At 36.4% G+C, this 72,089-nt stretch overlaps 1 protein-coding gene and 1 long non-coding RNA gene across 2 annotated transcripts; both read right to left on the minus strand.

Moving 5' to 3' along the window:
- Nucleotides 1–18,518: 18,518 nt before the first annotated feature.
- On the minus strand, nt 18,519–35,939 carry LOC118484273. Its single transcript, XR_004873147.1, has 2 exons — nt 35,654–35,939; nt 18,519–18,724 (listed from the first exon to the last, which is right to left on the minus strand). It is a non-coding gene; the product is annotated as an uncharacterized LOC118484273 (long non-coding RNA).
- A 3,601-nt stretch (nt 35,940–39,540) lies between these two features.
- Nucleotides 39,541–45,939, minus strand: LOC110890377. Its single transcript, XM_022137976.2, has 3 exons — nt 45,800–45,939; nt 40,942–42,188; nt 39,541–40,860 (listed from the first exon to the last, which is right to left on the minus strand). The coding sequence occupies exons 2-3, from the start codon at nt 42,157–42,159 to the stop codon at nt 39,853–39,855; spliced, it is 2,226 nt and encodes a 741-aa protein (XP_021993668.1). The 5' UTR covers nt 42,160–42,188; nt 45,800–45,939; the 3' UTR covers nt 39,541–39,852.
- Between the last annotated feature and the right edge of the window lie 26,150 nt (nt 45,940–72,089).

Below are 72,089 nucleotides of genomic sequence, written 5' to 3' on the forward strand. Positions count from 1 at the left end.
CGGATCGAGATTGTACCAGAATCTGTTATATATCAATAGAAAAGGTGTTTAAAGTGATATTCTAGCTGTTCCTGAATCAAATACTTGTTTTCGGCACCTGTATTTGATAGAATTACCTCTGAACGACTCGTTCGGGTCGCGAAACGATCCTACAAGTGGTATCAGAGCTTCAGGAGGAGGAGTTCTACAAAGAATAGCTGAGATTCTTCAAAATTTCTATCTTCTACACCTTCTTTTTCTGATTCAGACACTTACAACGGTCGAAATCGGCTCATCTCAGGGATTGTGCGCAACTACACAGAGACAAACCCTTGAAAGTTTGGGGTCAAAATTCGAAGTAAAAATGGGTCAAACTGATGTCCGTTTGAGATCCGCTTTTACGGTTTGTGAGTAGGTCCGCTCAAAGGTTCCTGTCTGGTCCGCTTATAGATACATAGTCTCACAGATTTACTCCAAAGTTGTTGATTGGTTCGCTTTTACATACACATTCTGGTCCGCTTTTGTGTCCAATTTTCAGTCTGGTTCGCTTTTGTGTCAGCTTGTCTGGTCCGCTTTTGTGTCAGATTGGCATTCTGGTTCGCTTTTGTGTCAGCTTGGTATTCTGGTCCGCTTGATTGAACAAGTCTGGTCCGCTCATACAGACTGAGTTGGGTTCGCTCATTAGTCAGTACACAGATCCGCTCTTGTGATCATTCAGAACATTTCAGTTCGCTTTTAAGGCTGTTATTGAAATTTTTCGAAAAACTTAAAAATGGACGAAGAATTCTTCAATGCATTCGCTACCCCAGTAACCCCAATCACTTTGGCGCAAAATACGATGCTCGAGAACGAAACGGGCACGATGCAAAAACCACCAAGACTCATGAACATTGAAGAGTATAAGGGTTGGGAAGGTCGGTTTGAGAATTGGGTGCAAGCGAATTATCTTGACGCTTGGGAATGCGTAGAAACAAAGTATGTTCGACCATTGAACGATGATGAAGAACCCGTTCCAATCAAAGATTTATCTGCTGATGCTCGGAAGAAGTACAAAGATGAGAAAATGATGCTTAGTCTTCTTCAACAGGCAATGAAAGAAGATATAATGGTTCTTCTACAGCACAATGGAACTTCGTATTCGATCTGGAAAGCTTTGCGATCGAAGTTTAGAGGAAGTGAGGAGATGGTGAAGAGTAAAAAATCACTTCTGAAGAAAGAATTCGATTTGTTCCGTGGGTTGAAGAATGAGAGTACGAGAGAGATTATTGAACGTTATTGTAATTTGCTTGCAAATATGAAAAGGTTAAGTATTGAGAAGAGTACTGATGAGCTGATTGAGAAGCTCGCTGATGCATTGCCTTATGAGACATGGGGCACATACTTGATGATGCTCAGAAACAAGAAAGGTTTTAGCAGCCTGACACTCAGTAAGTTCATCGAAAAGATAGAGGCTCAGGAGATGGAACAGAGAAAAGTGATCAGAATGAAAGATTTCGATGGTGAACAAGACATCGGGCTGTATTATAAAGCTGGTGTTAATGAGAAGAAATCTTCAAATTTATCTCCTAAGGTTGAGATTGCCTACAGCGCCAAGAACTCATCTGGAAGTCCATCATCAGGGTCCAACAGCAAAACCAGCTTTACTTCATTTTCATCATATGATCCAAACATCTCTGCAACTAAAAATGGATGAAAATTACAGTGCAACATAGTGTTAAATCTTGAAAACGATCAAGATTATTCTGAGGAAGTTGCCAAAAACCAAATGTCTTTATTAGGAATGGTTTTGGAATCTTACACTTGTTTTGTTGCAGGTCGTATCGGCAATCCAATGCTAACTAAAGAAGATTACGACTAGATAGATGCAGAAGAAATGGAGCTGATGGACATAAAGTGGTGTCTGGCTAGTGTTTTACGGAGAGCTGAGAAATTCAAACAAATCACGGGAAGAGATGATCTTCGTGATGCGAATGTCTCTACTTTAGGTTTTGACAAATCTAAAGTTACTTGTTTTCGGTGCAGGGAAAAAGGACACTTCAAGAGAGAATGCACAAACCGAGAAGCTAGTGGAGCTCAAAATCCGTTCAACAACAACAACGATTACTATCGAAAAGCCATCTATCACCAAGTTGGTCAATCATCTCAACAACCTAAACATCAAGCTCAAACTGCACATGCAAGAGATGTAATTGAAGATTCCGGAAAAAGAGCTTGTGTGGGTAATCATGATAGGTTGTATGGCAAAAGAAGAGATGGTAGTCCTTTGATTATTGATCAGGATGATGAAAAGCTAGCAGAGGGTTTTAGCTGGGCAAATTTCACTTGGGATGATTACATTCCTGATCAAACTACAGCTTACACTGCTTTTACAGCAAAGATTGTAGATGATAGTGATGATGATACAGAGTATTGGGCTAGAAAATATAGAGAAGATATGAAGTTGGTTACTAAGAGTGATAGTGAAGATGAAAAAGTCAAGAAGAAGAAAAAGAAGATCAAAACGCCGGTGAGTAGTGATGATGAAGAGTTGCCGGTGGTGAGAAGGCAAAAGGGGACAGAAGTGCCTAAGTTTAAAGTTGAAGAACAAGTTGATGCAAAAGAAGTTCCTGTAAAGTGTGAAAATTGTGAAGCTGTGAAGAAGCAGAATAGCACTTTGATTTACAACTTGAACAGTCTGAAGGAGTCATATGATGTGCTGAACAAGACAATGAATCAGTACAATCAAACTAGTGAAGAGCAAGCTGTTGCTATGAAGACACTTCAGGGAGCGTTTATGACAAAACAAAAAGTTGTAAACAATTACATTAAAAGTGTGCTTCTTTAGAACAGAAGCTTGAGCTGCAACGAATTGAAACGGAAAGAGTTAATCGTCTATTAAAAAGTTACTCATGTACTTCCTATGTGATTGACAGGATTTATCCTACGGTTGAGAGCATGAAGGTATGGGAAGAAGATGAGATAACTGAAGAAAAAGCAGCTGGAGTTGTTGCTGGTGAAAAGATTGCTGACAAGAAGAAGGGTGATCAGAAAAAGGACACTGAAAAGGCTTCATCTGGTAAGAAGAAAGGTGTCAGTTACAATAAGTGTCCACCCCCGCTGGAAAATGGATATTTGCCCAGATATCCAAACGATGAAAGAGTCAAAAAGGCCACAAATTTAAAGTGGGAGTCAGAGTCGTCGGTCAATCTTCCAGAAAGTATTGATGTTGTGTTTACATCATCTGACACTGATCAACAGTCTCAATTAATGAAGAAAGTCGTGGATCATGTGTTAGAGAGTGATGATGTGGAAGAGTCAAAAGTCTGGGTCATGCACACAGAGTCAAACAGAAAAACAGGGCAAATTGGTTTATGATAGAAAGTTTTTATTGTCAAAATCTAATTTGAATGATGGATTGTTTAAAGTGGCGTACACTTTGAATGATTCTGACAAATTATATTCTGATAAAGAGTTTCCAATAAGAGGTGTTAAAACTGAACTGATTAAAAAGGTTTTCATACTCACAGAAATCAATATTTCTGAAATAAAAGGCTTATGTCTTATTGATAAACCTAAACCTTACACTTCAAGAGTTCAACAAAGATTAAACAAGAAAAAGGATTACGATTTTGGTTCTGGTTTCCAAAAGAAATCAAACCATAACGGTAATTTCAAAAAGAAAGGTCTTGGTTTTACTCCTACAGAAAAACAGAAAAATGAAAAATATGTTCGTGATTTTAAATCAAAAATGTCATTTGTTTCAGGTACGTCATCTGAGGAAGAAGAAAAGACAAATTTCTGGAGGGAATCAAATAGTGAGTTTCTTGCTAAGAAGTAAGACGAACAGAAGCGAGATACAAGAACCTGTTACCGATGTAACACTGTTGGACACATTGCAAAAGATTGTTCGAATGCGATACAATCAAAACAGGGAGTATTTCGTAAAATCAAAGAGAAAGTGTTTGCATTCGAATCACCACTTGATAGAACAAAACTGTTTAAAGATTCTATTTTTGAAATTGGTGAGAGTTCGAACAAGTTTTACAAGAAAAGAGCAAAATCTAACAACCAGAAATGGGTTGTTAAGAGTATTGGTGAAAGCTCTAGCGATGATTCTGACAGATCGAAATCAGAGGAGCTATCTTCTGGCGATGAAACTGATTCCACAAAGTCAGTTGAGCCACAAGTTGTTTCAAAATGTGAAGCTGATGTAAAAGTTGAAAAATCAGTTCCGATTGTTAATGATGAGGAGTTTCTATTACTTCGGGCTGAGAATTATAAAAAGAAAATTGGTAAAGTTGAAATTTCTAACCAATTTTATCATGATGAACAGGAATTTGATGCTGAGAAGGTCTTTAACTCCAAGGTAAAACACATCTTTGGCAAGATGATTGATGGAAAAGTCAAAGGGGTTAAGGAATTTTATGAGAAGAAAACAACGAAAGAAAAGGTTGAACCATCCCTGGTTTGTGACTGGGATGGTACATATTATGAACAGTAAGTCTCAGGATTTGCCGGAGCTCCCAGGTTGGTAAGCGTGGAGCATGAATCGGCATCTTTCTTGAATTTAATTCGGTAACGTCAATCATACAAACGGTAAAGAGGTTTGTTTATGTTTGTTGATTATAATTACAAGTGGTTAGATGATTTGATTGCATATGGTAAATCAAGGACATTAAGTTGTACTTGTATTTTCCTACTTTTGGTTGGAAGACAAGATGATGAACCACATCCCCGAACATTTGTTTGATAAACCTACAAGTGGTAAAATCAATCAAACTTATTTTCCAGAAAAACCATTTTGATTAAAACAAACTTAAGTGTTTTGAAATCTAAATGGGAAAATAGTTTGTTGATAGGGGGAGTTTTGATTGTTTATGCCTAGTGAATGGCGATTTGAGGTGATTTGATATCGGTTGTCATGTTTCTGTACAGTTTGTTTTCATATTTTAATGTGTTTGCATTTTAGGGGGAGTAAGAAAATTTCAGAAAATCCAAAAACATTAGAAAATTTGAAAAAGTCAAACACATGATAAAATCAAAAATGAGTTTTGTTGCGAAAAAGAGGAAATGATAGTACATCAGTGGACTATCACAACATGCTAAAGAATTGGAAAGTCAAAATGTGATAAACGATCTTACTACGGATGTGTCAGTAGATTTTCGCACATTTAGTAAATTGAAACGAGATATAAACCTAAATCAAACTTGCTTAATTCGTGGGTAACTATTCTTGAATATATGGGTAACCCCCGAAATCTTGTTTGAAAGGTCCCGTATTCTGAGATACTAGGTCTTTATACTCAGTGATATCTGGGGTATTATCCCGGGACTTCTGCTGTATGGAAGTACTGACCTAGTCCCCGGATAATGCTTTTTGCAAAATGCTTGAAACATAGCATCGCCCTCAGCAAGCTGATGAAACAATAAAATTGATAGTCACTGCTGTTGTAATCAAAAGATCCTCTAAAGGGGACACACCAAAAGTCGAGCCGTCATCTCTCTGCTGAACGGAAGTTCTGACCTGAGCTCTCACGGTTTCGCATCTACCCCTTTACAGATATCATCTGTGGTATACTCACCTGTAAGACTGAATATTTGGGATCTGGATACAGGAGTATATTCAAGTGGAGTGATACACAATTAAGTTTAAGTCTCTAAAACATTAATATCATATCTCGAATCAATTGAAGTCTGTGTGAAAATTTAAGTGGACAAACATACTGACAATCTAGGTAAATTGTTTAGAACTGTTGGACCGTTCTTTGACCCTGAAAAGTCAGTCAGAGTAGCTCATCTTCATGTATGAAGGCGGAATCAACATATATGAAGTTACAACAGCATATCCTTTCAATTCCTATCTTTTTATTGCTTTCTGAAGAAATTTTGACAGAGTTTCGGCTTCCAAGCACACACGTACACACCTTACAAATGATGAACCGCTCAGCCTATATATAGTGATCCTGGGTCGCTTATGAGACATGCCAAATAAGAGATCTAGATCCCTTACCCTATAAGCGATCCACACACTGACAAATAAGCGGTCCAAGATGTCATATGAGCGGTCCACATCATTACAACGACACATAAGCGATCCTAAACCTAATTCACACAACATTTACATTTTGACCCCCTATTGACCAATATTGACTTCAGACTTTTCGTAGACGCAGTCAACAGACATTCCGTGCATCAACAGACTCCCCCTTGGATGTTGACGTAGTCTTTTAGCATCTTCAGATCCGTAGTCTTTAGTCTTTGTCTTTTCACCAACTCTGTCTATCTTCACACGCATTCTTCACAGGTTTTAGCATTACCTTGTTCTAACTTCAACTTCCCAATAACTGTTGATCCAGACTCCCCCTTTCACAGACTCCCCCTCTCAGTTTGGAACCACTAGAAACTGAAAAAGTATGAGAGAAAGTGAGTAGAAAAGAAAGATTTCTGCAGATCTATGCTGTAGTAGTATGAACTCCTCGTCTTGAGCTCTGATACCACTTGTTGGACCGTTCTTTGACCCTGAAAAGTCAGTCAGAGTAGCTCATCTTCATGTATGAAGGCGGAATCAACATATATGAAGTTACAACAGCATATCCTTTCAATTCCTATCTTTTTATTGCTTTCTGAAGAAATTTTGACAGAGTTTCGGCTTCCAAGCACACATATACACACCTTACAAATGATGAACCGCTCAGCCTATATATAGTGATCCTGGGTCGCTTATGAGACATGCCAAATAAGCGATCCAGAAACCTTACCCTATAAGCGATCCACACAGTGACAAATAAGCGGTCCAAGATGTCATATGAGCGGTCCACATCATTACAACGACACATAAGCGATCCTAAACCTATTTCACACAACATTTACATTTTGACCCCCTATTGACCAATATTGACTTCAGACTTTTCGTAGACGCAGTCAACAGACATTCCGTGCATCAACAGACTCCCCCTTGGATGTTGACGTAGTCTTTTAGCATCTTCAGATCCGTAGTCTTTAGTCTTTGTCTTTTCACCAACTCTGTCTATCTTCACACGCATTCTTCACAGGTTTTAGCATTACCTTGTTCTAACTTCAACTTCCCAATAACTGTTGATCCAGACTCCCCCTTTCACAGACTCCCCCTCTCAGTTTGGAACCACTAGAAACTGAAAAAGTATGAGAGAAAGTGAGTAGAAAAGAAAGATTTCTGCAGATCTATGCTGTAGTAGTATGAACTCCTCGTCTTGAGCTCTGATACCACTTGTTGGACCGTTCTTTGACCCTGAAAAGTCAGTCAGAGTAGCTCATCTTCATGTATGAAGGCGGAATCAACATATATGAAGTTACAACAGCATATCCTTTCAATTCCTATCTTTTTATTGCTTTCTGAAGAAATTTTGACAGAGTTTCGGCTTCCAAGCACACACATACACACCTTACAAATGATGAACCGCTCAGCCTATATATAGTGATCCTGGGTCGCTTATGAGACATGCCAAATAAGCGATCCAGATCCCTTACCCTATAAGCGATCCACACACTAACAAATAAGCGGTCCAAGATGTCATATGAGCGGTCCACATCATTACAACGACACATAAGCGATCCTAAACCTATTTCACACAACATTTACATTTTGACCCCCTATTGACCAATATTGACTTCAGACTTTTCGTAGACGCAGTCAACAGACATTCCGTGCATCAACAAGAACTGAGTATGTTTAAAGCTTAACGGTGTTAGTTATATGTCTCAAAACTGATATGATCCTCTTGCACGAGCTCACAAAAACATTGTCTGTAAATAGTTTATTTCTGCATTTTCATTTTCTTTCAGAAAAATCCAAAAAGATTTTTGATGTGTTTTAGCATAAATCTTTTTAAAAAAAGTCAAAAAGATTTTCGATAACTGATATTGAAAAGCTGATTTTCAAAATTCGAAGTGCTAAACATGATGAGCAATATTTGAGGGGGAGTGTGTGTGTGAAATTAAAAATGTTTTCATAATCTAACCTTTTTCAAGTGGTTCATCATACAGATAGAGAATTGAGAGGGAGTTAAATGTTGGTGCACATGAGAGAGTCTGAGTTGGTGCGTGTTTATATGCTTAAATGTTGTCATAAATCTTATGTTTGTGGTAGAGTTTATGCAGGAAAGTCAACATTTGAGAGAGAATATGTAACATTTGAGGGGGGAGTACAAGTTGGACTTGATAAGCTCAAAAGTTGTCAATCTCATTGTGAGGGGGAGTCTGTTGATGACAAGAGAAAGAGATGAAGATAGATAGAAAAGCCCAGTGGCTGATCAAGACAGAAGATTGAAGACAGTGTGGTGACTCGATGACACTCCGTCAACATCTGAGGGGGAGTCTGTTGGTGCATTTCATCTGTTGACTTCGTCTTGGATCGAGTCATAGTCTTAGAATGTTAGATCAGGGCGCATTATACGAGAAAATAGGAGTTTGTATAGGATTTTAAGAGGAGGTTCGCTTTTATGGACATGTTAGGATCGCTTTTATGTCAAAATGTATGGTCCGCTTATATGACCAAAGATGGTCCGCTTATGTGGTCTTGTGTCTTTAGAGCGGACCTGCTAGCCTATAAATAGGTCCCTGAAGCGAATCAGTTGTAACGTTTTGTCAAAACTTGTACCGAGGTGTTGCCGGATCGAGATTGTACCAGAATCTGTTATATATCAATAGAAAAGGTGTTTAAAGTGATATTCTAGCTGTTCCTGAATCAAATACTATTTTTCCGCACCTGTATTTGATAGAATTACCTCTGAACGACTCGTTCGGGTCGCGAAAGGATCCTACAAAAGACCCTCGGTCCTACACTGAGGATTAATGGCCTCCAGTTCCCGCCTACCCACTCACATGATCTAAGTAATAACCCTCCTTACGCTAACCATACCATGTATAAAGTATTCGTAATCATAGTAACATGTATTTCACCCCCGCAGTTTAAAAACTAAAAATAGTTAAGAGAAAAAGGGGGACATGAACTCACTGTAGTGCGTCTCGAAATAGTCTCTCCCAATCAACCTGCTGAGTGACGACCTACACGTACTAACTTTTATTAGACGGACGGCCATGCCTTGGCTTAAGGTTTAAGTTTTTGGAAAATAGTTAGACAACTATTTCGTGTTTACACTTCTTAATTATTTAGTAATTTTATTCCTTCCCAAGGATGGGGGTTTTAATACATGTGCATTTTCTTATAATCCCAAAAATATATTATCAAGTCCCACTTAATAAAATATATTTTGATTCATTTGTCTAAAATATTCTATCTCTAAAATATACATATTTTCCCAAAAATATTATATTTTATTCCATTCAATTTTTCCAAAATAATACTTTTGTCAAATACGCATGTAAGAGTATTTTTCTTGAAAATACATAAGTTACATTTTAAGGTTCGTGTGGTAATAATAATACCGGTGTAACTTAAATATTCATTGTGAAGGCGTTGGTATTATTTTGGAGTCGTTAATATTCAGTATGTTCCAGTAGTATTATTTTTACTCTAAAAATAATATTTATGTAGTTCACAAAATAATCATAAAATTCACACAAGTGTTACTATGAAAAATATATTTTCTAAATATATATTTAGCAAGTTTTATTTATGAAAATCCCACCTCCGACACTTGGAGATTTTGTAATAAAATCATGGCGAACTTTATTTGGAAAAATAAGTTAAAAATATATTCATAACACTTGTTGTAAAAATATTTTCCAAGTGTTATATTTCTTGAAAAATTTCGCCAGAGTTTCCTCTGTAACTGAAGGTGGCCACGCTTACTAGCGTATCATTTTCTTTTCAAAATTCAATCAACAACTTTTCCATCATCAACAAACAATATTCAAACAATAAACTAGTCAAAACAAGTATAAATCGCAAACACATGAACTTGTAAGTTATGTGAAAATACGTAGTAATCTTTCATCATTTTTAGTAGATCTTTCTATCTTTAAAAATAAAATCGGTTTCTTGAAATCTTTATTTTCAAAGAACATGTAACTTTACAACTTCTTAGTCGAAAATTACGAAAATATTTATTTGTTAAATCCTTTTTTCACACAAGTGTTTACACACTTGTTTGTTCACAAAAATGCTTTTAGTCATGAAAGATCCGGCTTTTAAACAAGATTTGCATCATATACTTGGTTCTTCGAAAATACCACTTGTAGATCTTTAGATCTACTAGTTTAGAACTCCTTTTTTTACATGAAAAACTATTTTTTACACAAGTTCATGTTCATGTATGAAAGGGTTCGTCATCTTGTAACTTTCCTACTTAACATAATGCTAGTTCATGTTCCATGAACATGATCTAGCGTGGTTAGATGACGATCCGTTCCACTACTAGCAACCAACAACATAAAATAACCATTACTAAACAAGATTCATGAGTTTTACACCATTATTTACTCTTTAACCATCATGTTCATCTTTCTTACAAGACTTTTAGTTTTGTTTTCGCATGTTCTTGATTTTTATCCGTTAAACTTCTTATTAACCACTTTAGACAAGATCAATAGGGTGTTTAGAATCACTTACAACTAGCTCAAGGCTAGGGAAGAATCAAAGCGAAAACAAGGTGGTTCATAGCGATGTAGAGAGGTCCTTGTGATTCCGTAAGCACCGGGTCTCCTCGTATGAACTCTAGCACCTTGGATTGTATGTAAAATTGCAACATCGAAACTTGAAGATGGTGAGGTAATGGTTGTGATGTTCGGCCGAGGATATCAAGGGAGGGAGAGAGATGAGCAAATTTTTGAAGTGTGTTGAAGTGAATGATAATGATCTTATGGTCATATATATAAACCATATTAGGACTTTAACCAACATATAAAGTGTCATGAAGATTTTAGACAACAAGAAATAAAATATTCAAAATAATAAGAGTGTGTCCCCTTGGGGGACCGATTCGGTCAAGGGGGGGTAATTGGTTTGATTTCAACTTGATAGTTAGTAACTAGTTTGATTAGTTAGGAGTTTAAATTAAGTTATTATTGTGTTATGAAATATAACGGGTGTTAGGGTATTCGGGGACCCTAACTGGCTCAGAAAAGAAAAAACAATGACATTGTCAATATTTTTATGTTCCGGGTAAAGTCCGGTTGTTCGGTTGGATATTGATTCGTTAAAGTGCTTAATAAGCATTTAAAGTGTCTTTAATATCATTTTTAGTGACACGAAGAATTCCCGACACTTTGGAAAGTGTCTAGTATTATTTTCCCATGTTTTTGCACTTTACTAGTTAGTTTAAATGTTGAATTTTGTATTAAAGTGCAGAATTTTGTGTTTAGAACATGTTTTAGGAACCTCCGATCACCATAACTATTACCTAGTGACGCAGTTCTACAATCCTCACCTCCATACACTCCCTACCAGTGTAGTAATCTATTCCCGGCTCATACTGGCCTTAGAGACAGTGTCTGTCTGGTGCTGGCTATGTCAGCACGTTTACTGGGTTATCCGTTCATTGTGCTACTGTGCTTTTGTGCATCAAGTTTGTCACTATAGTTTGTATGTAAATAAATGGAGTGACAGTTAATAAGGTATGATGCATGTATATGTATCTATCAGAATTCACGTAGCAGTTTAACCACAATTGTAAGCAAGCACAGTAATTAAGCATTAATTAAATATTAATTAATTCGTACGGATATCTGGTTTGGTGAGGGTTGTCACATTACATAACTTAGAAATAAGTTTTGGAAGGTTTGGTATGGCAAAAACAAGTTTATTCAATCGCAGGGACTATTTGCGTCAAACTGTGAAACTTTACCGATTCGTAAGGCAACGTGCAGTCCGGAACTTGATCATAAGCTAAACATACCCCATATAACCTAAACATAGCTTAGAAATAAGCTTTGAGTGGTTCGGTGTGCGAAAATATGCTTATATGATCTTAGAGGGACTAAAACTGTCAAAAACGGCGTAAGTTTGCATTTTCGAGCATATCTTACGTTCTGACCACATCTGGACATCCAAAATTTTTGTACACACTAAAATATTTTCATTTTAGTGATCGGCATGCAAAAATCCCATTCGTCGCTTAATTTGGTTCGTTTTCGCGTCCGTTTGAGTTTCGTCGTAGTTCAACGAACAACACGACCGTACGACCAAATGAGCTGACATCCAAGAGTGTTCCGAGCATATTTTGAGTCCTCTAAACTTTATTGACCTTGTAGAGCCTTGAAAATGGCTTAACGGGGGTCAAAAGGGCCTGAAATGGACTTAATACATGTGTAGGGACCTGAACTGTAATTATCTCAAACTTTGCTGATCTGGGAGGGCGAGGCGGGGTGCGTAAGGTTGCCCCTATACCTTACGCGGGCTTGGGTATAAAGATAAAAAGAGAAAACTTGCGATTCACTCTTGATTTTTTTTTGTTTGTAACGAATGTTTTTACAAAGGCACTTTTTGTATTGTCATGGCTGACGCAATTGGGCTAGTGAACGTGGGTCAGTTTCTTTAAAAGAGAATTGATGTGTGAGTTGCCCAGCGATCGGAAACTTGTTTTCAGCAATCTGTTGCTAATTCAGGGGTTGTTTATACAAATTTTTGGTGTGTTAAGCAAGTTTAAGTGTTCACCAAGGCTACAAATCAGCTCCTAACAATTGTATGGCTATGATTTAATCCTTGGAGGCTACACAAACACTTGGAGTGATCTTGTTCTTCAGCAACAACTATAAATAGCATGGCCAACTTCCTCATTCTTTGCTCATTTCTCTCATTTCTCCTCTCTTATCTGCTTTGGAGCTCTCTCAACTGAATTTGGGACTTGTCTTCTTTATAGAAAAGATAGCAAGGACTTTAGTGAGCACTCTTTCATTCTATTTATTGCTTTCTAGTTTAAAAAGTCAAACAAGTGTTTGACTTTCAGTTTGACCAGTCTTTGGTCAACGCAAAGTTCGGTTGAACTTTACAACGTGATTGTAATCACGTTGGTTATAATCCTTAGTAATTATACCCGCTGATTACCACGTTAACTAGGTATAGTGACGAGTCAAAGTTTCGGTCAAAATGCGTTTTAGCACGCATTTTGCCTCGGAACTACTTTTAGGTATCAAAACACTTTGTTTTGATACCAAATCAGTAGGTTAAACATGTTTTAACATGTTTAACTCGTCACTATTAGTTAGTGCTTGTTTAGGGTCGTAAGTTAAGCGGTCTAAACAACCGCTTACACTTTCGAACCGACCCGTTTGGTCGATCTTTAGGATCCGACCAAGCTTAGTTAGTGAGCATAGTTGCATAGGGAATAACCACTGAGGTTATACCTTTTGATCACATAGGATTGGTTAGTCGTATGCTAGTTAGCTTGTATGCCCATAGGAAATGACCAAAATGCCCTTTTGAAGCTAAAATCCGTATTTTGACTATGTGAACATATTTTTGACATATAATCTGATTTAGTAACATGTTTAGGGATAATTGGGCATGTAAGACTTGACATAGCACATAGTTAACCATCCGAACATAGTTTTACGCAAACGACGCATTATAGTGGTTTATACTACCATAATGGGTCGAAACAGGTTAAAAGCACTTAGGTAGACTTCCAAATCAGAATGTTAGGTCGATTAAATCATGCCATATGAGTTCCAATACTCATTTGATTTATAGAACTTCATTCTATCCTATCTCCCGATTTAGGATCCGATTGTTTAACATAGTGATCCATACTAGGTACCACTTGATTCCTTGGTTTCCCGAGCTTTGTTAGGACACTTAATCAAGGATACTTGCAATCTCAAGTAAGTACATAGTCCCCTTTTTTTACTGTTTTCAATTGTTTTGGGGTGAAACATATATGCCTATCTGTTATTTTCCTGATTTTAAACTATATGATTACACATGCTTAGTACATATTCTTTTGATAAATTAAACGATTACCTATGGTTTAAACACTGATTTTCCAAAACTTATAGAACTAATTGTTGGATTGTACCTATTTTTATACATTCACCCAGCCGATTGGTGGTATGATATAGCGCTATAGGACTAGACACCCCATTCCTATTGTATGGAATGTCAGAAACCAAATTTTAACCAAATAGAAATTGCCTTCGTGGTATTTCTATAGTATCCAAAGTGTACTTTGATACACTAAGGCTTGATTGAAAACCAAATCACACTTTCTTTGTATATGTTGATATACTACAAAAGTACAGTTTGATGTGCTCTCAAATGTGATCTACTAAAGTATATTTTGATATACTAAGTACAAAATCCAACATATGTTTTAACATACTACTTTGTTATTTACCAAAGCATAGTTTGATATGCTACTGTAAACCAAAGTATAGTTTAATATACTACCTACTTTGTTATTTCATAAACTAAAGTATAATTTGATATACTACCAAAGGCATAATTGATATGTTATTTTTAAACCAAAGCATAGTTGATATGCTATTTTCAAACCAAAATATAATTTGATATACTACCAATACCTTTATCCTTAAACCAAAGTATATTTGAGATATACTACCAATACTATTATTTTAATTACTAAAGTATATTTCGATATACTATCCATTTATCTATCTCAAAACTAAAGTATACTTTGTTATACTATTTATGCAAACTTTTCAAAACCAAAGTATATTTTTGTCTATACTATAAACCCTTTTTCCAAAACGACACGTTTTCAGAAACAAAACTTTTACATTAGATTCATGGCTATTTTGAAAACATAAAACCTTTTTCCTCCATTATCCAAAGCCATGAATCTAATACATAAAATCCTATGTTACTCACAGGCATTTTTATGCTGACGTACCTATTTTCATATATGTTTCAGGTACTGCTATGTGATGATTGTTGATGCATGCTACACATAGGATGGACTTGTGCCTTAGCGACTTTAAAACTGAGAAACAATTATTTGTATTTATCTTAATTGTACCAAAACATTGAGTTCAATAACTCAATAAAACAAAACTATTTAATCCATGGTTGTGAAACAATGATTCTGTTACAACACTCCCCGACGTTTCCGCCATGATTTGTTGTTTCACGTGGTCGGGGTGTGACAACAGAGACCTTGAATAGAGGCGTCACAATACACTACAAAATCTTCGGTACCTTCGGGTAGAGACAAAATCGGTGCACTGCAGAGTTTTTGCTTCAGAAGCTGAAAAACGTCTTCCTGTTTCATTCCCCAAGTATACACTACACCCTTTTGTGTCAGAGTAGTGAGAGGTTGAGCGATCTTTGAAAAACCTTCAATGAATCTTCGATAGTAACCAGTGAGACCAAGAAATTGTCACACCTCCGAAGGATTCTTTGGTGCAGCCCAATTCCTGATTGAGTCAATCTTAGCAGGATCCACGTGTATCCCCATTTCGGTAACTATGTGACCAAGGAAGTGTACTTCTCGAATCCAGAAGTCACACTTAGAAAACTTCGCGTAAAGCTGCTCCTTCCTCAGAAGCTCCAAAATAAGATGCAAATGCCGTTGGTGGTCCTCCTTGCTCTTAGAATAAAATAGAATGTCATCTATGAACACGATAACAAATTCGTCAAGGTACGGTTTACATACGCGGTTCATGAGATCCATAAATACCGCTGGTGCGTTAGTTAACCCGAATGGCATAACCAGGAACTCGTAATGGCCATACCGCATGCGAAAAGCTATTTTTGGAACATCCTCATCTTGGACTCTCATCTAATGATAGCCCGATCTTAGATCAATCTTCGAGTAGAAGCTCGACCCTTGCAACTGGTCGAACAGGTCATCTATGCGAGGTAAAGGGTAATGATTCTTGATCGTCACCTTGTTGAGTTCTCGATAGTCAATAAACATGCGAAAAGACCCATCTTTCTTCTTTACAAACAACACCGGGGCTCCCCAAGGCGAAGAACTGGGTCGGATAAAGCCCTTATCCAATAGTTCTTGAAGTTGATTGGACAATTCTTGCAACTCCCCAGGTGCAAGACGATATGGTGCGCGAGCAATCGGAGCTGCTCCTGGTGTAAGATCAATTTGGAATTCCACCTGACGATGTGGAGGTAAACCTGGAAGTTCCTCGGGAAAAACGTCAGGAAACTCCCGTACAACTGGTAAATCATCGATCATCTTCTCTTCAGGCCGAGTATCAGTAACAAGCGTAAGAATAGCGGGGTAGCCCTTCCGTAAGCATTTATGGGCTTTCATGGATGAAATGATGTTGACGGTTGCACCACTTCGATGACCCTTGACAGATAATGATTCCCCGCTAGGGAGAGGTACACGCATGATCTTCTCCTTGCAAAGTATGTCTGCTCCGTGTTTGGACAACCAGTCCATACCAATGACTATATCAAAACTACCAAGAGTGATATGGAGAAGATCAATGTCGAACACTTGACCCATAAGGTCGAGTTTACACCCTAAAAATACATGTGTGGCTTCTATCGACTTGCCATCAGCTAATTCCACTACATGCTTGTTCACAAGAGACCCAGGAGGCAATCCTAGCTGACGACTGAACCCCCAAGACACATAACTCCAGTCGGCACCAGAGTCAAATAACACAGAAGCAATAATACCATTAACAGAGAACGTACCAGTCACAACATGGCCATCGTTCCTTGCATCGCATGCCCCAATAGTGAATGCCCTATCGCAAGCGCCGTTCCCACCGTTATTCCCATTGTTGTTGTTTCCCGCATTGTTGTTGTTGTTCTGGCGATTACCCCCATTGTTATTGTTGGCATTCTGATTCAATTACGGACAATCCTTCTTGAAATGCCCTTCACTGCCGCACTGATAGCATCCCCTCTGATTACCCCGATTCTGCTGGGGTTGTTGCCTCTGTTGCTGTTGCTGAGGTTGTTGCTGTTGTTGCTTGGGATGTGGAGCTCTACAATCCTTCGCCATGTGACCCAGCTTGTCACACCTTTGACATGCCCTACTACACTGGCCATAGTAGTGAAAACCACACTTATTGCACTTTGGCTGCTTTCCTGCGTAATCGGAAGTCTGGCTGTGGTTCTAATTCTGATTAACCGAAGACGATTGACTAAAGTTGCAGCAGCTGTTGTTATCAGGATTCTTCTGCGATTGATTCGAGTTTGTTGTCGTATCTGTGTCGTTCCACTTACGCTTGTTATCTGTGGTGGTGGTGGTGGTAACCGTAGCAGCAGTGGTAGTAGCAGCAATACGGGGTGGCAGCGAGCCACACTCCACCTCCTGATCAGTAATCTTATGAGCCAATCTAATAATCCGGGGTAGGTCGTTAAGATTTGCTGCAGTGACTAACCCCTTAACTGATGGTGCCAATCCCTTAATGTAGACCTCGATTCTGCGAGGTGGTGGTCGGGATAGGTTAGGACACATGCTTGCCAGCTCATGAGACCGTTTCGTATAAGCTTTGATCTCAGATCCCTCCATCTTCAGATTATAATGCCCATTTTCCAACTTTTGCACTTCATCCCGAGGATAGTACTCCTCTCTCATCAGTTCCTTAAAATCATCCCAAGTAGTAGCGTTTGCCATCTCAATTCCCAGCATCTGTACTTGAGCATTCCACCAAGTCAAAGAACCGTCCTCCAAGGTGCCAGAAGCAAGCTTCACCCTGTCCCCCTCTGGACAGTTACACATAGCAAAAACGGATTCGGCTTTCTCGAACCAACGGAGCAGTCCCACGGGACCTTCAACTCCACTGAAAGTTTGAGGCTTGCAATCCATGAAGGTTTTGAACGTACACACAGGTGGATTGTTCTCGTTTTGATTCGCTTGGAGACCTAAGGACGAGAGAAAATACAGCACACGGGTAAGAATTAGGTACGCGACACAAGAATTGTGAATAATTGGCACATATCGTACCAGCTTGATAGGCTGCCAAAGCCTCAGCCACACGGGTGTTAATCAGATTTGTCAATTCAGCCTGAGTCATCGCAATGTGTCCACGTCCATGGCCTCGTCCACTCATGATTCTATATAAGAAGAGGGAACAAGTTTAAGAATCGGGATAAGGTAGGAGTCAAACCTCACGTTGACATCTACAAACTACAAAGTTTACACCAAACAACAGGGCGGAACCCTTCTCACACTCGTTAAGCCTCACTGGGACTCATATGCACCTCACGTTATTATTATGTGTGCAACCATAATAATAAGGCAATTTGCATGCTTATCTTAGTGCCTCTTAACTTGCGCTAAAAGTTTCCCCCACATTCAAATAGCAAAACGAAAGGCATTGCAGGATTAATAATCACAAAAGTCGAAGAGTGGTGTCACACTATCGAACTTCACTAAAACATGCAGCACAGGTAATCACATCATGGTATCTAGTATGTAGTTTCATGCAAGTCGTGAGTGTGTGATTACTAAACAAGCAATGCATAAAGTAAACAGAGGACGAACCTTGCAATCTGGAGCTGAGTGTCATGGTCGTTTCGATACTGTTTGGTTATAGTCTGGTTTTATGAAAACGTTTTAAAACCTAGTTCACTATAACAAGTGGCTTTGATACCAAACTGTCACACCCCCAAAAATACCACAAGCGGGAACCCCCGCGAGGCGTGTGATGTACCAGGATCTAGCCACCAATCACATTGAACCATAACATAGTATTAAATAAAAGATTCCATTTATTTCATAAAGTAAATCCAAACACAATAAAACAATCTGTTCAGCGGAAGCATAATGTAAATCGTTATTTCAAGTGTTCCAAAACAAGTGTGCAATAGTCATTAAACTTGTATCCAAGAGCCAGGAACCATGACCACTCCAGCACTCCCAGATAGCAAGTTCCCATCCATGAACATAAGGACCTGCAAGCATGCAGAAAAAATGTATCAGACAACGCTGGTGAGTTCACCGTTTGTTTTAACCATTTAATACCAAGTACTGTCTTATGATATGTTATGCTGATAATAACTCGATACCGTAGACGGCCCTTTTTGCCCTTCCCCAATGCTTTATCAAACATTGGTCATGATTTAAAGTTATTACTTCACGCCCGTCCTATCCAGGTACGTCGTGAGGGTGCCAAACCTAATAGCGCTATCAACTAATAACCCCGTTGCCCTACAAGCAACTTACCCGATAGTATGATGGGACTTAAGTGATAGAGAGTGAGTGTATTATCCAACATTAACGTTTACTGAAAACCGTTGCATATCCCCTGCAAGGATATGCGTTTGTGAAATCCGCCTCACATCCCTTACAAGGATGTGGGTATTGGAAAACTGCCTCATATCCCGTACAAGGATATGGGTTACGAAAATTTGTTTACAAGTTTTGTCAGTTTGATTGTTTCCACCGGATGCTTGTTTTGAGAGAAGTGAACTCACCTTGGTTTTCTCGGTATGATCTGTTACTTGTTCACACTTAGTTAGTCAAAGCCTATGGTGTTCATGTACACGTAATCAGTTTACATTCGCATTGCACATGTATAAGTTTATAATCGTAGTGTGCATTTAAAGAAACAGTCACTAAATAACACATAGCAGCTATCCAAGCCCATGAAAAACCATACTTCACATATGTGATTCATAGCAGCGCTTAACAGTTAATTGTGCCATCCATAAAAGCCAATTTATATTTCCTCAGTCATCACTAACATCATTAACAGGCAGTAACATAGTCATTTATTATCATGCACATTCTAAACCACAGTCTGATGATGGGGTTCCTTCCTAGCGACGAAACATCAAGGTTATTCGTCGGTATGTGTGTGACAAAACATTAGGTTGTTCGTCGTCATAGAGGTGACGAAACACTAGGGTGTTTCGTCGACATGATGTGTGACGAAACACTAAGGTGTTTCGTCGACTGGGTCCTTCGCCGCCATACAACAGTTTTCCAGATTCATATCCCTAAACAAGACAATTTCTTAACATCAACCAATCCGACTGCACAACAATATCGTGAACCCTTAACCCACCAATCACCAAACCTAGCCATGAACTCTATATTCCCAGATCAACGTCATGTACGTAATCATATCACATATTCATTTAATATTCATAAACAATTGATAACATATAATACAAATATCAACATGAATACAAATCATAGAGTTCTCATCCTGCAAGTTCTAGTCTAATTGATTAGCAATAAAACATCAAAACCCTAATTGTCATAGCATAAGAGTATGGTTTCTAACGAATCCCTATATTCACAGTAGATCACGACCATCACAAAACAATCATCAATCAATGCATCGAGCAGATCAAGTCGGGTAATCACATACTAACTGATTGTAAGATGAGACTGGGAATAGCTACGAGAGGAATGATGATTGCCGTCGAGTGCAAAGGATAGTCTAGGGTTTCGTTGGTTAATAACTTACGTATACAAATGCGCACACAAGCCAAATATAACCAAATCACACTTGGGCTTAACTAGGGCCGAAAGCCCATCTCGGCGAACAACTTGATGACGAAAAACCAATGGGTGACGAAACATCATTTTTCGTCGGGTCCATCTTTCGTCGAGCCCACATGTACCATTTTTCGTCGGGCAGACATTTTATCATAATATGTTTTTATTTAATGCTCAATCATTAAATCACCAAATTACTAACTTATATAGAAATCATTTTAAAATGATATACGCGATACAACGTACAGCGAAATGTAAAACAGGATTGCAAAACAAATGGCGCGTAAAGGAAAGGTCTTGGAATCTCGGGTTGTCACAGACCAACTTTAAGGAAATGGTTGAAAGAAAATTCTGTCCTCTTAATGAGAAGGAACAAATCGCCAATAAGTTCCTAAATCTTAAAATGACTGGAGTAGACTATAAAGGTTACACTATCATATTCTTTGAATATGCTAGGATAGTGCTAACCTTAGCCTCACCTGAACCAGTGTTAATCTCCTGTTATATTTGGGGATTAATTAGTGAGATTAGACACGTAGCTAAGGCAGCTAGACCGCAAACCATAAAAGAAGCAGTAAAACTAGCCAATACCTTGACTGATGAATTGGTGCGTACACAAGAGGAAAACCAGAGAAAGAACTTAGCTCAAAAGCTTTCCCAGGAATTTTGCTACAGTAATTCCAATCATGGGAAAGGTACAGGTTCTTCTGCACTCTACTGTAAGTATTGCAAAAGAAAGCATTCTGGAAGATGCTCTGTATATTGCAACTTTTCCAAAATATCTGAACACAAAGAAGAAGACTGCAGGAAGAAACCTAGTAATAGGATATGCTTCAATTGTGGAGAAACTGGGCACATCAAACCAACTGTCTGAAACTAGCTCTAGCAACAACCAAAAAGACTAAGATAACTGAAGCACCTAAGAAAAATGCCAGAGCATTTGTTCTGACAGCTGAGGAAGCCAAGATAATTCCGGATGTGATTGCCGGTACGTTCTTAGTTAATAATATATTTGCCAAAGTATTATTTGACTCTGGTGCAAACCAAAGTTTTATCAATACTTCTTTCTACAAACTTCTTGACCAACCCTTAGCCAAACTTCAACAAGATTTTCTGGTAGAGACAGCCAACGGAGAATCCATTAAGATAAATGAGATCTTGCAGGGAGCAAGAATAGAAATCCTGAAGCATCATTTCTTTGCTAACCTTTACCCAATGAATCTAGCCGGATTCAATGTTGTATTAGGAATGGATTGGTTGGTAGCCAATCGTGCCAGTATTTTATATGATCAAAAGACAGTACAATCACAACAGGTGAAAAGATCACAGTTAAAGGTTATAAGCCAACCAGATCGACAAAGTTCATCTCTGTGATGAATGCCGCAAGCTATGAAAGGAAAGGAGGAATAGCATATATGATTTATGTAATCATTAATACTAAAGGAAAAGAGTTAAAAGATATTCCTGTAATATCTAAATTCTCAGACGTTTTTCCAGAAGAGTTACCTGGATTACCGCCTGATAGAGAGGTTGAATTTAGGATTCACCTAATACAAGGAACGACACAGATTGCCAAAGCACCATATCGATTAGCACCAACGGAGATGCAGGAACTGAAGAAACAATTGGACGAACTTCTTGACAAAGGTTTTATACAACCAAGTTCATCACTGTGGGGAGCACCGGTTTTGTTCGGTAAGAAGAAAGACGGATCGATGCGTATGTGCATTGATTACCGAGAATTGAACAAGATTACGATTAAGAATTGGCACCCACTACCGAAAATCGATGATCTGTTCGATCAACTTCAAGGAGCTCGATTCTTTTCTAAGATCCTCTTACGCTCAGGATATCATTAATTGAAAGTACATGAAGAGGACATTCCTAAAACTGCTTTCCGAACAAGGTACGGTCATTATGAATTTACCATCATGCCATTTGGTTTAACCAATGCCCCAGCCGCATTTATGGACATGATGAATAGGATATGTAAACCATACTTGGATAAATTCATAATTATCTTTATAGATGATATTCTAATTTACTCTAAGAGTAAAGAGGAACATGCAGCGCATCTGCATACACTTCTGACCTTATTGAGAAAAGAGAAGCTTTATGCTAAATTCTCAAAATGTGAATTTTGGTTACAAGAAGTGCAATTCCTTGGACATCTGGTTAATCATGAAGGAATTCATGTGGATCCGACAAAGATCGAGGCAATTACTAAGTGGAAAGTCCCTGAATCGCCAACAAAAGTAAGAAGTTTTCTTGGACTGGCAGGATATTATAGACGGTTTATCCGAGATTTCTCCAGAATAGCCATTCCATTAACCAAACTGACCTGCAAATCAGTTAAGTTTGAATGGGGACCAAAACAGAAAGAAGCTTTTAAGATTCTTAAGAAAAGGTTAACCAACACACCCATACTCACATTATCAGAAGGAACTGAGGACTTTATAGTCTATTGTGATGCGTCTAAGTTAGGATATGGATGTGTGTTGATGCAATGTCAAAAGGTTATAGCTTACGCCTCCAGACAACTTAAGAAACATGAAGAGAATTATACAACCCATGATCTAGAGTTAGGAGCCATAGTATTTGCCCTTAAGATTTGGAGACACTATTTATATGAAAATAAATTCGTTGTCTTCACCGATCATAAGAGTTTAAGGTATATTTTAGGGCAAAAAGAATTAAATATGAGACAGAGACGCTGGATGGAAGTTCTTAGTGATTATGATTGTGATATCCAATATCATTCTGGGAAAGCTAATGTAGTAGCTGATGCTTTAAGTCGAAAATATCATGAAAAGCCGAAACGAGTATGTTCTCTCAGGATAATTCTACAAGTAGATTTAAATGAGCAAATTAGAAAGGTACAGGAAACAACAATCAAGGAAGATGCTGAAAGTTTAAAAGGAATGATTAAGGAATTAGAACAAGGAACAAATGGAATTTGGAAGTTCCATAAGAAAAGGATGTGGATACCTAAACAAGGAAACCTACGCCATAGAATTCTAGAAGAAGCTCATAAGTCTAAGTATAAGATACATCCCAGAAGTGATAAGATGTATCAAGATCTAAGAAAGAATTTCTTGTGGACAGGAATGAAAAAGGATATAGCAAACTACGTTGCTAAATGTCTAACTTGTTCACAAGTTAAAGCTGAACATCAGAAACCCTCAGGATTATTGCAACAATTAGAGATGCCAATATGGAAATGGGAATTGATAACAATGGACTTTGTTACCAAATTACCCAAGACAAGAAAAGGAAATGATACAATCTGGGTGATTGTTGACAGATTGACCAAATCTGGTCATTTCTTACCGATGTGTAGGATCGTGTATCGACCCGAATGAGTCGTTCAGAGGAGTTTGAAACAGTTTCAGGTGCAGAAAACAAGAAACTGAGTACGAAACAGCTTGAGATACACTTTAAACAGTGATTGTATTGATATAACATGGATTACAGCTCAAATCTCACACCGGCAGCACCTCGGTATGGAAATCACGAAATGTCACCACCACTACTACTGATTTCGCTCGGACACTATATATAGGACACTTGATTCCGCTTCAAAACAGTTCAAGCGGAACCTTCACTCAAGCAAAATCACCATTTAACATCTCGAGCGAAATAACAGTTCTTGATTTCGCTTAAAAGTGCAACATCCACTTTCAAGCGGAATCACCCTCTAAAACATGTAATTCTGCTATTTTCTTGTAAAACGTGCCCTGATCTAACCTATCTAGCATAAGACTCGATACAAGACGAAGTCAACAGATGCATGCACTAACAGACTCCCCCTCAGATGTTGACGAGTCTCACGTATCGAGTCTTTGCAACTTCAATCTTGATCCGTCTCTGGGCTTCACTTTCTTTATCAGCATCAACAGACTCCCCCTAATAATGTGCTGGAATTCTTTAAGTTCATCAGCATCATCTGCTTCAGGATCGTAATCTGGCTCATATCCCAAGATCACCTACCTCTATTCTTCAATTTAGAGTTCTTAGGCATCGGAATCCTGACTTTCACCAGTTCAAGATTGTTGCCTGGCTCAAACTTTGTTCAACGAGTTCTCAGGTACCGAAACCTGGCTCTCTATAAACACAAGCTTCTCAGGATCAATCAACATGGCTTTTCTATACTCAAACATTCTTTGATGTTGTTCCAAGATCGTAACCTGGCTCACGTTCTGCTCAAGTTATCTGCACAAACTTTCACCTGCATTGTCTCTTCCTTAAAGTAAATTTCACACATTTACATATTTCAAATGTAGAGGCATGCACTAATTCAGACTCCCTCTCAAAATTAAATCCATAATCTTAATGAACCGCTTGTAAAAATGATTAACACATTTGATTTCAACCATATACTCCCCCTCACTACATGACATCATGTTTAGCACTTAGAACTTTGAAAATCAGCTCTTCAACACCAGTTGTCAAAAATCTTTTTGAATTTTTCAAAATTTATACTAAAACACACAAAAAATTTTTTAATAAAATGAAACAATGTAGTAAAGAAATATTTACAGACAATAATTTTGTGAGTTTGTGGAAGAGGATCATATCAGTTTCTGAGACATATCACCAACACCATTAAGCTTGATTTCATTTTAAGTTCTAAATAATTCACCTAGATTGTCAGTATATAGGTCCATTTAAATTTTCACATAAAGTTCAACTGTTCCGAGATACGATATTAATGTCTTAAGCACTTAAACTTATTCGCGTGTCCCACTATTTGAATATACTCATGTATCCAGATCCCAATATTCAGTCTTACAGGTGAGTATACCACATATGATATCTGTAAAGGGGTTATATTGCGAGGGCCGTGAGAGCTCAGGTCGATACTTCCGTATACGCAAAGAGATGATGGCTTCGACTTTTGGTGTGTCCCCTTTAGAGGATCTTTTCTTCAACAGCAATGATTATCAATTTTATTGTATAATCACTTTGCTGGGGGCGAGCTTATATTACAAAGCATTTGCAGAAAGTATTATACAAGGACTAGGTCAGAATTTCCATTCAGCAAAAGTCCCGGTATAATACCCCCAGATATCACTGAGTATAAAGACCTAGTATCTCAGAAAGAGGGATCTTTCAAAAAAGATTTCAGGGGTTACCTATATATCCAAGAAATGTTACCCACGAAATAAGCAAGTTTGAAAATTTAGGTTTATATCTCGTCACAATTTACTAAATGTACAAAAACCTACTGGCATATCATCAGTGAGATTGTTTATCACATTTTATCTTTCCATTTCTTTAGCATGTTGTGATAGTCCACTGATTTACTATCATTTCCTCTTTTTACAACAAAACTCATTTTTGAAATTTATCATGTTTTTGACTTTTTCAAATTTTCTAATGTTTTTGGATTTTCTGAAATTTTCTTACTCCCCCTAAAATGCAAACACATTTAAAGAAATTTGAAAACAAACTATACAGAAAATTGACAACCGATATCAAATCGCCTCAATTCGCCATCCACTAGGCATAAACAATCAGAACTCCCCCTACCAACAAACTATTTTCTCATTATGATTTCAAAACACTTAAGTTTGTTTTAATCAAAATGATTTTTCCGGAAAATAAGTTTGTTTTTACCACTTGTAGGTTTGATAAAAAAAAACCACTTGTAGGGATTGGTTTATCATCTTGTCCATTCAACCACTTGTATCAGGATTACATCAAGTTCAAACTAATGACCTTGAGTAATCCCTTTGTCAGAATTAACTTCTTACCACTTATAAGAATATCCAAAACATTTAACCATATGTAGGAATAAAACATCTACACAAACCATTTTACCAATCAGGATGCCGATTCCTGCTTCGCACTTACCAACCTGGAAGCTCCGGCATAGTCCATCACCTGTAAAATTTCAAAAATTTCAAATTTTTCACCAAAAACAATCATAACAAGAATGATGCCGATTCCTGATCCACGATTACAAACTTGGGATCTCCGGCATGTCCAGATTTTCAAGGAAAGAGAATTTCCACCCAAGTCTTACCAACCTTGGGTGTTTACAACTCTTGTTCAGTAGGGTTATAGTTTGCTTTCTTTGTTGCATAGAAACCTTTAACCCCTTTAACTTTCCCATCAATCATTTTCGCAAAAATTTTCTTAACATTCCCATTGAATGCTTTCTTAATATGAAAATCCTTCTAATCAGAAAAGAATTGATTTGAGATCTCAACATTTCCAACTTTTTGCTTAATTTTTTCAAACTTCAAAGATGGAATTTCAACATCATCTTTTGAAGACACAGATTTTTCTCCTTTAACCTCAAATTGTGGCTCCACTGATTTTGTGGAATCAGATTCATCGTCGACCTTCTCATCACCCTTCTTAACAACCCACATTTGGTTATCTTTGGCTTTCTTTTTGTAAAAATTTTTCTTTGAGCACTCACCAACTTCATGAATAGAATTTTCAAAAGTTTTGAAAGCTTCAGTTGGTGGTTCAACATCGACAACTTTTTCTTTCAATTTTTTAGAAACTCCCTGTTTTGGTTTTTGCCATTTGAGAACAAGTTGATGCAATGCGACCAGTTTCATTGCATGTGAAACAAGTTCGAGTCTCTTTTTGATGAAACACTCCAGTTCCTATCCTTTTCTTTTCAGCAAGAAACTCCTGGTTTGATTGTTTCCAGAATGGTTTCTTCTGTTCTTCTTCTGCACATCCACCTGAAATAAATTTTGTGTTTGTTTTAGAATTTTTCTCATTTTTATAATTTTCTGGTGGAATAAAACCAGAACCAGAATTGTAACCATTTTTCTTGTTTAATCGTTGTTGAACTCTTGAAGTGTATTTTTTAGGTTTTCTAGTAAGATTTAAATCTTTTATTTCAGAAATATTAATTTCTGTCATTTTGAAAACCTTTTTGATCATTTCAAGACGAACACTTCTTATTGGAAACTCTTTGTTAAAATATAATTTGTCAGAATCATTCAAAGTATAAACTACTTCGAATGTTTCATCATTCAAATTCGATTTTGATAACAAAAACTCTTTACTGTAAACCCATTTAATCATCGGTTTTGAACTGTTGACTGACGAACTTGACCCTCCAGACTCAGATTTTGACTCAGACTCCTCATCAGTATCCAACACCTGATCGACCACCTTTTTGATTAACTCATACTCATGATCAGTGTCAGATGATGTAAAAGTGACGTCAATGTTTTCTGGTAATTCATCAGTTGTAGCAGATTTTTAACTTTATATTGACTACTTTTTCAACTTGCTCCTCATTTGGCTTTCTGGGAAAATACCCTTCCCAAATCGGAGGCGGACACTTGTTATAGCTAACAGTCGGTTTCTTACTAGTATCCTTCTTCTTAGGCTTGTCATCTTTGAATGCTTCGAAACCTGCAACAGTCGGATAAATGCGATCAATAAGATAATCATAACTAGAATAACTTTGTAACAGTTGTCTGATTCTCTCATTCTCAATTTTCTCCTTTTCCAACTCTTGCTTCAGCTCAGCATTTTCTTCAATATAATGATTGATTGCTTTTTGCTTCGTCATCATTGTAGCGTTCATCATCGTTAAAGCATTTTCTCTTTCAGAGTTTGTCTTTTGAAGACCTGTTACTGTTCTGTTCAAAACATCATAAGATTCCTTCACATAGTTAAGATTGAACAGTAATTGCTCTTTCATCTTCTCATACTCAGCCAACTTTTCATCTTTTGCTGCACATTCTTTGCAAGGTTCAAGACACTTTGTGCATGGCTTGATGACTTCCACAATTTTTTCTACCTCAACGACTTTTTCTACTTCAACAACTTTTTCATTTTCTTCAACTACTCTTTTGATTGTTTGAAACACTTATTTAGCAAATTAAACTTTATCATTAAAATCAGAATCTTCTTCTTGATTCATACTTTCACATTTCTTTTCTGTTTCAACAATCTCCTCAGCAACACTTTTAACTTCTTCATTTTGAACAATCTCTTCCTTTTGAACAACACTGTCTGTCTTCATTTGCTTTTGCTCTTTTGCTGCTCGTTTTTCCTTTAGCTTTTCCAGACGATCTGCAAAATAAAAATGAAAACTTTCAGGAGAGAGATGAGATTTTGCAATGTTAATATGTTTTTCTTCTTCATCATCACTGCTGTCATCAGTTGGAGATTTATCAAACTCTACTGATTTGTCAGAACAGTCATCCGAAGAACCAGAATCAGATGGTGTTTGATCAAAAACAACTTCTCTTTCAGAACTCTCATCTGAAATCTGTGAGCTCTCTTCTGATGAAACAGACTTCTCCTCATCATTCTTCACAGTTTCACCAATTGATCTCATCCAATCGGTAAACATATCTGGTTCTTTCACAATCTTTGCAATGAAAGCTTTGAAATCTCCTTTTTCATCTGTAAACATATCCCAACTAAAACCTTCTGGTAGCCTTTCATCATCCTGAAAGTTCCAGTTAAAGTTTTCTTGATTTCCCAGACATGCTCTTTTTGAATCCTCTATCACTTTGCTACCATGAGCCACTTGTGGTTCTTGTTGTTGTTGTTGACCAACCTGTTGATAAATGGCTTTCTGGTAGTAGTCATCTTTTCCGAATGGATTCTTCACATCACTAGCTTCTCTGTTCTTGCATTCCCTCTTGAAATGACCTTTCTCCCTGCATCGAAAACAAATAACTTTAGATTTATCAAAACCTAAAGTAGATACATGTGCATCAAGAAAGTCATTTCTTCCAGTAATCAATTTGAACTTTTCAGCTCTTCTAAGGACACTAGCTAGACACCATTTGATGTCCATTAGTTCCATTTCTTCGGCGTATATCTATTGTAATCCTCCTTTGTAAGCATAGGATTCCCGATCCTTCCTGCAACCAAACCTTCATAAGATAGTAGCACAGAACCAAGTAGAGCCATGTGGTCTTTTGCAACCTCTTCAGAAAAACTTTGACCATCTGGAAGATTCAAGGCAATGTCGCACTGTATCACATAACCATTTCCACTTTTGGTACTTTGAGAACTGAAACTTGAAGTTGTATCTTTAGGATTAACACTTGGATATGAAGAGAATCCACTGCTTTTGTTTGAACTTTGGTCAACTTTTTCAGATGAATCTCCAGCACTAAAAGCAGTTTGGATTTTTGGGCTTCTTTCAACTTCTGGAACACTGCCTTTGTAGTACATTTTCACGTCTTGTTGACCACTCGGACTGTTCATCCTTGCAATCTTTTGTTGTTCCAAATCTTGACCTTCAATTTTCTCGATGAACTGAGAAATTGTCAACCCATCATATACCCCAGTGTTCTTCAGGATCATCAAATATGTACCCCACTCTTTTTGCGGTAACGCATCAGCTAACTTGTCTACCCACTCTTCACGATCTTTTGTTATACTTAGCATCGACATGGATCACACTAAGTGGCAATATCGTTCAATCAGCTTCTTTGTATCTTCTTCGGGCAAACTCGTGAATAAATCAAACTCTTTGTTAAGCAGTGCCTTTTTACTCTTGATCATGTTCTCACTACCCTCAAAATTGATTCAAAGAGCATCCCAAATTGACTTTGATGTTTTGTCATGTTGAAGTAACACAAAGATGTCTTCTTTGATGGCTTGCTGAAGAAGACTGATCATCATCTTTTCAGCTTTGTACATGTCCCGTTCTTGGTCACGAAATTCAGAAATTGTTTTCTTAACTTGCAAATCAGTACGTGGCAACACATACTTCTTCAGAATACACTCCCATGATCTCAAATGATTGGCCTATACACAGTTTTCAAATATGTCCTTCCACCCGTAATATTCCTCAATGCTCATTAGCTTTGGGGGCTTTTGTAAAGTTCCGGTCTCGTTTTCCAAGTTCATGTTCTGAGCAATGGAAGCCGGAGTAGTCGGAGTAGCAAACGCGTTGTAGAAATCGTTATCCATGATTCTTGTACAAGCGAAATAACAAACTGAACACACTAATCTTCTGATTTCGCTTGAAACTCAAGCAAAATAAGAACAACTTGGAGCGGAATCAAGTTTCAGGCGAAATTACTGATTTCGCTTGAAATATTTTCAAGCGAAATAAGATACTTGGAGCGGAATCACAGATCTCTTGAAGCGGAATCACTGCCTTAGAAGCGAAATATGAGATTTCGCTTGAAAATACAAGCGAACAAGTCCAATCTCAAGCGGAATCACAAGATGGTCCTTTCAAGCGGAACCACTTCGAACATCAATTTTACCCATTTTTAGTTCGAATTTTAGCATAAAACTTTCAAGGGTTTATTATCTTGTAGTTTAACACATTCTGTGAAAATTTGATCCAATTTTAACCGTGAAATCTTGAAATTTTGAAAGAAGGTGTAGAAAAACAGATTTTTCCAAGCTAAATCGTATAGAACTCCTCCTCCTGTGCTCTGATACCACTTGTAGGATCGTGTATCGACCCGAACGAGTCGTTCAGAGGAGTTTGAAACAGTTTAAGGTGCGGAAAACAAGAAACTGAGTACGAAACAGCTTGAGATACACTTTAAACACTGATTGTATTGATATAACACGGATTACAGCTCAAATCTCACACCGGCAGCACCTCGGTATGGAAATCACGAAATGTCACCACCACTACTACTAATTTCGCTCGGACACTATATATAGGACACTTGATTCCGCTTGAAAACAGTTCAAGCGGAACCTTCACTCAAGCGAAATCACCATTTAACGTCTCGAGCGAAATAACAGTTCTTGATTTCGCTTAAAAGTGCAACATCCACTTTCAAGCGGAATCACCCTCTAAAACATGTAATTCTGCTATTTTCTTGTAAAACGTGCCCTGATCTAACCTATCTAGCATAAGACTCGATACAAGACGAAGTCGACAGATGCATGCACTAACACGATGAAGGAAACTTTCATTATGGAACAATTAGCCAAGCTATTTGCAAATGAAATAGTTTCATTACATGGAATTCCTTTATCTATTGTATCCGATAGAGATAGCCGTTTTACTTCTCATTTTGGACAAATTTCCAAAAAGCAATGGGAACCAGGTTAAATCTAAGCACATCTTATCATCCACAAACGTACGGACAAAGCAAAAGGACAATGCAAATAATGGAAGATATGCTTAGAGCCTGTGTAATTGATTTCGGAGGAAATTGGGACGACCATTTACCATTAATAGAATTTTCCTATAATAACAACTATCATACTAGCATTAATGTTGCACCATTTGAAGCACTTTGTGGACAAAAGTGCAGAACTCCAGTCTGTTGGGCAGAAATTGGAGAAAATCAATTATCTGGACCAGAGATAGTGCAAGAAACAACAGATAAGATAATTCAAGTCAAGGAAAGACTAAAAGCAGCACGAGATCGTCAAAAGAGTTATGCAAATAACAGACGAAAACCTTTAGAATTTCAAGTAGGAGATAAAGTATTATTAAAAATTTCTCCATGGAAAAGAATAGTCAGATTCTTTAAAAGAGGAAAACTAAGCCCCAGGTATGTTGGACCTTTTGAGATTATTAGAAGAATAGGACCCATAGCCTATCAGCTACAACTGCCAGAGGAAATGGCAGGAATACATGATGTGTTTCATGTATGTAATCTCAAAAAGTGTTTAGCAGACGAATCATTAGTGATACCTTTTAAAGACATAGAGGTAAATGAGAAACTTAAGTTTATTGAGAAACCCATTCAGATTGAAGATAGAAAGATCAAGAATCTCAAACACAAGAGACAAGTTCTGGTTAAAGTGAAATGGGATTCCAAAAGAGGACCAGAATACACTTGGGAACTCGAATCAAAAATGCAAAGGAAATATCCACACCTGTTCCAATAGACCTCGAGGACGAGATATAAAATAAGGTGGGGAGGATATAACAACCTTTATAGAACCCTTAACGTAACCCTAAATGTCCTAAAATATACCCCGTACGTGAGAAACGAGCCCGAAATACCCTTATATTTATAAAAATCAAGAAAACGAAATTTGGGAGTCGCTCACCGGGCAAGACCTCCTTGGCTAAAGTCCTCGCGGGCCGTGAGTGACTTTGTTTGTCGGACAAGGCATTGCGCCACGTGTCCCGAAGCGTGTCAAGCCTACACCCCTGATTCGACAACGCTAGAGCCTAATCTAACCTTGTCGTGGGCCGTGAAAGATTGAGAGAAGGGCTTCGCGGGCCGCGAGCCGCCTCCGATCAGGCCTATAAATAGAGGTCGACGGCTCATTTGTTCAGTCGTTTAAATTCTGAATTCTCTCTCAAATTCTCTAATAGTAGAAATTAAACCCGGGCATAATACCCCTCTAAAAGCGAAGCTCTGCCTCGTTGTAAGTATTATAACCCTGCTGTTACCCTACACGATCCATTTAGGGCTCCGTAATGCATGTCAAGGCTCTGCCTGACTCAGTCGTTGGAGTTCTGTCTCGTGTTACACCCGATTAATTTAGGATTCCGTAATGCATGTCAAGGCTCCGCCTGACTCAATCATTGGAATTCTGTCTCGAGTTGTACGGTTAATGTGATTTGGGTTATTTTACTAACACATGTGCATTGTTTAATTTTAATAGATAATAACCAGGAGATTCCAAGGAAGCTTTAGTTTTACCTAAGTAAACAATGTGAGTACATCTTACTTTTTTGTCACCTTTTTGTAAATTGTTTTTACAAAACCTCAAATGTTTTAAAATATAATTAACAGTGATTGAGTCTATGTATTCTACAATTACTGCCGGTATGTTGGGGTTTTGTATATAAAATGTGAAAGACGTTACCATTGGACAAAGAGTTAGCCAATGAGTAATATGACCCACAACTCAGGTGTTGATAGTACTGAATGAGTAATTGTGTAGATATAAACATTGTAATCGCTCTCAATACTGTGAAATTGTAAAACAATTTTGATTAAACTGGGATGCACTTGCCAGTATTTCTTGCTGATAAAATCTTTTAAAACGCGTTTCAGGTAACAAAATGTGAAAGCAAATAGAAGCCAGCTGGAGAGCACTGAAGGCTTGGAAAAGTGACTATAAAAGTTGCCTAAATAAGAAGGAATTTTTTTCAATAATTAGGGTTTATCCCTACCAATGTATTTTCAAATGAACTTGGGTTTTATCCCCATGATTTGTTATAAAAAGTTTCGCGTTTAAACTCTGATAAAAATATTTCCTAACTACGCTCCTGATGTATTCCGCTGCCAAATTAATAAACACCGATACCACTGATCTAGATCTCGCAGCGCCCGCTACCGGGATAGGGGTCGCGGGCTGCGACAATAGGTGTATTATAATATAGTATACTATCGTATAGTATCGTATAGTATAGTTATAGTATTTCTCCAACATAGACCATTAGGTGTAGTATAGGTCTATAGGTCTTGTATAGTCCTTTCTATAAAGAAATTTTAACATTTGCCATTTCACAAATCATCTCAGCGAGCTTCTCAAAACTGAATATGAACTCAACGAGTCGCCAATGGATAAGTTTTGAAAACCCATCCTGAACCATTCTTTTTTAATTCAAAGCCCATCCTGACCCATTCTCTTTTTTGCTGTTTTTGAAAATTACCCATCTTGACCCCCTAATATTATTAAGTTAACCCAAATCAACCCATTATTTTATATTCAAAGCCCAAATCAACCCACTTACACATGTGGGTTGGGATTGTCGGGTCTGGTCACAAGGGATGGGTTAGGTTTGGTTGACCCATTTGAGATAAAAATTAACCCAAATTAACCTAATGCCCAAATACATGAATTAAAATTGTCACATCTATGATTTATCTTCTTTTCAGTAGTGCATCTACTTTGTTATAAGAAAAACATATATAATCAAGCTATTTATCCCATGTAACTAAATAGTAACATTCATCGACCACAAGAAGAAAGTTTTAGCTTTTAAACTGATTAGTGATTTTAACCAAAAAGAAAATACATTTTCTTTTCAACAAGTCTACCAAACACTGAATGTGTTTTCACAACAATGGTTTTATCTTGGTCTTCAGTACCAAAATCTTTACTGCCATCCTTTTTTTATCACAAGATTTAAACAAGATGATATGTTCAAGGCTTCAAGCATACACATTTTTGGCTCATAATAAGTAATTATATTAAACAGAAGCAGAGAATAAAGAATTGTGAAAGCGTACCCGGTTTTCGAGTCAAGAGTTATGGTGTTTCTGTCTACTTTTTATCTCTAGAACATTTTAGCAGACGCTTCCTACCTTTAGTGTTATTATCAAAATGTTCAATACATGTGTTTTGAGCACTGATTGGTTCTTTAATGTGACTTCACAAAGTGCACTATTACTACACAACTTGGAAATCTCGAAAAAGATTATTACTAAAACCAAATAAGAAGGGTGATGCTAAAGGGGCATATGCATTAATGATTAAAAGCATAGATTTAGCTAAGGACATAGTCATTCACGATTAAAAACAATGGCAGTATAAAAACAATTAGAGTATGTTGTATCTAGTGAACTTGTACGTAAAGAGGCCACACATACCGGTTTTGTTAATTGTGTACATGTTGGCTCAAGTTGATAGTGACTAGGGGTGCTTGAGCTCGGTTAACTTATGAGAGATCGGGCTCGAGCTCGGCTCAATTAGAGCTTTGTTTTCAAAGCTCGAGCTCGGCTCATTTATTATCTATTAGTTAGTATATTAAATGAAAATAATATAAATAATAGACTTTTTAGGCTCGTGAGTTCAATAAGTGAAGCTCGGGCTCGTTTACTAAATAACCTTATTTTTAGGTTCGAGGTCGGCTTGTTAACAAGTTTAAATAAGCTTGGCTCGACTCGGCTCGTTTACACTAAGGCTCGATGAGCCTAACGAGCTTCACATGCGAGGCTCAAGCTCGGGCTCGATAAACAAACGAGCTTTGTTTTAGGCTCAAGCTCGGCTCGGGCTTGATAAGGCTCGGCTCGTTTCGAGCTTTTTATCGAGCCGATCTCGAGTAGCTCGCGAGCCGCTCGGCTCGTTTGCACCCCTAATAATGACATTAATAAACTAGAATCATTTGAAATGGTGGTGATTAACCAACACTGAAAAGAAGACATACAATTAGCTAAATCATGTTGGATCAAGTTGATAGTGACATTAATAAAATAGCATCATATGAATTGATGGAATTTTCATATTGGAAAAACCATCACCAAACATGTTATCATCAACTACAGATAATAACCAAGTTATCTGCACAATGGTGAATAAAACTAGAGGTAAAAACTAACACATACATTTCATCAAACACTTGGTAGGCATTTAATCTAAACATCACCAATTACATACATTATCTTATACTAAACCCAAAGTTAAAGCACAGATCAAGATTCATCATATATTCTAGCACTCATGGTAAGACACAAAGGTTGGAATGCAGAGTAAAAAAATACCTTCAAAGTGGCATAACTTCAAATTGCAATAGTGTTGAACAAAAGAGTGCAAATTAAAGTTCAACTGATTGCAAATTTATCCATAGAAAGTTCCCTTGGGTTGAACTGCTATGAAATTTTGGGGCTGGTTCATCTGATGGTGCGGTGGAGAGGGATTTTGATGAAGCGGGATTAGGAGTGAGTTTAGGGTTAGGGATTTTGAGAAAGTGGGATAACTAAAGCGGGGAAGGTATTTTGGAATAAATTGAGAATTAAGTGGGGAAAATGGATGAACTGCTATGAAATTTTGGGAGGCAACTAAATTTTTTTTTAAAAACCCTAATATTTGAGACGTAGAGGGACTCGGTCAAATTAGATTTTCAAGTTGCTACCACAAATCCGGTCACAATTTAATGTGTTTTTCATTTAATTAACTTTTTTATTGGTTTTTATCATGTTTCCTACCAATTTACTACCGAAAATTTAAGGTAGCAAATTTTGCCACCATTTTGTTACCGAATATGGGTTGTAGGTGACCTTTTTAAATTTTGGTGGCATATCGGTTGCAAATTTTGCCACTTGTTTTCTTGGTGGCAAATTTTGGTCACAATTGCCCAATTTTGTAGTAGTGGTATAGGTGTAGTACCATATTCTATCGTATAGCGTAGTGTAGCATAAGTCTCCTATAGGCCTCGTATAGGCCTATATGTGTAGTATCGTATAATATAGGTTTATACGGGACCTATGTTACACCATACCTATAGGTTTATACAAGGCCAATACAGGATCTACACTACACCATACCACACCACACCTATACGAGACTTAAGTTATACTACACTATATGATATGATATGATATGATATGATACGATACTACATCTCTGGGCCAATACGGGACCTATACTACACCTATACAACAATACGATAGGTCTAGTATCGTATAAAAATGATTAATATCGTAAAAAAATGTTCGTAAAAAACATATTTTTTTATTTATTTAAAAAAAACTTATTTTATTATAAAACTTTGCTAAAATTATTAATATTGTATAAAATATTAAAAAAAAACCTTATATATGGCCCTGTATAGGCCTATACACGGCGTATAGGTGCTGCCAGACCAAAACTGATACCAGTAAAACACTGATTTTTATGCAACTCTATACGTCGGTACAGTTCTGTATGTGGTGTACATAAACCTTAAAGTGTGCAAAAAAGCACATTTAATGTGCCAATAGTTTTAGCCTTTTTCTAAACCATGAAATATAACTCCATTTTACACATAGTGAAATGCCAACCGGAATATTGTTTGCGATTTTTTTACTGGTTCGAGTATATTTCTTATATTTTTACAGAATTAAAAAAAAAGTGGGTTCTTACAAAATGAGGTGTCAGGTTCAAATTTTAACCAGAAGTCGGTTGAGTTTTTTTTTTTTTTTTTGGGGGGGGGTAAAATGGTGTGTTTTGGCGGATGGTTTTGGCACGCATACGGTGGAGATTGAAAAAAATATATTTGAAGAATAGGTGTTATGCTTGTCGTACAAACGGATTGTTAGGCTTGTTTGTCTAATTCGCTTGTACTACAAGCGAATTATGTTAAAAAGCATTTTTGCGGTGACCGGACGTTTGCAGGAGTTGAAGAAGACGCTAGAAAAATCATTTACATAAAATATGTCTCTTCAATCACGTAATCAAAATTCAATCAACACAGAATATAAAACCTATAGCGATAGTCGATCAATCTAACACACGGTTCAGATAAACAAGCACGATTGGTAACATCTTACGCCATCCTAAAAATCATTTACGTAATATGTTTCTCTTCAATCGCGTTTCAAAGTTCAATCAACACCAAATGTAGAATAGTTAGAGAAAACAATCAACTTCATCTTGTCCTCCGGCAATGTCTCTGCCATCTTCTTCAACATTTGCAAACTCCAGCGAACGTCCAATCATCAAACCCGGTGACCTGTACTTTCTTAGGCGAATGAATGCATTTTAACATATTATAGTACAATCGGATTAGACCAACAAGTCCGACAATCCACTTGTACGACAACCATAACACCCATTCTACAAAATTATTTTCAACCTCCACCGATCATATGTCAAGACCATCAGCCCCCAAAACACCATTTTACCAAGAAAACTCAGAAATCGCTCGTAATATTTATTTTTTTCTTCTTTTTTATTGTTACATCGAGTGTAGATATCGTAAAGAAGTTAAATGATACAACCAATCCCCGCCATGAAGTGCGAAGAATACTATTAAATTAAAATTAAAATCTTATAAATAAGCAACTACTTTATGCATATGGTAGTTGTACCATTGGCTTTGGGGGTTTTTCAAAAAAAAAGTTATGCATATGGTTATTGTAACCTTGGCTTTGGAGGTTTTTCAAAAAAAATTGATTTTTTTACTTTTCAAACAAAAGTACTTCATAAATTACTTTTAACCCAAAACAATTTGTTTTTTTACTCTTAATCCAAAACTTTTTATATTTTTCAATCTATCTTCACAACTTCTTTTGCTTTCAACTTTGGTCCTTTATATTTTTTATTTTCCGCTAATTTTTCGATTTATGCTTCGTTCTAAATTTTGTGACTTAACACATCGCAACGTGCGTCTTTGGTTTAACGTTTTTACGGTTCGTTTTAAATTTTGCGAGCTAATACGACGCAACGTGCGTGCGTGGGTGAACGTTTTTACATCGTCTCTTTTTTTTCCCGTTTGACAGGTTCAACATAACGTGCGGGTCCTAAATCGACTTAATTATAACTAAATAATTCTAGTTATTATTAAAACTAACTTCATTAATTCATCCACAATGGTTATTATTATTATTATTATTATTATTATTATTATTTAAAGCTAACTAGCAATAACATCCGCGCGCGTTGCGGCGCGGGTGCATCGCAAACATCGAATGGATTAGTCCAAACGTTATGTAATGAGTTACCCATATGAAAACATGCATTTCGACATATCATAGAAAACGTAACGGGTATAATGAAAAAACTAACACGTACAATCAAAAGAGATTAATTAGAACTTTTGAAAAAAAAGGGGAAAAAACCACAATTTAACTCTACTCGGTTCGAAACAAAATTAACGAAACATTCATAAAATAAGCACGGAAACATATTATATTTGACCTCACTCACTTCCCAAAAAAGTTTACGTTGAAACATACACTAACTCAAATTTATACCTAAGCGTACATAAAAGTATACACGTAAAAAATGTATATTTTAAACAAAAACGTATTATATTTGATCTGACTCGTTTCCAGAAAAAAGTTTACGTCGAATAGAGCAAATCGAATTCATACCGACACGTACATAAAGATATGCACGTAAAAAATATATTTTTTTAAATAAAGGAGGTATAGGGGTAAACACGTTTGTAAAATCATGTCAGGTAGCCCCAATGCCACACCACCAACAATGGAAGAGCTCGTAGAATAAAATATTAAAAAAAGAAAACATAACACTGAACGAAAGACAGACGTAAAATCGTTGAATCACGCACACCCGTTGCGGCATGTTAATGTGAAGAAATTAGACCGAAACGTAAAACGTAGAAAGAAAAAACTAAGTCGATTTAGGACCCGCGCATTGGAACAAATTTGTTAAACGTAGAATAATAGACGTGTTACGACAGGCCTGTCAAACGGAAAACACATACAAAAAAACATTGAACCACACACACGTTCCGGCGTGGTAACTCGCAGAATTTTGAACGAAACGTAAAACGAAAAACTTGCGAAAGATGAAAAATATATAGAGGACCAAAGTTGAAAAATAAAAAAAAGTGTTGGAGTTAAACTGAAAAACATAAAAGTCTTTGGATTAAAAATAAAAAGTTCAAAGAGGTTAAAATGGAAAGATAAAAACCTTTGAATGATAAATGAAAAATCAATTTTTTTTTGAAACACTCCCATACATATGTTACAAGAACATAAAGCAACAAAATGTTGCTTATTTATAATAGGGAAATAAAGCATTACATAATGTTTCATCTATCCAAAACAAAAGGAAAAAAAGCTCCTTAGAAACCCTTAATTTATTGATGATGTTCTCCGCTCTCCACCACATGTGATGCATTATTCAAAACAAAAAGAAAAAAAAACTCTTTAGAAACCCTTAATTTATTGATGATGTTCTCCGCTCTCCATCACATGTGATGCATTTCCCATGGCCCAAATAGAACTTGAAACTACTTGCCAACAACGAGTTTTGCTCTGCTTTGACCTTCATTGATTTGGAATTGCTCTCCTAAACCAAAATGACTCATAAGCAACCAAACTATGGTAATAAGCTCACCACCTCTACTCACTTGTGCTGCCTGCATGTTGGCCCGTGAGTGAGTCGCAGCATAACACAACAACTCCACCCATACCTTGCTTATAATCTCCCATTTATTCTTTTTCAAACTATTCTCTATCTTCACCAATTCTTTTGCCAAAATGCAACCATCAAATAGCAATGACTTGCTCCGGTCTCCCTTTATCGCTACTGGTTCAACTTCGGTCACGACCTTGTAAATCTCGTTACAAGCGTTTTTAAGCTTACCATCATCATTTTTGCCTTTACTCTCATCTTTCATGTCAACAAAAAACCTTTTAGCCTCGGCACAAGTATCCCGAAACCGTATCTGTGCAATACCTGCTACTGCCGACATCATGCTAGATTCCATTATAAGAAGATACAACATATAATCAGATAAGAGTTTCGAGTTGTCCCTATTTTCTTTGTCTTTGTCGGAGCTATCGGTAGGGGGATCTTGGTTGTATAATAATTCAGTAGCGATGTGCCACAGAATGAGACTTTGATCGTAGTCGACACCTGCAACATATTTGAGTAAGCCAGCCCAGCCGTCTTCGACTCGAAGAACCCAATCACCGCGTGCTAAACTTATCTCCTTAGCGGTATCCAAGTCATCCGCAAGTTCTGATTTCGATTTGAGCTCCTTGAAGATGAACTCTTTAAGAATCCCAGTGAATGCTTGTGGTTTTACATAAATTATGCTATCAAGAAACTCATTAACCCCCAACATGATGAAAACTTTTTCCCATGTATTTTCTCCTATGTATTGTCGAAAACGTTTTCCCGTGTACTGTTTATGCAAGCAATAATCGATAAGGTTGAAAGTACCAATGGTTTCCGACCACCTTCGACCCATCCGCCGCCCACAAGTTTTGGTTTCCGAATTCCCTGTGGTTCCCTATATTAGATTAGATATATTAGTTAGACATAACTATAATCATCGTGTATACTAATAGTATAATATTGTATCTAATATAACCTGAAGATTGGCCTCAATCCTGGGTGGGAGTAAAACGCCGAGTAAGCATGTGATGATCCTGCTCTTGAGAGAGTTGTCGCGCTCGACATCTGGTGATCCTCGAAGAGCAATGATGGTCCAGTCCGAAAACAAGAGCATGAATAGAGAGGTTAAATCCAAAACCAATGCCCCAAAAAGCAAACCGTAAGTAATCGTTACATCAGCTTCACTGAAGTTTGATTTGCCTTTCATTATGAATATAATGATTGCTAAACAAACAGACGCGAGAGAGAAACACCGACAAATGGCTCCGAACATACCATAAACCACAGGAAGCTTGGTGAAGAGAACTTCATAGATGAAGTTTAACTCGACCTCGATCACTCTGAATGCATCTTTGGCGGTGCGATTCAAGAAGAAATCGCGACTGAAATTTCGTTCTTTTTGACTGAAAATCGTATCAACAATAAGACCTCTAAATTTTTCGAAGAACACATGACCATATTGGACGACCTCCAATTCTTTTAACCTCCCCTTTTTAGCCTTGTTAGCTGATTTGGTCGATGTATCCAGTTCTTCAGTCATTTCGATTGATGTCGGAAGATTGGATTTTTTCTTAGAAGCATATTCATCCATAAGTTTTGCGTAATTTGGACCCGGATCCGGACCCGTAAGCATTGATTCTTTGAATTTGTCAGCACTGGCAAGATAAAGCGAGCGTGTTCTTTCGGCGTATTTGATCATTCCAGTCACGAACATCAACGTTGTAGGAATCCATAGCCGGTTATCTGGAAGTGATTGAACAAACACATAAACCGCAGCTAAACATTGGAAGACAAGACCAAGTAAATGGCGGAGCCACAACTCGTTATCTTCCAACGCGAAAGCCGTAATGGTGTCTGGACCACCAAGGTGCACCAAAAGAAATGGTGCCCAAAAGGCAAGAAGATCTGTATTTTCCGCAGGAGTCCTACTTTTTTTGCCTGCATTCTCACCAGGGTTCCCCATGCTGTTGGAGATAAGTCCAACAGCAAAGTTAGCCGTGGCATCCGCCAACAGGTACGCAGACCACAATGGCATGACTATCCAGTAGCTTTTTGTTCGTTTTCGTAAAGGAGCAACAAAAATCAAAAACGTTTGTAATAAAAGACTTAAGACGATGAAGCATCGGAGATCCCATGTATCCCATAGTTGCTTCCACTTAGGAGGGATTGGAATGTCCACTAGCATTCTTGCCATCTTTGGTTGCTTCACACAAAGTATCTTATCTACAAAGTTGTTTGATGTGATTAATTAGTATAAATATATGTATATTTTACTATAATATGTCCAGTACAGTCTAAGTCTAAAAATCATTTTAGTGGAAATTTACTAAAATAGTAAAAATTGACAAAAATATTTTTAAAAATGGGCATATTAGTTTAACCTTTAACAAATTATTTTTACTAGATGTATTCACATATTGCTTACTAGGTTGAGTGGTTGAACGAGTAAAACATGGTTTTATTTTTTACTACTAATATTAATAATAACAACAACAACAATAATAATAATAATAATAATAATAATAATAATAATAATAATAATAATAATAATAATAATAATAATAATAATAATAATAATAATAATAGTTAAAAGAAATTATCCATGCTACTAAATCGTCTTCAGAATTGGTTGGATGAAAGAGATAATGGAGAAGAAAATGAATTGAATAATTTGATTAATGTGTTTTTCAATTTTTAAGGAATATTTATTTTTAAATGATGTGATAGCATGAAAACCTTTCCTTCCAAGTTTCCAATTAGACAGAGGAACAAATGGCACCTAAACTTCTTTTTTCTACTAGGTAGTATATACATAAATACATTATATTATATTATATTATATTATATTTACATACATTGATCAAAGTTTTTTTTTAAACTAGGTTATAGTCATATGTATTAAGTAGGTTATAAAATAAAAATTGTTTGTTTATCATTTTTATCATTCGCATTATAAATCGTATATAAGAAAATTTCTAAAGAATCTATTTTGTGTGAAGGTTTCATTCAAAAATATGAAAAAATATATTTGAACTAAGAGCGGATAGTAAGCTAATGATTTTAAAATAAACGATGTTGTTATTCTATAGTATTAACCCTATTTAAAAATATATATATATATATATATATATATAATTTTGATTAAAAACGATTATTTTGAAAGGTGATACGGTGCTGACATGTGGTATTCTTAGTAATCTTCTGATCGGATAAGGATAACGATTTATATATATATATATATATAATAATTGCGCTAAAATAAGAACCACCTCGAGTTGTAAGAACCGCGAGAACCACATCATCTGGGTCGCCGTTTACCATGATTTTTTTTTACAACTAGATGTGTGTATTATAAACACAGCCGTAAAAAAAAATTTTAAACGCCGCGGCTGAGGGGGTAGTTTTTTACACCACAAGTTTGGTGTAAAAAAAAAGAAAAAAAATAAAAACACCAAACTTGTGGTGTAAAAAACTACCCCCTCGGCCGCGGCGTTTAAAATTTTTTTTTTTTACGGCTGTGTTTATAATACACACATCTAGTTGTAAAAAAAATCATGGTAAACGGCGACCCGGATGGTGTGGTTCTCGCGGTTCTTACAACTCGGGGTGGTTCTCATTCTAGCAGCCCCCTATATATATATATATATATATATATATATGTATACATTATATATATATATATATATATATGTATATATTATGTATTATATAATATATAATACTAGGTTATGTATCTATGTATTATACATGTTAAACAATAAAAATTATATAAGTCAAACTCTAAAAATAAATGAAATATAAATTAAATTGCATATCACACTAAATAATACTCAATGTTTGAAGCGTTGTATTGTTTTGTTTATTTTAACAACCTAATTAAGTTGTATTTTGCACCAAACAACATATGAAACTGGAGAATCTCTTCACAATCAATGCGAATAGAAAACTTATCAAAAGTATCACATTCAATGGCACCAAAGAATAAGATGAAACAAAAAAATAACATCAAGTCCGGGTGTAGCCATGGTCGTAGTTGAGTCATTATGCTACGAAAATAATTATGTGAAATGGAATATCGAAATTCAATTAACTAAAATAAGGAAGAGTTCGTTGGATCACTTATATTTTCTTAATTTCTTTCATGCCACTCAAATGATGTTTCCTACTTGTTTTTCAAGTCATCAATTTCTTTTTGGGCCACAAACATGAAGGAAAAGCATCACATAATTAGCTACCAAAAATTCATGTTATACTACGTAAAATTGTAGGAGTTGATTAAAATAAAAGTAATCTTGAGAAAATTTAAAAAGGATAAGTTCATAACTATACCTTGTTGGATCTTCTTAAACATGTTTTTGTCCAATTTTAAAGTGATACTAACTGAATACTTCACTTGAAAAATGAATGAGTAATGAATGGCTTTGCTCTATTTTCTTAAAACAAACAAAAAAAGTAAAAAATGAATGTTTTATCAACTTCTTTTAAATTGTAAATGGGATTAGAAGTTGTGCACCTTGACTTTACGTACGATAACTATACATACTCAAGTTAATTTGAACATTAAAATTGAAATTTTCTAAAAAAAATAAAACTAAACAATTAATTAACAAAAATAAGTATACACATGAATGAGAAATATAGATAAGATAGATTGAAAATTTGAAAAAAATGATTGAGAGAAAAAATGAGAGTTATTTGGGAACACAATTAAATTGTTGGTTTCCTTTGAAAAAAAAATTCATTTGAGCAGGAAATTAATGTTTGTGATGCCATTAGTGAATGTCACGTGTTACCCAAATATATATATTCGTAAATAAAAAAAATGAATAAAAAACAAAAGAAAAAAAGAAAACAGTCATATTATTGGTTACCGTATATAATTTTTCTTGCTTCGTAGAAGAAAATTAACAGGCATGTTCTATCTTTTACGGTCTGTTAATAATTTTTCTTGCTTTGTAGAAGAAAAATAACAGCCATGTTCTATTTTTTACGGTTTGTTAATTGAATAAAAATCATTAATCAGTATGATAATCATTGATATAAATGATTAAATTTAACTATTAAATCATATGTGGACTACCTATACCTGATTGATAATTAGAATTAACTATTAAATCATATATGGAGTATACTTTTTTTTTGAATGACAACGCTTGCTTATACTCTATTACACCAATGATCTTAAATTATTCATCTTTGCCCGGATTTGAACCTAAGACATATCCTTTAAGAGACAATACATTGGCGACGACGTATACTTAATTTGAATAATTAACCGGTAAAGAAAACAAATTCTACTCAATTAATTTATGTTTCCTTTTTTAAATTATAACTTTTCAGATAAAAAGTGTTTCTTTTTTAAAAATAATAAAATTGGGAGAAGAGACTATATGGTAACACGTGCATTGTTCTTGATTTTTTTTACGGCAAATTAATTAACATACTTTTATATATTTTTATAACATATATCTTACAATTTGAACTCATTACCTTTTGGATAGAGGGGAGGCATGTCACCACCACATCATGTACCTTGCGGACTCATTGCTTAAGTTTGTAGTTATAAAATAATGATGTGTAAAAACTACGTAGCATAGGCATAAGATTAATCCATAACACTTAAACAAGTAACCTTGAAGCAGAAACCAAATACAAAGTGTGTTTAAACATGTAAACTATTCACATAACAGCTCATATTTGCTTGAATGTTTTTGGAAAAGTAAAAACTTTGAAACTAATTAATAAGAGAATTCAAAGTTGGAAATTATCTTTAGAGAAAGAAAGTAAGAAAGCTTGCCATTAATATGAAATTTATAAACATAAGTGTGGGGTACCTGAAGAAGAAGAAGGCAGCTAAGGTTACTGGAACTGCAAAAAGATGTTTTGTTTCGAGTTTACCCAAATTGGTGAAACCAATGTGAGTACATTCAAAGTATAGAGATTTGCAGACACCAGAGAGGGAAACACAATAACTAGATCAGCTTCAAGCACTATTTAAAGAAATAGGTGGCTGTGGTAGAAAGACAAACTCACAAAAAAAAAAAAAAAAAAAATCCTCATTTTGTTTGTTTTTTATTACTTTATTTGGTTTTTTTAAAGAACAACTCAAAATTATTGTCGAATTCTAAATGATTAAATTAAAAATATATGTTAAATAAAAAGGTATGATTTAAAAAAAAAAAAAAAAAAAAGAAAACATGTATACAGAATTAGTCACTTAAGTGTAAGAGTTTAAGAGCTCCACTAAATCTCTCTATTTTTTAAATTTAAGATGGAATGTTTAAAAATTATCATTTTCACTTTACATCATCATATCTACATCATATTTTTATAATTTAAAAAACTACTATAATAGTTTTATAAATAAAAAACTACTATTTATCTTTCATTAGATTGTTATGAGTGTATAAAAACAAGAATTTAATAAGATAAATGGTTATAAATAAGATAAAAATAAAAATGATTTGTGAGATAAGAGAGTTTTTTTTTTAAATAAGATATATTTTGATTGAAACTTAACCAGTCAAGTGAAAAACAATAAACAAGATTGTTTTTTCTAAATGGAAAAGGCAGTTACATATGATTTATTTAATACTTAAAGTTAGGACTTAAGAAACTATTATAATATAGTTAATATGTTTTTCGTTTAAGGACAACTAGATTGTTGTTATAGGTTGTGTGTTGTGGTGCTGATGTCTTTGTTGTTTTGTAGTTTGTGGCATGCTATGTGGGCGTTAATCATATGAAAACGTGTGTTTTTACGTATCCAATCTAAAGCGTTGTTGTTACAAAAGAAACGGAATCAAACCCGAGTTTGTTCGTTGCGTGAGCGTTCCACCTAATAACTACATCACCCTTACTTTTGCATCAAGACTTAGCGGAGTTAAAATGTACAATAACTCGAATTTATACCTTCAAATGAACACGTATTATATTTGATCCGACTCATTTCCTAACACAGTTTACGTCAAACGTAGACCAACCGAATTTGTACGCAAAAACAAGCATGAAAACGTATTAAATTTGACCAAACTTGTTTCCGAAAAACAATTTACGGCAAAATGTGAATTTAAATCGTTGTTATTGAAACACAAATTTATACCGGCACATACATTAAAATGTCAAAACGTAGACAAATTGAAAACATACATTATATTTGATCTAACTGGTTTTCAAAAAATTTACGTAGAAACATAAATTTATAGCGACATATAAATAAAAATAACTAGGTAAGAAAATAATTCTTTTTTTTTCTTTTAAGACAGAATAAAATTGTATGCGTAAATTTGAAAAATGAGAAATGAGAATAAGATTTTATAAAGTATTTGGAAAATATAGGGAATGTAAACATCAAATTAGAAAGTTTAAGGCCTTATTATGTCAAGTAAGAAAGCCTAGGGGCAATTTAGTAATTTAGGTCACCGACCTTTTACGTATACAGAATATGTTAAGATGTTAACATTAAGTTGAAAAAGGGTTTATTGCAATACAAGATAACTAAAAAATAAATAAAACTTTAGAATTAGTATTATTATGACATATATGCAAAACACAATTTATTTGAATAGTGCCTAAGAAACACTTTTAATTTTTATATCTCTATAAATAGCCTCATCCAAACCTTGACACAATGACACTTAGCTCTTCTTAAAATTAATTACTTTGATTATTTTAATAATATAACTAATTTATAACCTATAATTATAAGGAAAATTGTTTTTTTAATAAACCAACCTTTGTCCCGTTGGTAAATAATAAACTTACCTACGTAATTGGTATACAATAATCCTACCTATCAACATGTTGGTACTCAATGAACTTTCGTTAATTTTTTTTAACTAAAGTTAGTTTTTAAGTTTTACTTATTACACAAACAGTACTTGTAGTTGTAATTTACTAGTTTTAACTATTTAAAAACTAGTAAATTACAGTCCCTTGAGGTTTTTTTTTTTTCTAAAATAGTTAAAACTAGTAAATTACAACTACAGGGACTTTTTGTGTAATAAATAAAACTTAAAAATTAACGGAAGTTCATTGAGTACCAACATGTTGATAGGTAGGATTATTGTATACCAATTACGTAGGTAAGATTATTATTTACCAACGGGACAAAGGTTGGTTTATTAAAAACCATTTTTCCTAATTATAAAATCTCGAATAAACTGTTATGACACGTTTGTTATTGTTGTTATCGTCGTCGTCTCAATATAACTTTTATTCGAAACTAAAATAGTGTTTTACAAAATTTCGAATATACCCTTGCGACGTGCTTATTTTTATCTATGTTTCGATATAATTTTATTTGAAACCGAGTCATGTCAAACATTATATACCTTTTCCACGTTTCCACTTTCGATTGTTATAGCCCAGTACTATAACGAATAAAGAAACGAAACCCATTGATTCTCGTTAATATAGCAAGTGTCGACACCGTAACGAGCCGAATCAAATTACCGTATTCCCGAGTAGTTTTACAGCAAAAAAAAATAAAAAATAAGATATAGGAATTAGCAAACTTAAAGAAAGTTAATCATAAAAATCTTACTACATAGACTATAATGTAATTATGAAGGATAAAAATCGTAGGTTGCAGTTATTTTGCAAAATTTTGTGACGTCTGCTTTGCGACAGAAAATTCCATTGCAAAACGTGATGGGCGTGAGTCCAGTTGTAAATGGAAGATAAGAAGTTTATTAAAATGACTTCACCAAAATAAAATATTAAAATTTTAATTCTTATATTTTCATACTAAATATACACTCATTTAAAATGATATACAGTGTCACATTTATACAATCATTTGTGCAAATACTATATAACAATAAACTAGTATTAACCACCCCCGCGTTGCGACGGGGATGAACATCAATGCCACACTACTATCAGCGACCACCAACAATAAAGTTGCAGTGTGTTAATACGAAGAAATTAAATCGAAACGTAAAACATATAAAAAATAACTAAGTCGATCTAGGACCCGAGCATTAGATTAACCTGTCAAACGGAAAAAATAGACGACGTAAAATCGTTTAACCGCACACGCACGTTGCGCCATGTTAACTCGCAAAATTATTTATAGTACTTAAATGAAATACAAATTTGTCTTTAGTGGATACAACCCACTAAGAATTATGTGACAAATCATAATGCATAGATATGTTGCAAATTATATACCCCCATGTTGTGGTGGGGGGCGTAAAACCGTGCTAAGTAGCTCCAATATTATATCACCATGAGCGACCATCAATACCAGAAAAGGTTCGTGTAAAAAAAGAAATAAAAAACGAAATATAAAATCGAACGAAAAGTAGACGATGAAACAATGTTGAACCACACACTCTAAATGTAAAACATAGAAAACAATAACTAAGTTGTTCTGTGACGGGGTGTTAAACAGGAAAACTACGCATCAAAAGATTGAATCATACACGCACGTTGTAGCATGTTAACTCGCAAAATTTGACCAAAACGTAATACAAAAAATCTGTATGGGGTTAAAAGTGATTGGTTAAAATGTAAAACATATAAATGTATGAGGTTAAGAGTAAAAAATTAAAGATAAAAAAGAAAGAAAAAAAACTAAAAGTGTGTACAACCCACCAAACATATGAGTACAACCCCTTATTCCTACAAATGTTAGTTTGTATATGCTTAAAAGTGATTTATGGTTAAACTAAAACAAATTAAAGATAAAAGACTCAAAATAGAGTACAACCCATGGAAATTAAAGATAAAAAAGAAAGGAAAAAAAACTAAAAGTGTGTACAACCCACCAAACATACGAGTACAACCCCTTATTCCTACAAATGTTAGTTTGTATATGCTTAAAAGTGATTTATGGTTAAACAAAAACAAATTAAAGATAAAAGAATCAAAATAGAGTACAACGCATGAAACATATAATACAATCCTTGATGCCTACATATGTTTCAAATTGATATTATATAAATAATTTAACTTAACTACCAGAAATTGAAATGCTAACGGGTCTTCCGAGCACATAAAAGCAGGGGCGGACCTAGGTGAAGTCTAGGGTGGACGGGCGCACCCGTTGAAAAAAAAATTAGTGTATTTTTTAGTTAAAAACCCCGACCGCACCCCCTGAATATGCTTGAACCATTCATCCATACCCTCAACAAATAATTCATGGTTCCACCACTGCATAAAAGGGATTAGAGGCATGATCTGGAAGTGTCATGCAACATGGAAGAAAAAACAAAAATGATATATTGAGATCCATATAATTAACAAAAGCATATGAAGAATGTTATCCTTTGAGTTTTCAAGAAGAAAAGTATTTTAAGTTTTTAGGAGATATTCTTCTGGTTTGAAAATGATGTAAAGATATTAAAACGTAAAGTATGTTAACTCTTAAAACAGAAAACCTCACACTGTACACTTATATTTGCAAGGTTTCAAGTTTTGAGTAAAGATTTGAATGAAATTCACTATATAATTAGATAATTAGTTATCAAATGAACAAACTTGCTGCTTGGCAGTTCCATGTTCGAGTCTCTTGTTTTTATTTTTATTTTATGTTAAAACACCAAGGTTGGGAAGGGGGGTGTTGGGTTCAAGTCACACAGACGACATGGGATTAAAGAAATTAGCCGTTAAAAAAAAAAAAAAAAAATTTCTGTCTATTGTTTGTTACACAATTACTACAACTCTTCTCTTTCCATAATAATAGCTAATAATAATTTATTGTTTTAGTTTGTAATTATTTATGACGTCGACTGACCACATGAAAACTGTTATTTTTTTTTGAACGGCCAACAAACTCAATCCTGAGTACTCTCGGGGCACCCACTGGACAAACGGAGTACTCCGAGAGTAACCCGAGTCCACCACCAATTCCGGGGAAAACCCGGTAACCCACCCGCCCGTAGGCACGACGGTGAAATTACCGGTAAAACTCGTTTGGCTCAAGGATCCAACCCAGGATTCCCTGGGTCTCCTATCATTGCCCACCAATGCCTCACTCTGCACCAAGTGGGAGTCGAACCTGCATCTCTCAAGAGAAATACAAGCCCTCCACCACTTGATCTAGAGATCATTGGCGAAAACTGTTATTAAAAGATCAAACTTCAAAGCATTAAAAATTTAAAATAAGCTGCTATGAATAAAAAATAAATAAATAAATGTAACATAAAGGTAGTCCAGTCCAGTCTAGTCTCATGTTGTTTGCAAGATTAAAGAATAACTCATATAAGATAGCAAAGTATCTAAACCCTAGAAAGGCCCAAAAGAAAAAAAGTGGAAAGGGAATGGTCCCAGATGTGTTTTTGTTGCTTTAGTTACACTTGTACTAAAGCTGAAGTATGAGTATCTCATTAAGGCTTTGTTATGTTTAATTGCCTCATGATTCACGTGGTATAGTAGAGCCAATTAGGTTGTAGTGTTGCACATATATAAGATTATAGTCTATGTATATTGTGACACACGGATGTTTTTAGAGTAAATAATATTATTTAACAGTGTTATTTTTAAATAAAAGAAACGTTCTATTACTTAAGTAATATTAAATTACAATGAATTCAAAAACAAATAAGCAAAAAATATGTGTCTCTAAAGATTACATTGTGCCCTTAAATAATATAGATCCGTGTACTATCCTTCATATACTATTATTGTATTTCTTGCCTTCTATCCTTCATCTCACTAATAAGGTAACATTGCCTTCTCTGCAAAACTTGGGCCTTTATTAGTGACCACTCCTTAGCACATCTTCATCTGACCCGTCTTGAACTTCCATAGCTTCCTAACTCATGATGACCAATGCTATCTTTTGCTCAGTCATGTCATTCTGCGAAAAGAACCAATGCGGACCAACCAGTCAAAATTACAGTCAACCTGGTTGTTTGTTAAATCATGCAGAAAATACTCCAATACCCCTGAAAGAAAAGAAAAGAAATACACCACATGAACCAACACAACCCAGCAAATTGAACTATCCAAACCGTATTAACACCTTCAAGTATCTCGAGTTGCAATGCATCACGTTCTTCCTAACGCACACCAAAACACCCACCCACCAAAGTTAATGTTCCCTATTACCTGTGCACCAATAAATAAATTAGATGTGCAATTAACTTTCTCAGATTTGACATTTGACTTTTCTGACTAGTCCTTCAACTCAAATTATTTTGATTTGGAATATTGGATTTTAATAATCCCAACTATTTGTTGTTGGCCGCCAACAGTCTCAACTTCAAAAATAACCACTATCAGTCTCAACTATTGATATATTGGCCACCAATGGACCCTGACTAACAGAACCCTAACGTCGTTAGTCTCCGGTCTCCAGAAAACTGTTTTGTCCAGAAAAAGGTTTCTAAAGTCCGATCTAAGGTTACAAAGAGGTTTGGGACGAAAATATTGAGTTTTCCGGCCAAAAAACGTTTTTCCGGTGACCGGAGACTAACGACACTAGGGTTCTGTTAGTCAAGGTCCATTAGAGGCCAATTTGTTAAAAGTTAGGACTACCAGTGGTTATTTTTAAAGTTGGGACTGTTGGCGGCCAATAGCAAATACTTGGGATTATTAAAATTCAATATTCCTTTTGGTTTTGCTTTTCTTTGAAGCCCTTCGTCACAAAAGCATATAGAAATAAATAATTAAATCTTAAAAAGAAGAATAAAATTATTCACAGAGGCATTTCATCGAACATGTTTCATTGTTGGATCAAAACTTAAAAAAAATAATAGCTAAATTAAAGAATAATAAAAAATTAAGAGGCGCATCCCATCGAATAGGTTTAAAACTTGGATCAAAACATAGAAAAATAAAAATAACTAGATATAAGCCCCGCCGCGTTGCGGCTGGAGGCCTACGAATTACGGCGCATATACAAACAAAGCATAAATACTATTTAGTAACATTGATTATTTAAAAGGTACTTACAAAATTTACATTCAATTTATGTAAAAGATAGTATGCATGTTCTTTTAACTTATTCTAGTTGCATATCTGTCCCAATCCACATCTAATCTTACCAAACCTTGCAGAAGAAAATAACCATGCTCGGAGTGATGTGCCGATGGATCTGAAAGCAACGAATGAGCCAAAATTGTCAAGACAGACTATTTGGAAATTAACAAAAGATACTATCAATGATCAAGCTACTAAGGTATAAAATGTCCATACCCAATAATATATAACAATCAAGAAGATTCCAAGAATGGTTTCATTGACTTTGCTTACAGCTTCACTCTTCTGTTCAGGCGTTTGCAGATCACTCGAAACAATATCAAAACTTGGCTGCAATGTAAATAAGAAAAGTTGCTTAACCACATAATCATGTCCTAAAATTATGCATCAGGCCATGATACCATGGTGCCAAGCAACGGGGTTCATTGAAACATCAGATGTCAACGCCAGTTAGGGAGAGGGTTGGTGGACGGAGGGCTAGTCACGGACACAGAGGGAGAGGGTTTAGAGACAATGATGATTTTGTTTTATTTAATGTTAAATATATATCCAGCCAATAATATCTTGATGCGAGTGTGTCTATTGATCCATGAGGATATCCGAGAAACAATAACTTGGAAGCTAGAGCACATTGTCTTAAAAGCCATACAGTGGAAGTACAAAAAACAAATTAATTTTTTTACCAAATGTGGAAATAAGAATTATAAGAGAAAGAAATATAGATTTGAAAAACTGGATGAGATCTCTAAGACTAGACAGTATGGGGGTCGTCCCCTGCCCGTCATCCTCTGGCACCGCACCACCTCCCCACCCCTCAGGCCCGTCACCGTCTTCAACGGCTTCCTACAACCGGTCTCGACGCCCCCCAACACACACACACACACACAACACACACACACACATATATATATATATATAAATATATATATTTAGGCCCATCCTCCACACCCTAGGTCCATTTCCTATAGGTCCATCCTCACACCCGCTTACGTGGACGCCTATGTGGCACAGCATCCTTTGAGGACTACCCTCCTCCACACCGTGTAGCCTATATCCCACACCTACTGTCTATTTTGCTTCGATATAACCGGTGTATCAAAAGTACCTTTTCCAGAAATTACTTCTTTCTTAGTTCACCTTTTCCAGATATTACTTCTTTCTCAGTTCTCCACCTGAATTCAACATTCCAACCTGAGAATATGCAAATAATCACGGTAAACCCCTCCCATATGGCATTTTATAATATACAAGAGTTCATGTGTATTGGTTGTAACTTTAATGTGAACAACACTAAAGTGAAATGTAATGGCTACTCATGAGCATACGGTTGAATTACAACAATACTACTCATCATCCCTAAGCCGTTAAGTTACTACGATTAAAAAAAATCGATCCATTTTGACCCCAGTTAACCACACAAATTACATCTATTTTATATTTCAAAATAAATATCTAAACATTGACTAAACAGGCTTCTTCCAAAGCCAGATTCAATACATATATGTCCAGAAACATTCAATGTATATAAATAAAGCTTAAAAGTAAACATAAAACACAAAAATAAGTACATACTTACATTGTTGAAAATCTCTCATCCCCCCCCCCCCTCTCTCTCTCTCTATCTCTCTCTCTATTATAGAGTAGCTATACTACTGTAACGCAAGAAAAAGTAAAAATATAAAAATCCTAAATACACTAAATTAAAAATCCTAAACTGTGAGCCAAATGTGACAACTGTCAAATTTGCATGCATCCGTACGTTTGATTAATATTGATTTATGCTTAATGATTGTGCTTAATTTCAATTATTGGCTTAAACTGCTTTCTGATTTTTGTTACACACATACATATGCATCACATTTCATACTGTCACTACATTCATTACATACAAACTTTAGTGACATATTTAATGCACAAAGCACAATTAGCACAGTGAGCGGATAACCCAGAAACATGCTGACAATGCCAGCACATAGACATACAGTATTTGGAGGCCCAGTATGAGCCAGAGACGGGGTACTACACTAGTAGGGAGTGTAGGGAAGTGAGAGGACCATAAAACTGCGTCACTAGGTGATAGTTATAGTGCCGGGAAGTGCCTAAAACACACTCTAAATGCAGAATTCTGCACTTAGTAACAAAATTCAGCATTTAACTATGCTAGTAATGTGGAAAAACTTAACAAAATGGTCTTGTACACTTTCCAAAGTGTCGGGAATTAATTGTGACACAAAAAGTACCATAAAAGACATATTAAAGAAACAATTAAGCACTTTAACGGAGCGATACCCAACCGAACAACCGGACTTTACCCGGGACACCAAAATAATGCTAGAAGCATTGTTTTAATGTTTCCAAGCTAGTTGTGGTCCCTAAACATCATGACACCCACTAAAAATATCTATTAATTAATACATGTAACAAACACTTGAAATTAAACTTGGTGGTAACTAATTAGTTAAGACCTAAGCTAGTATCCCCCCCCCCCACCTACCTTACGGCCCACATGGCCTATTTGGGGGATTTCTTTTGATCTCCTTTGATCTTATGAGATTTGGCTAGAGATTTGCTTGGTACTTTACAAACATATTATACAAGGGTTAATGAAATGTTGGAAGATTATCATTTATAAACCACAAGTCTTACACTTCTACCATCAACAACACCCCAAACTCTCTCCCTCCTCCTCTATCTCGGCCGTGAGCCACCCCTATCACCACCACCATCATTTGCTCATCTCCAACCAATCTCTAGTGATCCAAAGGTGCTAAAGTGCAAACAACGAAGCTTGGTGTTCTCGGAAGCTTAAGGACCGCCTCTATTTGCTATTAACCACCAAATTTCGACTCGTGAACTCCCCTAGCCTTGAGCTAGTGGTAAGTCTCTTGAATCTTCATCTACTACATGTTTTTGATGGTTAATAGTTAAAGTATGATGAAAACTTAAGAACACTAAGAATCATAAAGACAAAGTCTTGAACATAAACTAACTTGGTGATGAAGTATTGTTGAAATGATTAAGAAATCATGATATTCATGTGTTGTGATGCTTGTTGGTTATTGTTTACTCATGTAGTTGATATGGATCATCATGTGGTCTTGCTAGATCATGATTAAAAACATGATCTAGCAAGATGAGAAAGTAAGAATGTTGTAGGATGATGGAATCATCCACACATAAACCATGAACTTGAATGAATGAATGGTTTCTTGAAAAATAAAGAACAAAGTAGGTGATAGTCATGTAGATCTAAAGATCCATGAGTGGTTTTTCGAAAGAACCAAGTAAAAAATATAAGTTTCATTAAAAACTTGGATTTTACATAAACTAATCACATTTTTGGTGGATAAACAAGTGTAGAAACACTTGTATGACAAGAAAATTTCATGAAGAAATATTTTTAGAAAATAAGATTGGAAGTTGTAAACACACAAACTCTTCAAAAGTATAGTTTTTAAAGAACTAATCACATTTTAAAGGATAACAAGACTTGCTAAGTATGCTAGTAAGTTACTACACATTTTTATAAATTTTCAAGTTCATGAGTTTATAGTTTATGCTTGTTTTTGGCAAGTTTGGTAAGTAGAGGTTGTAATTGTTGATTGAGAATTGTTTGAATGAATTTTTGAAAAGAAAATGATATGCTAGTAAGCATGGACACCTCCATTTACAAAGGAAAATCTGGCGAAATTTTTCTAAAATTCCAACACTTAGAAAATATTTTTCTAAACAAGTGTTACAAGTATATTTTATAACTTGTGTTTCCAATATAAACTTCGCCATAAATTTTGTTACGAAATACAAAGTATCGGAGGTTGGTTTTCGCAAATAAAAATGGGTAAATATATATTTAGAATATATATTTTATACTAAGACACTTGTGTGATTATTTGTATATTTTGTGAACTAGTTATATTATTTTAGGGTAAAATAATATAACTTACAAAATACCATGGAAATTACAACTCAAAAATAATACCAAAAATTGCAAGGAATAAAATATTTAAGTTACACACATAATATTGTGAAACCGAACAAGAAAACGTAACTTATGAAGTATCCCGGTAGTTACTGATACAATATATTTTTGGTAGATATTGTCTTGGAAACGAAAGGAAAGAAAATGTGATTTTTATACATATTACCAAGTATATCATATTTTGGCACAAGAGAAAATGTATTATTATTTGGGAAAGTAAAAATATTTTTACTTGGGTTTATTAAGGAATATAGTATTTTTGGGAAAAATATATATTTTCTTGGACTGTGTTGTTTTGAAATAAAAATAAGGTTTATTCATATATTCCTAAGTGAGACTTAAAGATATATATTCTTTTGGATTAACACACCGGAATACGACGCCACTACATGGCTAGATATGCAAATACAAGAATACGGATAACCAAGTATGAAATACCCCATCATTGGGAAGGAAATACGAATACTTGAGAAGTATTAATACAGAGATACTGCATAAACAATTATTCCAAAACTAAATATAATTATTATAACTTGGAATAATTTCAGAAACGTAACTCAAAAACATAAATACTAAGACAAGGCACGACCCGTTCGTCTAATAGACGTTAGTACATTGTAGGTAGTCGTGTTGGCTGAGGAGACTTGGGTTACACATACTGAAGACGCAATACTGTGAGTTCATGTCCCCCTTTTCTCTTTACTGTTTTCAGTTTTATACTTCGGGGGTGAAATACATGCTACAATTATTACAGACATTTATTTACATGGTATGGTTAGCTTAGGGAGGGTTTTTACTACTATATCATGTGAAGGGTGGGTACAACACTTAAGGCCATCAATCCTCGTTGTTAGGACCGAGGGACATGAGTGATAGATCTATTTGGGTGTAGCGAGCCCCACCCCTGAGTCTGCGGAATGGACCATGTGGTGACTATGTCTTCCCGCCAGAAGCCTGGTGCGAAATCTGCTAGGTTTGAGTCTTCCAGCATCACTTCACACATATCAATGGCCCTGCAAACCGTTGGTGATCTCTTTTCCTTATTGCTACATACGAGGGACTTACATACATACTTACAACATTTTCAAAGGTTTATACATACACACAAACGAACACATGAACTCGCTCAACTTTTGTTGATGTTTTTCAAACTACATGTATTTCAGGAAATTTTAATGGATCTGGCGGGCGTTGGAAGTTTTTATGCTGCGTTAAGAATAAAGATGCCATCCATGGTCTTTGAGTTTGGACGGTGTGTCTTATTCCTGGACGAGACATGTCTTCCAAACCTTGGTATTATTCAATATCTTTTGACGAGTCCTTAATGAACTCAAAAACAATTTGTACGATTTGTAAAACTTGAATTTGGTGTCTACGTTTTAAAACAATGTTGTTATGTTTTGAACTTATTTAATGGATGACAAACCTATGGTTTTATCATATAGTTGATGTTATGATTGAATGCAATGATATTAAGAAAGTCACACCATAATCACGCTTCTGCAAAAGTCAGGGTGTGACAGCTTGGTATCAGAGCTTCGATCGTAGCGAACTAGGATTCTTTCTTGAGTCTAGACTACGATCATTAGGGCTCTCACGAAAATGTTTTACTACATGTTTTCATTGCATACATGAAACGTCCAGATCCAGGGAACAAACATTTTTACAAAGAAAAAGACACAAATACACATTTCAAAATTCATATTTATAATTCAGTCTTAGAGACTGAGGGAGGTTCAGTCTTAGAGGCTGAGGGATGATCAGCCTTAGAGGCTGGGGATAATTAGTCTTAGAGACTGGGAGGATTGGTCTTAGAGGCCAGGGAATTGGTCTTAGAGACCAGGGAATTAGTCTTAGAGACTGGGAGTCGGTCTTAGAGACCAGGGAATTAGTCTTAGAGACTGGGAGCTGGTTTTAGAGACCAGGGAATTAGTCTTAGAGACTGGGAGTCGGTCTTAGATGTCACACACCGAAAATCAGAGCATTGGCGTGACTGGACTGGTATATTCATTGCACAGCAGAAGCAAACAAGCTAAGTCTTTTAGAAACTGAACGCCCATTAAGTACTCGACCCTTCAATGGTTCTCCTATTCCAACTGTGCCTTGTCTTAGAAATGCAACTTGAGAAAGAAACATGAGAAAAATCAACATAAAGTTGAGCGAGTTCATAGTTTGTTTGTAAAAGATTTGAAGTAAATCTTTTTGAATAACCGGTTTTTGAAGTATTGTTGAGAAAACGAATTTAAAATCATTTTCTATTCAAGTTATATGGAAACTTGGTATGAAAACATGGTATGCATCTTGTATAAATCATGTATTCTTGTATATATCATGTATTTCTGTATGTATCTTGTTGTTAATGGGTTGCAAGGCCATTAACATGTGACACGACATAGGAAGCCACCAAACCTTAGGCATTTTCTAGTTGGCATATTCTGAGACACAAAAGCACTGCTTGGTACTCGTTCTCACCAAGAGTGAGGCTGCCCGACACCCGTTAGATCTAACCTTTTGTTCTGCGGTCTAGGTATATTGATGATTAATGGTGCTTATGTACCCTATTCGTGACACGATTTCTCGTATCATTTCTCATAACGTATCATACTTGGTTCTCGTTCTCACCAGGTGCGCTTCTTGTATTCTTATATCACCTCTCACTTGGTACTCGTTCTCACCAAGTGTGCTTCATGTATTTTGTATTCTCAATTCTTGTATCTATTTGTACTTGTATTTTCTCGTAGTTTAGAAAACTAGAATTCATGTGTATGCATATTTCGAAAAATACGCTTGTTTGAAAAACCGGTATAAAACATAAGCTTTTCGTAAACCATTTGTGACAGTTAAAACTTGCTTGTAAAATGGTTTAGAAATATGAAATTCATGTATACTTTGCAAAAAGTGCGTGTCTTTCCACCCGAAAACATTTAGAAAAATGTAAAACTGTAAAAAGGTAGGGTTATGAACTCACCTGAATATTCCTGTGCAAAGCTAGCTATATACGACTTCGCGATGTCGTTTCCAAGACGAGACTCGCTAGCGTGCATTCTACAGTATTCCTATCACGGAATATCTTATAAGTTTCTACTTAAATGCGGTAATTAATCTACGTGTCATCGAGCTCTACCGAATCGTTGACCGAACGATTTCATGGTATATGAACTTAATGAAAATGACTAACTTAAACTTTGTCGCCATAAGAAGTCGTTTGTGTGTATATAGGGATATTCGAATGAAAGTAATATATAATAAACTTGTATTATATATATATATATATATATATATATATATATATATATATATATTGCGTCTAGTATCTATTTGCCATAATATACGTATATGTCGTGTCGGCGTTTGTAATAAATAATAAGAGTTATATTTATTTTGCGAAAGCATCATCGAGTTGTTCGATGTTTGAAATAAGTATATGTATAAACTATACTTATTTTCGTAAAAGAATACAAGTCGCTTGGTGTTTGAAATAAACATAAACATAAACTATGTTTATTTTTATAAAAGAATTCGTTTTTGGTTTGATATTTGAAATAAGTATAAAAACTATATTTATTTTTATAAAACGAATTCATGTTACGCGATGTTTGAAATAAATATATATATACTATATTTATTTATAAAGGATTCGAGTTTACGTTTGAAATAAATATATAAATTATATTTATTTTTATAAAAGGGTTCGTCGAATTTCCGAAGTTCAAAGCAACTATGTTTGTTGTTGTAAATAGCTTCCGAATCGTTGTTTTCGTAAGTTGTAAAGTGTCGTCGAAAGAAACTTTATATTTGTATCTTGTTTTATAAAAGTCGCTATATATCAATATTTTTTGTTTTACAATAAAGTACGTTTTTGTTTTATAATAAAACTCGTTTTATTTTATGGATTTTTTCTCGAAAAACGGGGAGAGTTTCCTCTATTTTTGGACGGCCCCGACAACTAAAGTGTCGTTCTTTTGTCAAAATTCAACAATATTTCAATTGATTCGATCAATATATAGTAAATGTTCGCCAAAATAAAACATAGATAAACACTAGAGGTATCGGTCGAGCTCAGTTTCACGTAATATAATAAGAACTTAAAAAAAATAACCAAGTTAGTCATCGCGTCGTTAGACTTTACCAAACTCTTACGTCGAGCCGCGGACTGAGTTGACCGAGTCAACTCGGGTTGACCGAGTTGAGTTGACCCGTAAGCTGAGTCGAACCATTTTGTCCCGAAGAGCCTGAACCAAGTCCCGTTGACTGTCTTTGACCCAGAACCCGAACCGAGTTAACTGAATGTTGACTGAGTTGACTCGGTTTGACTGAGTCAAACCAAGTTGAACCAAACATTGACCCGAGTCTGAAACAAAAAAAAAACTCGAAAGCCCGATCTGACCGTGAACCCGTCGGACAACGGCAAGGACCACCGGATAAACGACAAAATCCGTCGGATAAAGACAAGGACCATCGCCGTCTAACACCATCCATACCTGAATCAAGTCGTAACGAGCCGAAAGTCATGATTCTTTACAGATCAAAAAAAATAAATGACGGCTAAAATCTGTTTACCGGACAGAACCCGTCGGTTCTGCAACACCGACAGCCGCTACGCCACGCCGCCACGCGCCACCACGCGCCACCGGTTCTCTCTTGCTAGAGGCAGATGTCAGCGGATAAGGAGTAGAGGTCTTGTGTGCTCATCGCCGGTAGAAGGAATCCCCGGAGCTCGCTGATCTGCGGCTCCTGTTGGTCGGATTTTCGAGAGAGAGAGCAGAGTATTCCGGGTGTGCGAGTGTTTGCATGTACCAGTAGTGTCGGCCGGTGTTATTCCGGTTGCCGGAACCATATCGGAGGAAGCAGGGAGTGAAAGGGGGGGGGGGCTGGTGTGTCGACTAGTGATTGAAGGGTGTGGCTGTGTATGTTGTTTGAGAAGTTAGGGTTTCTTCAAAAAAGGTAATGAAGGTGAAGTGTATACAGTGTGTGTGTGTATGTTTAATTCTTGAGTTGCAGACAAGGTGAGAGGGAGAGTAAGAGAGGTAGCGGCTAAACAAAAATGGGATTTAGGGTTTTCTTAGTCTTGTATGGGTAGGTTTAGTTTTTGGGTTTTGGGCTTGGGCCTAAGGCCCACAAGCCCAATCCCGTGTTTAATGGCCCGTAATTTTCTACGAGACCCGTTTTCGCATCCCAAACTATACGTAATGTCGTAAATTAAAATATTAGTGTCGAACGCACTAAAAATTATGTCGTAAGTCGTTTATTAGATTGTCTGTCAGTCGCGTTAAATCGCGTAAAATGTGTGGTTTGTCATTTCTAGTCCGTTTTCACTCCGATTTCAACTGTAGTAACTAAATTTAATTACGAAGCTAAAATATATCATAAAATAAAAATTTAATATTTGTCGGCGTCGTCAGTGTTTCGTACGGTTTCTGTTTATTATCGTTTAATTTCCAACGGTATCTCCGCAGATCGTCACACGCGCACTGTAGGACCGCATCAACGTTCCTAAGCTTACTGAGGCCCTAATTAAGTTAATTTGTGTTGAAAACACTATTTAATGTCGCGTAAATCGCCTGTTAGTCACGTAATTAAGGGCGTAAATTACCGGTTGTCACATTCTCCCCCTGTTAATGAAATTTCGTCCTCGAAATTTAGACTACGTTAACTCCTTAGAGTTACGTGATGCGTAAGTAAATATGAATAATGTCAAAAGGAAACGAGGCTTACTGATACAGTCACTAGTGTGACCGAGTTAACAGGGGTCCAATAAAAGAGGAATTTCGACCAACGGAATTCCAAATAAACATTTAGAATATGCAAATGAATGTTAGAAACAATAACATTCGCTGGGAGAAGCTTAGAATCAACAAGCACAAACGAAAAAGTTTTGCATGAGATGCTCAATCATTATCAGTCCAAGCTGCAAGTTCTACCGACGCCACAAGGTGTCGTAGTGATCAAAAAAATAATTCAATAATTGTGGTGATCAAACAAGTATCACCTGTGTTTGAAGTCAAATGAAAATGCAGTAATAAATCGAAGCGGATTTAATCTAAATCAATAAATAGATAATTAAATTCGTGCATGAGATTAGCGCAAGCTTCAATTTAGTGAAACGCCACCACAAGGTGTCGAAGTTAACAAACAGCTTAATGGAGTCGTAGACCAAACAAATCTACTACGACTCAGAACAATGAAACGCTTGTTAAGACGAATTCGAATATGATGTTTTCAATACATCATATGGTGTCTTGAATTGAATATGTGAAATGAACAAGTTCAAACAATTGAATTTGACTTCAGCGCAAGCCGACAATAATTGCATGTATCGACAAGAAAACTTTCGGCATGGTCACGACGAAAAAAAACCATGTATGTAACTTGAAAAGGAAATAAATTTCAAGAAAATGTGTTGACTTGATAACAAAGAAGCCAACGATTACAATAATGCGGGTCACTCGAATCACGAGTCAATAATTAGATTTAGCGAAATAATATTTGAACTTTGAGGAAACGCTTATTCGAGACGAAACCACATGCTTAACAAACGATGCATGCGTAACATACGAATTTTTCAAGAAATGAAGCAAATGAACATTCGCTATAATGAAGAAGTTATTGTGATGCAATGCCATTATGAGGAGTAGAGATGCGAAAATCTACTCAGTAAATGTGAAAGTCGAAATTTCAATAAAAGAAATTTGAGGACTTTACCTGGGGTTGCGTGTGATAACCGGTTGTTAGGTGACATTACCACGGAATGTCAAACATAACGTACTCGTCGTTACTGCGATAGGGGGAATGCGGAGACATACGTCTTCTACCTGGAGTGATTCGTGTCATTGCAGGACCGCGTGCCAAACCGCCGCCTCCTGATCGATAGTTTTCGTGCTGACAGGATCTAGCGTCATCGCTGAATCACGCCATCGTGTCTTTTCAAAGACCGTACCTCATAAGTTGTATGTGACGTACTTCAACCTCCATTGATGTATAGCTTATGTTTCACGTATGCCTGTGCACTAGCGCTTTGTTATGCGTAGGCTGCTTGCTCGGGATGTCAAAATATCATAGACAATATGGATAATAGTGTGTGCCCGAGTTAATATTCGCGGTTCCTACGTGATGACCTTTAATGAACTTTAACATAAGTTTCCGAAGGTCTTAAATGCATGTTCCCTAAACTCTCAGAGTTTTGTGTACTGTATGTAATTGTTTCGTGTACCGTGTGTAAAACACCACTTTAGCGTATGTTTGAAAACAAAATTTTGATTGTTTGTTTTTCAGCAACGGCTGGAGACCATATTCGAGTACTAGGCGTTCTGTATGTATTCAACGTCTTAATAGCCTATGTCCCAAAGAAAAGTGAGGTTAGAGCCTAGGTATTCCTACAGAAAACCTAATTCGCTGTAACCTATAGCTCTGCTACCAATCTGTCACACCCCGAAAATCAGAGCATTGGCATAACTGGACTGGTATCTTCATTGCACAGCGGAAGCAAATAAGCTAAGTCTTTTAGAAACTGAACGCCCACTAAGTACTCGACCCTTCAATGGTTCTCCTATTCCAACCGTGCCTTGTCTTAGAAATGCAACCTGAGAAAGAAACATGCGAAAAATCAACATAAAGTTAAGCGAGTTCATAGTTTGTTTGTAAAAGATTTGAAGTAAATCTTTTTGAATAACCGGTTTTTGAAGTATTGTTGAGAAAACGAATTTAAAATCATTTTCTTGTCAAGTTATATGGAAACTTGGTATGAAAACATGGTATGTATCTTGTATAAATCATGTATTCTTGTATATATCATGTATTTCTGTATGTATCTTGTTGTTAATGGGTTGCAAGGCCATTAACATGTGACACGACATAGGAAGCCACCAAACTTTAGGCATTTTCTAGTTGGTATATTCTGAGACACAAAAGCACTGCTTGGTACTCGTTCTCACCAAGAGTGAGGCTGCCCGACACCTGTTAGATCTAACCTTTTGTTCTGCGGTCTAGGTATATTGTTGATTAATGGTGCTTATGTACCCTATTCGTGACACGATTTCTCGTATCATTTCTCATAACGCATCATACTTGGTTCTCGATCTCACCAAGTGCGCTTCTTGTATTCTTATATCACCTCACACTTGGTACTCGTTCTCACCAAGTGTGCTTCTTGTATTTTGTATTCTCAATTCTTGTATCTCTTTGTACTTGTATTTTCTCGTAGTTTAGAAAACTAGAATTCATGTGTATGCATATTTCGAAAAACACGCTTGTTTGAAAAACTGGTATAAAACATAAGCTTTTCGTAAACCATATGTGTCAGTTAAAACTTGCTTGTAAAATGGTTTAGAAATATGAAATTCATGTATGCTTTGAAAAAAGTGCATGTCTTTCCACCCCGAAAACATTTAGAAAAATGTAAAACTGTAAAAAGGTGGGGTTATGAACTCACCTGAATATTCCTGTGCAAAGCTAGCTATATACGACTTCGCGATGTCGTTTCCAAGACGAGACTCGCTAGCGTGCGTTCTACAGTATTCCTATCACGGAATATCTTATAAGTTTCTAATTAAATGCGGTAATTAATCTACGTGTCATCGAGCTCTACCGAATCGTTGACTGAACGATTTGACGGTATATGAACTTAATGAAAATGACTAACTTAAACTTTGTCGCCTTAAGAAGTCGTTTGTGTGTATATAGGGATATTCGTATGAAAGTAATATATAATGAACTTGTATTATATATATATATATATATATATATATATATATATATTGCGTCTTGTATCTATTTGCCGTAATATACGTATATGCCGTGTCGGCGTTTGTAATAAATAATAAGAGTTATATTTATTTTGCGAAAGCATCATCGAGTTGTTCGATGTTTGAAATAAGTATATATATAAACTATACTTATTTTCGTAAAAGAATACAAGTCACTTGGTGTTTGAAATAAACATAAACTATGTTTATTTTTATAAAAGAATTCGTTTTTGGTTTGATATTTGAAATAAGTATAAAAAACTATATTTATTTTTATAAAACGAATTCGTGTTACGCGATGTTTGAAATAAATATATATACTATATTTATTTATAAAGGATTCGAGTTTACGTTTGAAATAAATATATAAATTATATTTATTTTTATAAAAGGGTTCGTCGAATTTCCGAAGTTCAAAGCAACTATGTTTGTTGTTGTAAATAGTTTCCGAATCATTGTTTTCGTAAGTTGTAAAGTGTCGTCGAAAGAAACTTTATATTTGTATCTTGTTTTATAAAAGTCGCTATATATCAATATTTGTTGTTTTACAATAAAGTACGTTTTTGTTTTATAATAAAACTCGTTTTATTTTACGGATTTTTTCTCGAAAAACGGGCAGAGTTTCCTCTATTTTTGGACGACCCCGACAACTAAAGTGTCGTTCTTTTGTCAAAATTCAACAATATTTCAATTGATTCAATCAATATATAGTAAATGTTCGCCAAAATAAAACATAGATAAACACTATATGTCACACCCCCAAATTACCACCTAGGGCGTGTCCCTAATGGAGGTGTAACGATCCAACAAGAGCCACCAATCATATCAAACACAAGTTATAATGTACTGAAATACTCAATTGAAAGAAATGTATTGTTTGAAAGTTAAACCAAAACCAAAGTACTGAGCGGAAGCATAAAAGTATAAGCGTATAAATGTATGAAAACCAAATCGATATAATCGTTTATTATGACCATAACCACTCCAGCAGCATCAGACGGCAAGCTCCCAAGTTCCTTCAATAATTACCTACAAGCATGTAAACAAGTGTGTCAGACTACGCTGGTGAGTTCAAGGTTTGTGTTTGTTTACCAAGTTGTGTTACCGATCATGTGAGTAAAACAGTTTACAAGACGATATGTTGTTTGTTGTTATGATGTTTGATGTTTCGATGTTGTTATTACTCGATTACCGAATGGCCAGATGATATGTGATTGCCAACCCCAATGCCTCTATCAAAGCATTGGTCATGTTTTAAGGTAATTAGTTCACGCCCGTTCTCCTCGAACGTCGTGAGGGTCCCAAACCTAATAGCGCTATCAACTAATAACCCCCGTTGCCCTACAGGCAACGACCCGGTAGATGTAGTGGTCTTACAATAATAGAAAACTGAGTATGATAACCAACATCCCATTACACATGCATTCCCCCTCGGAACGTTACCCGTTATCCCTTCCCTGGGATCCATACTTGAGAAAAGAGCAATGAACTCACCTTGGGTTTGCTCGGTTAGATTAATTACTCGTATAATAGAATTGATCAAACACGTCCTACCAAAGTTTACCAACACAATCAGTTCCATACTCACATTGCACCACATATGTTGTTATACATTACACACATCACGTTCATGAAATATCTACACCCCTCAAGCAAGTTATAACAGTTAACCACATTATACGTCATCCATGTTAACATAGTTTATTGTAGCACATACAAGCTCACTTTGTATATCCAAGTACCACTGCAAATTCCTTAGTATATATGTGTGACCCAAGACTAATGGAATGGTCCAAGATAATAATCTAATGCACATAAGGATGTGGGCTCAGCTGGTGGCCCAGAGTCACGCAGCCCAGCTGCATTCGTGTTGGCTGAACAGCCCAACAAGCCCCTCGGTTCAACACTTGAGTGTTGCATCCTATGAGTTGTAACAGTTTGCATATCCTAATAAATTTCCTAGTTCCTCGTGACTCTAATGCACTGCCTAACACAAATTGCACATAATATGAGTTTTTCATGCATCCAATTCATTATCAAAACCTTTGAAGATAACACTCAACTATGAAACTGATGATAAAAAGTTGCCACCTCCATTATCTTTACCAAATAGATAATGCATATACTGTTTATTAATTTCTAAAAATCGGTTTTGAATATCTCATTACCCAGTGGACCGTTAAAATCAGTTTTGAAACTGAATAATATTGTTTATTATCATAATTAACATTAATGTTAGTTCCTACTTTTAGTCTTGACAGCCTACTAAACTTCGGCCCACAACCGCCCACATTTAACTTTCGGTCCAATGAGGTTTCAACCACAACCCCCCCCCCCACTATCACATTAGTGTTTTTAACTATAATATTCCTCAAGTTGGCCGACAATTTTCTTAGTGCATACTTGTTCCACAAATCATGTGATTGGACCGAATCTAAGGCTTACATGCCTTCATGTTATTTGACCAATTAGTTCACTAACCTGCAAGTATACTCATGTGATCACCTATTTATCATCAACACAATTATTAGTCTCATACATGTATGTCAGATTAGTCATATCGCACAAACAATATCATCAAAACCTTATATATCTATTGGACCCTTTTTATGGTTCAATTACATCATCACAAATGTCGGCAGCATATACACACACTCATCAAGGCTTATTATAATCATGTAATATAATCATGTAACATAGTAACATAGTTATCACGGATTACGTTTAAACGTCTTGTATTAATCAAGCACATCTACACCAGAATCAAGCGAGTAATATAATAGGATCATAAATTACTAACCAGAAAATTGATATTTGCAAGACACTAAAGACGATCTCCAGAGGAAGATACTTCGACAACAAGGGGAGGTCTGCCGTCGCAAGATTGAGAGGGGATAGAGTTTGTTTTAGTTTTAAATTGATAAGGAATAGAATCCTAGTAGACATCGTATACATGCACCAATCTGGATCATGAAGTGGGTTATCGTATACTTGCCCATCATGACCGATCTGGGCCAGGCCCATGTGCTTGACTTCCCTAAAGAATTACTACCCAGCCCGTAACCTCTTTAAAGAATTTATACAATGAACTTGGGCTTCAATCAATCTATATATATATATGTGCTAATAGGGTATCAGGCTTCAAGGGATTGGAGTGCGGCCCAAACAAAACGACCCACTTAAACGAAACGCAAGGGTGTGGCCCAATTGTATGCATGGCACATGATTCGGGCCCAAACTACACATTTACACACACACACACATAATACGTTTAATTGTTATGTTACAGCTACAAGCGTTTACCAATATATCACTGCAGGGAAGGTACGAAAGAGAAATGACGAGAAACAAGATCGTGTGACGAAGAGATACTGATCTTGAGAGTTCGGGTTGTCACATCATCCCCAACTTGAAGGAAATTTCGTCCCGAAATTGGACAAGTAAGCACAGAGGAATGAAGTGATGAAAACTCTAATTAAACTATATGTAATACTACGTAAATAATAATCACAAATAAAAATCAAGCATTACACGCAATCACTAAGCATCCAGGTACTGCACAGGCACTACGTAAACCAAATTGTAAAAAAAACAGGATTGCTAGGTCAGTTGGGTGCCACATCATCCCCAACTTGAAAGGGAATTTCGTCCCGAAATTCGCCAAGGCTATCGAAAGTTGGTCCCACCGTTGAACAATCGGGGATAGCAGAGCTTCACCTGATCTTTGCGTTCTCCCACCGCGAATTTCCACTATTTCTTAAGCTTAACAGCTTCCCAAGGGGTTCAAGTACAAATCCTGGATCTGTGACTAGGTTCTCATTTCCATATATGTGTTTCTGGTTGCTAATATCCTACCTTGACTTTCCCACATGTCAAACTTCGTTCCCATGCGTGGCTATCTGGCCTTCAGGCCCGGTCACCCACATATGGTCTTCAGGTTTCAATGCATCCTATCAAAACTCAGGTGAATAGGATATCGAGGCCCACGTGCTTCGCCTACCCCACTTCCCTAAGCTGAGAAAGCTGAGAAGACGTCCTCCTAATTTGGTTCCCAAGAGTTCACCGCTCCCCGCAGTGCTAACGAGGTTAAGGCTACGCAATCTTCGAAAATCCCGTGATGAATCTGTGATAGTGTCCAGCGAATCCAAGGGATTGCTGTATCCCAGAAGGAAATCAGGATTGGCATAAGGTCAATTCTGGAATTCTACCTAACGATGTGGAAGTAAACCAGGTAACTCTTCAGAAGACACTTTAGAAAATTCACGAATACTGGAAGATACTCTATCTTTCTTCCTTAAAGTGGCGAATCGGTGACAAGAGCTAGTATAGCAGAGTAGCCCTTCCGTAGACACTTCTGGGCTTTCACGACTGTGACAATGCCAACAACGGCACCACTACGATGATCTTAAACTGATAAGGATTCCCCCACTGGGGAGAGGGAACGCACGATTTTCTTTTTGCAGAGAACTTTCTGCTTGATACATAGATAACCAAGTCCATGTCAACGACCATGTCAAAACTTACAAGAGTATTGGGAAGTAGGTCAATGTCGAACACTTGACCCACGAGATCAAGTTTACAACCAAAAAGAACATGAGAAGCTTCTATCGATTTACTATCAGTTAGTTCTACTGCATGCTTATATACAAGAAAGGTGGAAGTCAGTCCTAACTAACGACTGAACCCTAAGGCACATAACTCCAATCGAAACAAGAGTCAAATAAAACAGAAGCAGAAAAAGATCATTCAAAGAAGACGTACCGGTCTCAACATTGCCATCATTGCGAGTCTCCCCCAGCGCCAATAGTAAATACTCTGCCACGTGCTCCGTTCCCACCATTGTTCCCATTGTTGCCACTCCCAGTATTGTTGTTGTTGCCAGCATTCTGATTAAGCTGAGGGCAATCCCTCTTAAAATGACCCTCATCACCACACTGAAAGCACCCCTTTTGAGTTCCCTGGTTCTGTTGATACTGTTGCCCTTGCTGTCTCTGATTCGGCTGAGTCTGCTGCTGCTGCTGCTTTGGCTGAGGAGCCCTACAATCCTTGGCCTCATGGCCTACCTTGTCGCACCTGCGACAAACTCGATCACACTGCCCATAATGATGAAACCCACATTTGCTACACTGAGGCTTCTTTCCCACATAAGGTCTCTGATTTTGATTCACTGAGGATGATTGGCTAAAGCTGCGAGTACTGCCAGTGTCTGTCTTCTTTTGGGGCTGAACCGAGTTGGACGCCTTGTCCATATCACCCCACTTGCGTTTGCCATCAGTGACAGGAGTAGTGGCTGTAGTGGCGGCAGTAGTAGCTTTAGAAACACGCGGTGGTAGTGAGTCGCTTTCCACCTCCTGATCAATAATCTTGTGAGTCAACCGGACAATCTGGGTCAAGTTATTGAGGTTTGCAGCAGTAACCAAACCCTTCACTCGTGGAGGTAACCCCTTGATGAATAACTCGATCCTTCGAGACATAGGTCGAGACAAATTCGGACACAAGTCAGCCAACTCATACGACCGCTTCACGTACGCTTCAACCTCAGATCCCACCAGTTTCAGATCGTAATACTCATTCTCTAGCTTCTGTATCTCATCACGAGGACAGTATTCCTCCCTCATTAATTCCTTGAAGTCGTCCCAAGTAGTAGCGTTTGCTGCATCAATACCCAGTAACTGAACCTGGGCATTCCACCAGGTTAAGGCACCATCCTCAAGCGTGCCTGTCGCATACTTCACGCGGTCCCCCACAGGACAGTTGCACATAGCGAACACTGACTCAGCTTTCTCGAACCACCTCAATAGTCCCACAGCCCCTTCCGTCCCGCTGAAGGTCTGCGGCTTACAATCCATAAACATCTTGAACGTACAGGCAGGCTGGTTGTTCGGGTGCGCAGCTTGGTAGGCTGCCAGAGCCTCAGCCACACGTGTGTTTATCAGATTTGTTAACTCAGCCTGAGTCATGTTGATGCTACCACGTCCGTGTCCTCGCCCACTCATGGTTCTATAATAGAAGAAGGGAACGAATTTAGGAGTCGAGAACGAGGAAGGTGTTCAGGTTTATCACGTTAAGAACGATTAACTACCATGTTAATACACAAACAGGGAAGAACCCCTCTTACACTCGTTAAGCCTCATTGGGATTTGCATGCACCACGCGTTATTATTATGTGTGCACCCATGATAATAAGGCGGTTTGCATGCTCCTCTCGATGCTTCTTAACTTATGTTTGAAGTTTCTCCCACCCCAATCAACACAAAACAAGCACTACCAACAAGATTAGGATTTACTAGATGTAAGTGTTATGTTACACTATCAATGTGTCATGATGCCTACCATGTCGTATCGTGCATGCTATAAATATAGTTACGTTTACTAGGCATATAAAGCATAAGCTAACGAGGAACGAACCTTGCAGTCTGAAGCTGAGTGTCATGGTCATCGTTTGGATCAATTCGGTTATAGTCTGGTTTTATG

The sequence above is a fragment of the Helianthus annuus genome, chromosome 11 (assembly GCF_002127325.2).
Source record: "Helianthus annuus cultivar XRQ/B chromosome 11, HanXRQr2.0-SUNRISE, whole genome shotgun sequence".
NCBI lineage: Eukaryota > Viridiplantae > Streptophyta > Magnoliopsida > Asterales > Asteraceae > Helianthus > Helianthus annuus.

What these genes read in the sequence shown, in the direction of transcription:
- LOC110890377 (XM_022137976.2), bottom strand. Translation starts at nt 42,159, where the DNA reads ATGGCAAGAATGCTAGTGGACATTCCAATCCCTCCTAAGTGGAAGCAA. An exon ending in GGATTGAGGCCAATCTTCAG is followed by an intron (nt 40,861 to 40,941) that starts GTTATATTAGAT and finishes AATCTAATATAG; the next exon opens with GGAACCACAGGGAATTCGGA.